This window comes from Malaya genurostris, unplaced genomic scaffold (assembly GCF_030247185.1).
Source record: "Malaya genurostris strain Urasoe2022 unplaced genomic scaffold, Malgen_1.1 HiC_scaffold_4, whole genome shotgun sequence".
Classification (NCBI taxonomy): Eukaryota; Metazoa; Arthropoda; class Insecta; order Diptera; family Culicidae; genus Malaya; species Malaya genurostris.
The window spans coordinates 118-72206 of record NW_026682670.1 but is presented as its reverse complement, the minus strand read 5'-3'; the positions used below and the strand labels follow the sequence as shown (position 1 = coordinate 72206).

Sequence of the window (72089 nt, the reverse complement as noted above, 5' to 3'; positions counted from 1 at the left end):
ACGTGATGAAAGACCCCACCCCCCCAGAGTCAGAGACAACGACGAGAGTATATAATTCTCAACTCGTGTTAGCGAGCGATATGCTGCGCGCAACAACCCAGCACAGGGATGGCAGGCCATTTTTTCCAAAAATTCTGTGACCAAACCCAAACAAAACCTGTGTCTGTGAAAATAAATCTGCTGTGACCGTTCGTTTTGCGGCGTACCCCAATAGCAGTGTGTCAGTTCACAATCACACAATTTGGTGAGCAAAAAATAAAAAAAACAAAAGGTCTCACTACCTACCCATTTTCCTCCGTCCGTCCCGCCGTAGTACCACATCATCATCGGCCATCATCGGCACACACAGGCAGTATAGGCAGATCGAATTCAATTTAGTGAGCAAAAAACACGCTCCGCCTTTTGTTTTCGGTACCTTTTTCCTCAACCGCTGAATGCTGAATGTGCTGAATGAAGTGTTATAATATGCCCCCGCCTTAAGAAATTATTAAGATATTTCCAAGTGTATTAATATATTTTACTCGAGAATGTGAGTATTTCATTGCAATGCGGCTAAGGAACATAACATTTTCAATGACTCAAATAGAAAAGATGAGAATTCTCAGATTGATATAAACACATTTTTCAAAATGACCACATTCTTAGTTTTTTTTTCGCTTGCCTCAGACATTGCCATGCTCCAGCAGCCGTAAAATATGTCTCACAACAATATGTCAATGGCATGACACACACACAACGAAAGACATTTTACCCCACAACAATGAGATGCATTATGCTTCTTGAAATGTCCATAAAGTCCAACTGTTTTGAGATAATCAGAATGTCAAAGAAATGGCGGATAAAACGCTTATTTAGTCGAAGCAAAATCTTACATCGAAAAGCTGCCAAATGGAATTTTCAGTTTTTTCATACTTTCTAGCAAATGACAAATACCAAACTTTCATAGCAGAAAGATCCTACGAAAAGTGTTAGTGTTAGTGATAAATTTTTGGTTAATGCTTTTAAGAATTAAAAGCTTAAGTCTTAAATGTCTTAAATGCTTAAATGCTTCTTAAATGCTTTTAAGAAAGGAAGGAGGGCATTTTGGCTAGCAGGAGCAGGCTTTATAAGACTTTCCCCTACCCTTTGGCTTTGGCTAAACTGTGCTCGCTCGATGATCTTCTGTCCAAACAAAATCTGTGTGTGAAAATCGGTCATTTATTCATCGGAATCTGTGTGATCATTTTCAGAAATCTGTGAAAATCTGTGTCATTTTCAGAAATCTGTGCAGAAAATTCAAAATCTGTGAAACATCTGTGATTAATCTGCCTGACCTACCTGCCTTTTTTTATTTCGGGCAAACGCAATTTGTCATAACTTTCTAGTTCTAGTTGTCGTAAATTACTTCGAATATGGAACCTCTGAAGTAAAGCTTCATATTTTTGGTGACTTCGATCAACAACATGTAATGCGGACTTCATTTCTGACATTGAAAAAATGAATCAATCTTACACCTACAGTCCACAGTAGGAGAAAGCGCGAAACATTGCACTACTTTTTCGACAAAATTTCTAATTTTGGCCTACATCAAGTAAACTCCGCAAAAAAAAATCAACAAAACGCATATTTAGACCTTCTTTTCACAAATTGCACAGAAGACTGTTACACTATTAGAGCAGCACTGTAGCAATTTTGAGCAAAACTACAAAGCAAAACTACAAATTTTCTCTAGTCGGTTTTTCAAGTGATTGCATAACCTTTCTATATGAGAAAGGCAAAAATGAAAACACACAATGGGAAATTCTTGAAAAATAGTTACAAGTTACACAAAATTACAAAGAATCGTTGCTTATTGCCTAAGATTTATAAATAATTTGAAACAAATTAGCGCTGGATAACAATAAAACAGCAGTTAATGCAGAAACAATGCAAAACGCTGGATTTGAATTTCACAAATGGAAATCCAATTCAGGTTACATTGCAAATGAACCAGGAAAATCAATTAAAATTTTGGAATTAAATTGGAATTCTAAAACCGACAGTTTAGGTTTCAGCAGCGAAACGGAATATAAACAAAAAACGACAAAAAAAACAAATACTGTCTGAAATCCAGAAAATATTCGATACTCTGGGAATATTAAGCCCTGTGATTGATCACGGAAAAATACTCATGCAAAATATTTTTGAAAAGCTAAATATTAGACTGGGATTCTGCAATACCCAAAGAACTGACTGGAAGACTGCAGTGGGAATGGTATAATCAACAAATAGTTGGACTGTCCCAAATCATCCCAATTCCTCGCGTTATGTACATTCGAGAAGAAGAATCAGTAGAACTATTGGGCAGATTCAATGCTAACCTTGAATTTTATCAGTAAACCCGCTAACAAATAGCCTACATCCCCATTGCTAATCGAGTTACTATTATTCAACAAAGATCATCTATACTAGAATGGCGGCATCATGTCAGTTCAAAAGAAAACCCAGCTGATCTGATGATCGCGAGGTGTGTAAACAAAAAAGATTTCTCATTGCTATTTCATTGTGGTGGAATGGTCCTATTTTCCTCCAAGAAAGTAATGAACAATGGAAATCGGAATTCTCAAACATGTTGCTCATAGAATTGCTATTACAACTTGTCAAAAGACTAAGTGGTCAACGTTTCGCTCCATTATTTTTCTGATTACTTAACTTACAATCAACGGATCGGAATTCGACACACACTCGCTTTAGCTCAAAAAGAAGAAATATCACCAAAGATCAATGTGAAAATATGTAATACCAGCTAATGTAAGCTAAAATTGAACAAATGCACTGATTTCTATTCTGAACAGTCCGTTTTAAGGAATTACTCATACGTGAATGTGTGAATACCCGACAGAACAAACTTCAAAGCAATTTCTTATACACAAAAAATTTCTATTTTTGTGTTCGGTAATAATTTTTCCAGCAACGATCTGTAAAATATTATTTTTACTGAAAGATACGTAAAATTTATCCAACTTACGGTCATCTATCTACGGAACTATACTGAATATCGGAAAATCCTATGTAAAAGTTACGATTATTTATTATTTGCCTGACATGGTCTGTGAACTCTGAAATGTCATTTCTCTTGACGAACTGCAGTGAAAGTTGTTTTACCAATATCCGGAAAATTAATAAAAAATAATGAAGAATTTCAGTAATCATCACTATACACACTATCAGCAGAAATAAAGATCTGTCAAATAACATAACATTTTCGGACGTAAAGGTGTGAAAATTTCTAGATTTGTAAAGAAAAAATAGTGGTGCGAATTGATTGCTTGCGAAAAATAGATAATACTGATTCCTAGCGGTAAGTTTTCATTTTGTGAATATATTCAAAAAGCCTTCTACAACTTATTATTTCTGCACTCTAATGAAGGTATGAAGGGTGATCCCATATTCTACTGAAAAACACTAAAAAATACCATTCTCATATTTTCACATAGCCTTCTCAAAGGTTGGGGAAAGAAATCTGCGTACTCAGAATTTTCGGCTAGACCTGCACGATGGCGCAATATTAATATTAGCAGTTTTCAAAAACACTAAAAAATACCATTCTCATATTTTCACATAGCCTTCTCAAAGGTTGGGGAAAGAAATCTGCGAACTCTGAGTTACTAGGGGGAACCAATGGGTAATCCGCTCTCCCCGTTTTTATGCGAATTATTTATGGCAAATCTTGAAGAACTTTTGAAAAACCAGGGATTATTACCTAATCGCTGGTGGAGATACGTTGATGATATATTCTGTATCATCAAACGCAATGATTTATCAACTTTCTTACAAATGATTAATAACTTACATAAAAACATTAAATTCACCAATTGCTATGAAAATATGTGAATGCCGTGAAATGAACTAACCAAAAAAAAAAAAAAAACAAAAAAAAAGGCACAGGGATGTCAGGTCATTTTATGAAAAATCTGTGATCAAGCCAAAACCCTGTCTGTGAAAATCTGTGACCATTTCCCGTTCCATCATAGTATAGTAGCTGTTCGAAACTAACTTGGTGAGCAAAAAAAAAATGTCTCACTGCCAACGTGCTCTGTTTTTTCCAAAAATCTGTATTTGGCGAGAAAAAACTATCTGCTATCTGTACAATAGCTTTCTCGAAAAATCAAACATCAATTTTGTGCGAAAACTGATTTTGCGACCAAAAAAAAGAAACAAAAAGTCGCTCGACCTGGTTTACCCCTATGGAATCCAACACAAAAACTGAAAATCGGTATTTATCTGTATGAAAATTGAAATATCGGTATTTTGAGAGAGCATATCTGTATTCCTGTATCGAGTCGGTATAAATACCGTCGGTATAAATACCGAGAAATCGGTATAGTTGGCTCTTTGAAAACACATAACTAATGGTTTGAGTTGCGTTTACTCAAATTCTTTAACTGGAACAATATGTCAAATGGATTTGAGTATGGATTTGAGTAAAATCTACTAAGGCCATGAGTTCTCTCGAGTTCTTCTTTATTCATACATTAGAGTAAGCGTTGAATTTTCAAACATTTGAGTGAAAAAGCAGTACTTCTAGCAGTTCAGTGCGTTTTCATTCTAGGAATATTCTTATCGCGAATTTAAGAACGCGCAAGAATACGTCGTTTTTCTTTACCATTTCTAGATCCGACCTTTGTTGAAATCATGAATCATCAATCATAGATCTGTTCAACAATGTTAATTTTGTGGTTTCATTATGCGCTAAGTGAGCTAAGTCCAACATAAGAGGATATCAAAGTCGTTCAATTTTGACTCCTTCTCTTCCTTTTGGGGCACAGACCGAGTCGATCCATTGGATCCAGGATTTTGACTCCAATACGGTCAAATTGAACGGTTTTCAATCACTTTTTTGCCCTTCATATAAAAAAAAAAAAGAATTATTTTAATTAGGGAATCCTTTTATATAAACATTAGCAAAAAAGAAAGGCTTCCCAGAATTCGGCACTTCGTTATCAAAAATCATATCAACTTTCTGAAAGTCGTAAGTAAGTCGTATTCACGACAAAACTCATATTATGATGGTTTATCACGAATATCGATGAAAGCCGGAAGTCTTGGATCTTGGATTAACGGAAACGGCTTCGAACGTCGTTCAGAATCAGTCATCCACACATCAAATCCGTTCGAAAAATACTCATATTGGAAGTCGCCATCTTGGATTTAGAAACGGCTCGAAACATCGTTTTCGTCAGACTTGTCCACTTGTCAAATCTGTTCGAAAAAAACTCATATTGAATAAGAGAAACCATTATTCCGATCCTGTATGGCTTCTGTTGAATGGCTTCGTATTCAACAGAAGAGAAGATAAACAAAGTTACGACAGTAATTTCAGTGAAAGTTCACAGAGATTTCAAGAAAACTATTTTGGTCGAGACGAAGTTCGACGGGACGGGCTAGTTTGATTATAAAATAGTAAAATAATTCTATTATCCACATCTCGGAAGTCGACGTAGTCCATTTGTATATAATTCGTTTGTGGGAATTATATATGAATCATGATTCTAAATGATTAAAATTTAGCCCATTCACACAGCAATAGAAACCTAAAAACTGTTCTAAAAAGCGTTGAAAATACGTTGTTCCAATACCGCCCCGAAAATCTACTCTACAATGCAATTTTAAAACAAAAAGAAGTCAAACGGGATGGTTCGAGTACATTGGACGAAACTGTTCACAGTTATTCAAATGCAAATAATTTGAAATTTCGGAACACTCTGGGTTGATATATATTTCGAATCGCGTTTGGGCCAATTGAAGACGCGTTTGGACTCAAATAAATAACTGAACTTGCAATTTTAAGCAATTGACGCAGCAATTTGGATTTCAAAACTACCTCAAACATCGTCCGGTCTGACCCGTCTACTCATCAATTCCGTTCCGAAAATATCGTCCATATTGTATGGGTTTTCAAGGAATATCAACAAACCGGAAGTCGCCATCTTGGATATTGAATCAACTTCAAACATCGTTTTCTGACATCTACTCATCAAACCCGTTCGAAAAACATACCAATATTGTGATGGTTTGTAACGAATATTGTTGAACCGGAAGTCGCCAAAGGCAAAAAAAAAATATAGGAATACTTTCAACTACAATAAGTATAAATCTATGGTTAGCTCCGCAAACGGTTCTGAACATTGACCAAAAATAGACCTGGTTGATTTATAAAAAAAATTAGTTTGATTTAATCATCCAGGAGTAGCATCAATTTTTACTCCTAATCTAGGAATGGTTCATGAATGAAGAACATCAGTAGCTGTTACTAAAGTCGGCACTTCGTTATCAAAAATCATACCAACTTTCTGCCCTCTGGCCATACCTTTTTTTCTATTGGTCCTAAAAATCTCATTTCGGCACGGTTGGAAAGGTCTACTGACTGAGAGTGAGTCAAAATTTAAATTTAAATGACAATCTGAAATCAAAGAAAGTTCACCAAACCAAAAAAAAATACGAATTATTATGATGAACGTGATGAAAGACCCCACCCCCCCAGAGTCAGAGACAACGACGAGAGTATATAATTCTCAACTCGTGTTAGCGAGCGATATGCTGCGCGCAACAACCCAGCACAGGGATGGCAGGCCATTTTTTCCAAAAATTCTGTGACCAAACCCAAACAAAACCTGTGTCTGTGAAAATAAATCTGCTGTGACCGTTCGTTTTGCGGCGTACCCCAATAGCAGTGTGTCAGTTCACAATCACACAATTTGGTGAGCAAAAAATAAAAAAAACAAAAGGTCTCACTACCTACCCATTTTCCTCCGTCCGTCCCGCCGTAGTACCACATCATCATCGGCCATCATCGGCACACACAGGCAGTATAGGCAGATCGAATTCAATTTAGTGAGCAAAAAACACGCTCCGCCTTTTGTTTTCGGTACCTTTTTCCTCAACCGCTGAATGCTGAATGTGCTGAATGAAGTGTTATAATATGCCCCCGCCTTAAGAAATTATTAAGATATTTCCAAGTGTATTAATATATTTTACTCGAGAATGTGAGTATTTCATTGCAATGCGGCTAAGGAACATAACATTTTCAATGACTCAAATAGAAAAGATGAGAATTCTCAGATTGATATAAACACATTTTTCAAAATGACCACATTCTTAGTTTTTTTTTCGCTTGCCTCAGACATTGCCATGCTCCAGCAGCCGTAAAATATGTCTCACAACAATATGTCAATGGCATGACACACACACAACGAAAGACATTTTACCCCACAACAATGAGATGCATTATGCTTCTTGAAATGTCCATAAAGTCCAACTGTTTTGAGATAATCAGAATGTCAAAGAAATGGCGGATAAAACGCTTATTTAGTCGAAGCAAAATCTTACATCGAAAAGCTGCCAAATGGAATTTTCAGTTTTTTCATACTTTCTAGCAAACGACAAATACCAAACTTTCATAGCAGAAAGATCCTACGAAAAGTGTTAGTGTTAGTGATAAATTTTTGGTTTAGAAAAGTCTTAAATGCTTTTAAGAAAGGAAGGAGGGCATTTTGGCTAGCAGGAGCAGGCTTTATAAGACTTTCCCCTACCCTTTGGCTTTGGCTAAACTGTGCTCGCTCGATGATCTTCTGTCCAAACAAAATCTGTGTGTGAAAATCGGTCATTTATTCATCGGAATCTGTGTGATCATTTTCAGAAATCTGTGAAAATCTGTGTCATTTTCAGAAATCTGTGCAGAAAATTCAAAATCTGTGAAACATCTGTGATTAATCTGCCTGACCTACCTGCCTTTTTTTATTTCGGGCAAACGCAATTTGTCATAACTTTCTAGTTCTAGTTGTCGTAAATTACTTCGAATATGGAACCTCTGAAGTAAAGCTTCATATTTTTGGTGACTTCGATCAACAACATGTAATGCGGACTTCATTTCTGACATTGAAAAAATGAATCAATCTTACACCTACAGTCCACAGTAGGAGAAAGCGCGAAACATTGCACTACTTTTTCGACAAAATTTCTAATTTTGGCCTACATCAAGTAAACTCCGCAAAAAAAAATCAACAAAACGCATATTTAGACCTTCTTTTCACAAATTGCACAGAAGACTGTTACACTATTAGAGCAGCACTGTAGCAATTTTGAGCAAAACTACAAAGCAAAACTACAAATTTTCTCTAGTCGGTTTTTCAAGTGATTGCATAACCTTTCTATATGAGAAAGGCAAAAATGAAAACACACAATGGGAAATTCTTGAAAAATAGTTACAAGTTACACAAAATTACAAAGAATCGTTGCTTATTGCCTAAGATTTATAAATAATTTGAAACAAATTAGCGCTGGATAACAATAAAACAGCAGTTAATGCAGAAACAATGCAAAACGCTGGATTTGAATTTCACAAATGGAAATCCAATTCAGGTTACATTGCAAATGAACCAGGAAAATCAATTAAAATTTTGGAATTAAATTGGAATTCTAAAACCGACAGTTTAGGTTTCAGCAGCGAAACGGAATATAAACAAAAAACGACAAAAAAAACAAATACTGTCTGAAATCCAGAAAATATTCGATACTCTGGGAATATTAAGCCCTGTGATTGATCACGGAAAAATACTCATGCAAAATATTTTTGAAAAGCTAAATATTAGACTGGGATTCTGCAATACCCAAAGAACTGACTGGAAGACTGCAGTGGGAATGGTATAATCAACAAATAGTTGGACTGTCCCAAATCATCCCAATTCCTCGCGTTATGTACATTCGAGAAGAAGAATCAGTAGAACTATTGGGCAGATTCAATGCTAACCTTGAATTTTATCAGTAAACCCGCTAACAAATAGCCTACATCCCCATTGCTAATCGAGTTACTATTATTCAACAAAGATCATCTATACTAGAATGGCGGCATCATGTCAGTTCAAAAGAAAACCCAGCTGATCTGATGATCGCGAGGTGTGTAAACAAAAAAGATTTCTCATTGCTATTTCATTGTGGTGGAATGGTCCTATTTTCCTCCAAGAAAGTAATGAACAATGGAAATCGGAATTCTCAAACATGTTGCTCATAGAATTGCTATTACAACTTGTCAAAAGACTAAGTGGTCAACGTTTCGCTCCATTATTTTTCTGATTACTTAACTTACAATCAACGGATCGGAATTCGACACACACTCGCTTTAGCTCAAAAAGAAGAAATATCACCAAAGATCAATGTGAAAATATGTAATACCAGCTAATGTAAGCTAAAATTGAACAAATGCACTGATTTCTATTCTGAACAGTCCGTTTTAAGGAATTACTCATACGTGAATGTGTGAATACCCGACAGAACAAACTTCAAAGCAATTTCTTATACACAAAAAATTTCTATTTTTGTGTTCGGTAATAATTTTTCCAGCAACGATCTGTAAAATATTATTTTTACTGAAAGATACGTAAAATTTATCCAACTTACGGTCATCTATCTACGGAACTATACTGAATATCGGAAAATCCTATGTAAAAGTTACGATTATTTATTATTTGCCTGACATGGTCTGTGAACTCTGAAATGTCATTTCTCTTGACGAACTGCAGTGAAAGTTGTTTTACCAATATCCGGAAAATTAATAAAAAATAATGAAGAATTTCAGTAATCATCACTATACACACTATCAGCAGAAATAAAGATCTGTCAAATAACATAACATTTTCGGACGTAAAGGTGTGAAAATTTCTAGATTTGTAAAGAAAAAATAGTGGTGCGAATTGATTGCTTGCGAAAAATAGATAATACTGATTCCTAGCGGTAAGTTTTCATTTTGTGAATATATTCAAAAAGCCTTCTACAACTTATTATTTCTGCACTCTAATGAAGGTATGAAGGGTGATCCCATATTCTACTGAAAAACACTAAAAAATACCATTCTCATATTTTCACATAGCCTTCTCAAAGGTTGGGGAAAGAAATCTGCGTACTCAGAATTTTCGGCTAGACCTGCACGATGGCGCAATATTAATATTAGCAGTTTTCAAAAACACTAAAAAATACCATTCTCATATTTTCACATAGCCTTCTCAAAGGTTGGGGAAAGAAATCTGCGAACTCTGAGTTACTAGGGGGAACCAATGGGTAATCCGCTCTCCCCGTTTTTATGCGAATTATTTATGGCAAATCTTGAAGAACTTTTGAAAAACCAGGGATTATTACCTAATCGCTGGTGGAGATACGTTGATGATATATTCTGTATCATCAAACGCAATGATTTATCAACTTTCTTACAAATGATTAATAACTTACATAAAAACATTAAATTCACCAATTGCTATGAAAATATGTGAATGCCGTGAAATGAACTAACCAAAAAAAAAAAAAAAACAAAAAAAAAGGCACAGGGATGTCAGGTCATTTTATGAAAAATCTGTGATCAAGCCAAAACCCTGTCTGTGAAAATCTGTGACCATTTCCCGTTCCATCATAGTATAGTAGCTGTTCGAAACTAACTTGGTGAGCAAAAAAAAAATGTCTCACTGCCAACGTGCTCTGTTTTTTCCAAAAATCTGTATTTGGCGAGAAAAAACTATCTGCTATCTGTACAATAGCTTTCTCGAAAAATCAAACATCAATTTTGTGCGAAAACTGATTTTGCGACCAAAAAAAAGAAACAAAAAGTCGCTCGACCTGGTTTACCCCTATGGAATCCAACACAAAAACTGAAAATCGGTATTTATCTGTATGAAAATTGAAATATCGGTATTTTGAGAGAGCATATCTGTATTCCTGTATCGAGTCGGTATAAATACCGTCGGTATAAATACCGAGAAATCGGTATAGTTGGCTCTTTGAAAACACATAACTAATGGTTTGAGTTGCGTTTACTCAAATTCTTTAACTGGAACAATATGTCAAATGGATTTGAGTATGGATTTGAGTAAAATCTACTAAGGCCATGAGTTCTCTCGAGTTCTTCTTTATTCATACATTAGAGTAAGCGTTGAATTTTCAAACATTTGAGTGAAAAAGCAGTACTTCTAGCAGTTCAGTGCGTTTTCATTCTAGGAATATTCTTATCGCGAATTTAAGAACGCGCAAGAATACGTCGTTTTTCTTTACCATTTCTAGATCCGACCTTTGTTGAAATCATGAATCATCAATCATAGATCTGTTCAACAATGTTAATTTTGTGGTTTCATTATGCGCTAAGTGAGCTAAGTCCAACATAAGAGGATATCAAAGTCGTTCAATTTTGACTCCTTCTCTTCCTTTTGGGGCACAGACCGAGTCGATCCATTGGATCCAGGATTTTGACTCCAATACGGTCAAATTGAACGGTTTTCAATCACTTTTTTGCCCTTCATATAAAAAAAAAAAAAAAGAATTATTTTAATTAGGGAATCCTTTTATATAAACATTAGCAAAAAAGAAAGGCTTCCCAGAATTCGGCACTTCGTTATCAAAAATCATATCAACTTTCTGAAAGTCGTAAGTAAGTCGTATTCACGACAAAACTCATATTATGATGGTTTATCACGAATATCGATGAAAGCCGGAAGTCTTGGATCTTGGATTAACGGAAACGGCTTCGAACGTCGTTCAGAATCAGTCATCCACACATCAAATCCGTTCGAAAAATACTCATATTGGAAGTCGCCATCTTGGATTTAGAAACGGCTCGAAACATCGTTTTCGTCAGACTTGTCCACTTGTCAAATCTGTTCGAAAAAAACTCATATTGAATAAGAGAAACCATTATTCCGATCCTGTATGGCTTCTGTTGAATGGCTTCGTATTCAACAGAAGAGAAGATAAACAAAGTTACGACAGTAATTTCAGTGAAAGTTCACAGAGATTTCAAGAAAACTATTTTGGTCGAGACGAAGTTCGACGGGACGGGCTAGTTTGATTATAAAATAGTAAAATAATTCTATTATCCACATCTCGGAAGTCGACGTAGTCCATTTGTATATAATTCGTTTGTGGGAATTATATATGAATCATGATTCTAAATGATTAAAATTTAGCCCATTCACACAGCAATAGAAACCTAAAAACTGTTCTAAAAAGCGTTGAAAATACGTTGTTCCAATACCGCCCCGAAAATCTACTCTACAATGCAATTTTAAAACAAAAAGAAGTCAAACGGGATGGTTCGAGTACATTGGACGAAACTGTTCACAGTTATTCAAATGCAAATAATTTGAAATTTCGGAACACTCTGGGTTGATATATATTTCGAATCGCGTTTGGGCCAATTGAAGACGCGTTTGGACTCAAATAAATAACTGAACTTGCAATTTTAAGCAATTGACGCAGCAATTTGGATTTCAAAACTACCTCAAACATCGTCCGGTCTGACCCGTCTACTCATCAATTCCGTTCCGAAAATATCGTCCATATTGTATGGGTTTTCAAGGAATATCAACAAACCGGAAGTCGCCATCTTGGATATTGAATCAACTTCAAACATCGTTTTCTGACATCTACTCATCAAACCCGTTCGAAAAACATACCAATATTGTGATGGTTTGTAACGAATATTGTTGAACCGGAAGTCGCCAAAGGCAAAAAAAAAATATAGGAATACTTTCAACTACAATAAGTATAAATCTATGGTTAGCTCCGCAAACGGTTCTGAACATTGACCAAAAATAGACCTGGTTGATTTATAAAAAAAATTAGTTTGATTTAATCATCCAGGAGTAGCATCAATTTTTACTCCTAATCTAGGAATGGTTCATGAATGAAGAACATCAGTAGCTGTTACTAAAGTCGGCACTTCGTTATCAAAAATCATACCAACTTTCTGCCCTCTGGCCATACCTTTTTTTCTATTGGTCCTAAAAATCTCATTTCGGCACGGTTGGAAAGGTCTACTGACTGAGAGTGAGTCAAAATTTAAATTTAAATGACAATCTGAAATCAAAGAAAGTTCACCAAACCAAAAAAAAATACGAATTATTATGATGAACGTGATGAAAGACCCCACCCCCCCAGAGTCAGAGACAACGACGAGAGTATATAATTCTCAACTCGTGTTAGCGAGCGATATGCTGCGCGCAACAACCCAGCACAGGGATGGCAGGCCATTTTTTCCAAAAATTCTGTGACCAAACCCAAACAAAACCTGTGTCTGTGAAAATAAATCTGCTGTGACCGTTCGTTTTGCGGCGTACCCCAATAGCAGTGTGTCAGTTCACAATCACACAATTTGGTGAGCAAAAAATAAAAAAAACAAAAGGTCTCACTACCTACCCATTTTCCTCCGTCCGTCCCGCCGTAGTACCACATCATCATCGGCCATCATCGGCACACACAGGCAGTATAGGCAGATCGAATTCAATTTAGTGAGCAAAAAACACGCTCCGCCTTTTGTTTTCGGTACCTTTTTCCTCAACCGCTGAATGCTGAATGTGCTGAATGAAGTGTTATAATATGCCCCCGCCTTAAGAAATTATTAAGATATTTCCAAGTGTATTAATATATTTTACTCGAGAATGTGAGTATTTCATTGCAATGCGGCTAAGGAACATAACATTTTCAATGACTCAAATAGAAAAGATGAGAATTCTCAGATTGATATAAACACATTTTTCAAAATGACCACATTCTTAGTTTTTTTTTCGCTTGCCTCAGACATTGCCATGCTCCAGCAGCCGTAAAATATGTCTCACAACAATATGTCAATGGCATGACACACACACAACGAAAGACATTTTACCCCACAACAATGAGATGCATTATGCTTCTTGAAATGTCCATAAAGTCCAACTGTTTTGAGATAATCAGAATGTCAAAGAAATGGCGGATAAAACGCTTATTTAGTCGAAGCAAAATCTTACATCGAAAAGCTGCCAAATGGAATTTTCAGTTTTTTCATACTTTCTAGCAAACGACAAATACCAAACTTTCATAGCAGAAAGATCCTACGAAAAGTGTTAGTGTTAGTGATAAATTTTTGGTTTAGAAAAGTCTTAAATGCTTTTAAGAAAGGAAGGAGGGCATTTTGGCTAGCAGGAGCAGGCTTTATAAGACTTTCCCCTACCCTTTGGCTTTGGCTAAACTGTGCTCGCTCGATGATCTTCTGTCCAAACAAAATCTGTGTGTGAAAATCGGTCATTTATTCATCGGAATCTGTGTGATCATTTTCAGAAATCTGTGAAAATCTGTGTCATTTTCAGAAATCTGTGCAGAAAATTCAAAATCTGTGAAACATCTGTGATTAATCTGCCTGACCTACCTGCCTTTTTTTATTTCGGGCAAACGCAATTTGTCATAACTTTCTAGTTCTAGTTGTCGTAAATTACTTCGAATATGGAACCTCTGAAGTAAAGCTTCATATTTTTGGTGACTTCGATCAACAACATGTAATGCGGACTTCATTTCTGACATTGAAAAAATGAATCAATCTTACACCTACAGTCCACAGTAGGAGAAAGCGCGAAACATTGCACTACTTTTTCGACAAAATTTCTAATTTTGGCCTACATCAAGTAAACTCCGCAAAAAAAAAAAATCAACAAAACGCATATTTAGACCTTCTTTTCACAAATTGCACAGAAGACTGTTACACTATTAGAGCAGCACTGTAGCAATTTTGAGCAAAACTACAAAGCAAAACTACAAATTTTCACTAGTCGGTTTTTCAAGTGATTGCATAACCTTTCTATATGAGAAAGGCAAAAATGAAAACACACAATGGGAAATTCTTGAAAAATAGTTACAAGTTACACAAAATTACAAAGAATCGTTGCTTATTGCCTAAGATTTATAAATAATTTGAAACAAATTAGCGCTGGATAACAATAAAACAGCAGTTAATGCAGAAACAATGCAAAACGCTGGATTTGAATTTCACAAATGGAAATCCAATTCAGGTTACATTGCAAATGAACCAGGAAAATCAATTAAAATTTTGGAATTAAATTGGAATTCTAAAACCGACAGTTTAGGTTTCAGCAGCGAAACGGAATATAAACAAAAAACGACAAAAAAAACAAATACTGTCTGAAATCCAGAAAATATTCGATACTCTGGGAATATTAAGCCCTGTGATTGATCACGGAAAAATACTCATGCAAAATATTTTTGAAAAGCTAAATATTAGACTGGGATTCTGCAATACCCAAAGAACTGACTGGAAGACTGCAGTGGGAATGGTATAATCAACAAATAGTTGGACTGTCCCAAATCATCCCAATTCCTCGCGTTATGTACATTCGAGAAGAAGAATCAGTAGAACTATTGGGCAGATTCAATGCTAACCTTGAATTTTATCAGTAAACCCGCTAACAAATAGCCTACATCCCCATTGCTAATCGAGTTACTATTATTCAACAAAGATCATCTATACTAGAATGGCGGCATCATGTCAGTTCAAAAGAAAACCCAGCTGATCTGATGATCGCGAGGTGTGTAAACAAAAAAGATTTCTCATTGCTATTTCATTGTGGTGGAATGGTCCTATTTTCCTCCAAGAAAGTAATGAACAATGGAAATCGGAATTCTCAAACATGTTGCTCATAGAATTGCTATTACAACTTGTCAAAAGACTAAGTGGTCAACGTTTCGCTCCATTATTTTTCTGATTACTTAACTTACAATCAACGGATCGGAATTCGACACACACTCGCTTTAGCTCAAAAAGAAGAAATATCACCAAAGATCAATGTGAAAATATGTAATACCAGCTAATGTAAGCTAAAATTGAACAAATGCACTGATTTCTATTCTGAACAGTCCGTTTTAAGGAATTACTCATACGTGAATGTGTGAATACCCGACAGAACAAACTTCAAAGCAATTTCTTATACACAAAAAATTTCTATTTTTGTGTTCGGTAATAATTTTTCCAGCAACGATCTGTAAAATATTATTTTTACTGAAAGATACGTAAAATTTATCCAACTTACGGTCATCTATCTACGGAACTATACTGAATATCGGAAAATCCTATGTAAAAGTTACGATTATTTATTATTTGCCTGACATGGTCTGTGAACTCTGAAATGTCATTTCTCTTGACGAACTGCAGTGAAAGTTGTTTTACCAATATCCGGAAAATTAATAAAAAATAATGAAGAATTTCAGTAATCATCACTATACACACTATCAGCAGAAATAAAGATCTGTCAAATAACATAACATTTTCGGACGTAAAGGTGTGAAAATTTCTAGATTTGTAAAGAAAAAATAGTGGTGCGAATTGATTGCTTGCGAAAAATAGATAATACTGATTCCTAGCGGTAAGTTTTCATTTTGTGAATATATTCAAAAAGCCTTCTACAACTTATTATTTCTGCACTCTAATGAAGGTATGAAGGGTGATCCCATATTCTACTGAAAAACACTAAAAAATACCATTCTCATATTTTCACATAGCCTTCTCAAAGGTTGGGGAAAGAAATCTGCGTACTCAGAATTTTCGGCTAGACCTGCACGATGGCGCAATATTAATATTAGCAGTTTTCAAAAACACTAAAAAATACCATTCTCATATTTTCACATAGCCTTCTCAAAGGTTGGGGAAAGAAATCTGCGAACTCTGAGTTACTAGGGGGAACCAATGGGTAATCCGCTCTCCCCGTTTTTATGCGAATTATTTATGGCAAATCTTGAAGAACTTTTGAAAAACCAGGGATTATTACCTAATCGCTGGTGGAGATACGTTGATGATATATTCTGTATCATCAAACGCAATGATTTATCAACTTTCTTACAAATGATTAATAACTTACATAAAAACATTAAATTCACCAATTGCTATGAAAATATGTGAATGCCGTGAAATGAACTATCCAAAAAAAAAAAAAAAAACAAAAAAAAAAGGCACAGGGATGTCAGGTCATTTTATGAAAAATCTGTGATCAAGCCAAAACCCTGTCTGTGAAAATCTGTGACCATTTCCCGTTCCATCATAGTATAGTAGCTGTTCGAAACTAACTTGGTGAGCAAAAAAAAAAAATGTCTCACTGCCAACGTGCTCTGTTTTTTCCAAAAATCTGTATTTGGCGAGAAAAAACTATCTGCTATCTGTACAATAGCTTTCTCGAAAAATCAAACATCAATTTTGTGCGAAAACTGATTTTGCGACCAAAAAAAAAACAAAAAGTCGCTCGACCTGGTTTACCCCTATGGAATCCAACACAAAAACTGAAAATCGGTATTTATCTGTATGAAAATTGAAATATCGGTATTTTGAGAGAGCATATCTGTATTCCTGTATCGAGTCCAAAAATCGGTATAAATACCGAGAAATCGGTATAGTTGGCTCTTTGAAAACACATAACTAATGGTTTGAGTTGCGTTTACTCAAATTCTTTAACTGGAACAATATGTCAAATGGATTTGAGTATGGATTTGAGTAAAATCTACTAAGGCCATGAGTTCTCTCGAGTTCTTCTTTATTCATACATTAGAGTAAGCGTTGAATTTTCAAACATTTGAGTGAAAAAGCAGTACTTCTAGCAGTTCAGTGCGTTTTCATTCTAGGAATATTCTTATCGCGAATTTAAGAACGCGCAAGAATACGTCGTTTTTCTTTACCATTTCTAGATCCGGCCTTTGTTGAAATCATGAATCATCAATCATAGATCTGTTCAACAATGTTAATTTTGTGGTTTCATTATGCGCTAAGTGAGCTAAGTCCAACATAAGAGGATATCAAAGTCGTTCAATTTTGACTCCTTCTCTTCCTTTTGGGGCACAGACCGAGTCGATCCATTGGATCCAGGATTTTGACTCCAATACGGTCAAATTGAACGGTTTTCAATCACTTTTTTGCCCTTCATATAAAAAAAAAGTATTATTTTAATTAGGGAATCCTTTTATATAAACATTAGCAAAAAAGAAAGGCTTCCCAGAATTCGGCACTTCGTCATCAAAAATCATATCAACTTTCTGAAAGTCGTAAGTAAGTCGTATTCACGACAAAACTCATATTATGATGGTTTATCACGAATATCGATGAAAGCCGGAAGTCTTGGATCTTGGATTAACGGAAACGGCTTCGAACGTCGTTCAGAATCAGTCATCCACACATCAAATCCGTTCGAAAAATACTCATATTGGAAATCGCCATCTTGGATTTAGAAACGGCTCGAAACATCGTTTTCGTCAGACTTGTCCACTTGTCAAATCTGTTCGAAAAAAACTCATATTGAATAAGAGAAACCATTATTCCGATCCTGTATGGCTTCTGTTGAATGGCTTCGTATTCAACAGAAGAGAAGATAAACAAAGTTACGACAGTAATTTCAGTGAAAGTTCACAGAGATTTCAAGAAAACTATTTTGGTCGAGACGAAGTTCGACGGGACGGGCTAGTTTGATTATAAAATAGTAAAATAATTCTATTATCCACATCTCGGAAGTCGACGTAGTCCATTTGTATATAATTCGTTTGTGGGAATTATATATGAATCATGATTCTAAATGATTAAAATTTAGCCCATTCACACAGCAATAGAAACCTAAAAACTGTTCTAAAAAGCGTTGAAAATACGTTGTTCCAATACCGCCCCGAAAATCTACTCTACAATGCAATTTTAAAACAAAAAGAAGTCAAACGGGATGGTTCGAGTACATTGGACGAAACTGTTCACAGTTATTCAAATGCAAATAATTTGAAATTTCGGAACACTCTGGGTTGATATATATTTCGAATCGCGTTTGGGCCAATTGAAGACGCGTTTGGACTCAAATAAATAACTGAACTTGCAATTTTAAGCAATTGACGCAGCAATTTGGATTTCAAAACTACCTCAAACATCGTCCGGTCTGACCCGTCTACTCATCAATTCCGTTCCGAAAATATCGTCCATATTGTATGGGTTTTCAAGGAATATCAACAAACCGGAAGTCGCCATCTTGGATATTGAATCAACTTCAAACATCGTTTTCTGACATCTACTCATCAAACCCGTTCGAAAAACATACCAATATTGTGATGGTTTGTAACGAATATTGTTGAACCGGAAGTCGCCAAAGGCAAAAAAAAATATAGGAATACTTTCAACTACAATAAGTATAAATCTATGGTTAGCTCCGCAAACGGTTCTGAACATTGACCAAAAATAGACCTGGTTGATTTATAAAAAAAATTAGTTTGATTTAATCATCCAGGAGTAGCATCAATTTTTACTCCTAATCTAGGAATGGTTCATGAATGAAGAACATCAGTAGCTGTTACTAAAGTCGGCACTTCGTTATCAAAAATCATACCAACTTTCTGCCCTCTGGCCATACCTTTTTTTCTATTGGTCCTAAAAATCTCATTTCGGCACGGTTGGAAAGGTCTACTGACTGAGAGTGAGTCAAAATTTAAATTTAAATGACAATCTGAAATCAAAGAAAGTTCACCAAACCAAAAAAAAATACGAATTATTATGATGAACGTGATGAAAGACCCCACCCCCCCAGAGTCAGAGACAACGACGAGAGTATATAATTCTCAACTCGTGTTAGCGAGCGATATGCTGCGCGCAACAACCCAGCACAGGGATGGCAGGCCATTTTTTCCAAAAATTCTGTGACCAAACCCAAACAAAACCTGTGTCTGTGAAAATAAATCTGCTGTGACCGTTCGTTTTGCGGCGTACCCCAATAGCAGTGTGTCAGTTCACAATCACACAATTTGGTGAGCAAAAAATAAAAAAAACAAAAGGTCTCACTACCTACCCATTTTCCTCCGTCCGTCCCGCCGTAGTACCACATCATCATCGGCCATCATCGGCACACACAGGCAGTATAGGCAGATCGAATTCAATTTAGTGAGCAAAAAACACGCTCCGCCTTTTGTTTTCGGTACCTTTTTCCTCAACCGCTGAATGCTGAATGTGCTGAATGAAGTGTTATAATATGCCCCCGCCTTAAGAAATTATTAAGATATTTCCAAGTGTATTAATATATTTTACTCGAGAATGTGAGTATTTCATTGCAATGCGGCTAAGGAACATAACATTTTCAATGACTCAAATAGAAAAGATGAGAATTCTCAGATTGATATAAACACATTTTTCAAAATGACCACATTCTTAGTTTTTTTTTCGCTTGCCTCAGACATTGCCATGCTCCAGCAGCCGTAAAATATGTCTCACAACAATATGTCAATGGCATGACACACACACAACGAAAGACATTTTACCCCACAACAATGAGATGCATTATGCTTCTTGAAATGTCCATAAAGTCCAACTGTTTTGAGATAATCAGAATGTCAAAGAAATGGCGGATAAAACGCTTATTTAGTCGAAGCAAAATCTTACATCGAAAAGCTGCCAAATGGAATTTTCAGTTTTTTCATACTTTCTAGCAAACGACAAATACCAAACTTTCATAGCAGAAAGATCCTACGAAAAGTGTTAGTGTTAGTGATAAATTTTTGGTTTAGAAAAGTCTTAAATGCTTTTAAGAAAGGAAGGAGGGCATTTTGGCTAGCAGGAGCAGGCTTTATAAGACTTTCCCCTACCCTTTGGCTTTGGCTAAACTGTGCTCGCTCGATGATCTTCTGTCCAAACAAAATCTGTGTGTGAAAATCGGTCATTTATTCATCGGAATCTGTGTGATCATTTTCAGAAATCTGTGAAAATCTGTGTCATTTTCAGAAATCTGTGCAGAAAATTCAAAATCTGTGAAACATCTGTGATTAATCTGCCTGACCTACCTGCCTTTTTTTATTTCGGGCAAACGCAATTTGTCATAACTTTCTAGTTCTAGTTGTCGTAAATTACTTCGAATATGGAACCTCTGAAGTAAAGCTTCATATTTTTGGTGACTTCGATCAACAACATGTAATGCGGACTTCATTTCTGACATTGAAAAAATGAATCAATCTTACACCTACAGTCCACAGTAGGAGAAAGCGCGAAACATTGCACTACTTTTTCGACAAAATTTCTAATTTTGGCCTACATCAAGTAAACTCCGCAAAAAAAAATCAACAAAACGCATATTTAGACCTTCTTTTCACAAATTGCACAGAAGACTGTTACACTATTAGAGCAGCACTGTAGCAATTTTGAGCAAAACTACAAAGCAAAACTACAAATTTTCACTAGTCGGTTTTTCAAGTGATTGCATAACCTTTCTATATGAGAAAGGCAAAAATGAAAACACACAATGGGAAATTCTTGAAAAATAGTTACAAGTTACACAAAATTACAAAGAATCGTTGCTTATTGCCTAAGATTTATAAATAATTTGAAACAAATTAGCGCTGGATAACAATAAAACAGCAGTTAATGCAGAAACAATGCAAAACGCTGGATTTGAATTTCACAAATGGAAATCCAATTCAGGTTACATTGCAAATGAACCAGGAAAATCAATTAAAATTTTGGAATTAAATTGGAATTCTAAAACCGACAGTTTAGGTTTCAGCAGCGAAACGGAATATAAACAAAAAACGACAAAAAAAACAAATACTGTCTGAAATCCAGAAAATATTCGATACTCTGGGAATATTAAGCCCTGTGATTGATCACGGAAAAATACTCATGCAAAATATTTTTGAAAAGCTAAATATTAGACTGGGATTCTGCAATACCCAAAGAACTGACTGGAAGACTGCAGTGGGAATGGTATAATCAACAAATAGTTGGACTGTCCCAAATCATCCCAATTCCTCGCGTTATGTACATTCGAGAAGAAGAATCAGTAGAACTATTGGGCAGATTCAATGCTAACCTTGAATTTTATCAGTAAACCCGCTAACAAATAGCCTACATCCCCATTGCTAATCGAGTTACTATTATTCAACAAAGATCATCTATACTAGAATGGCGGCATCATGTCAGTTCAAAAGAAAACCCAGCTGATCTGATGATCGCGAGGTGTGTAAACAAAAAAGATTTCTCATTGCTATTTCATTGTGGTGGAATGGTCCTATTTTCCTCCAAGAAAGTAATGAACAATGGAAATCGGAATTCTCAAACATGTTGCTCATAGAATTGCTATTACAACTTGTCAAAAGACTAAGTGGTCAACGTTTCGCTCCATTATTTTTCTGATTACTTAACTTACAATCAACGGATCGGAATTCGACACACACTCGCTTTAGCTCAAAAAGAAGAAATATCACCAAAGATCAATGTGAAAATATGTAATACCAGCTAATGTAAGCTAAAATTGAACAAATGCACTGATTTCTATTCTGAACAGTCCGTTTTAAGGAATTACTCATACGTGAATGTGTGAATACCCGACAGAACAAACTTCAAAGCAATTTCTTATACACAAAAAATTTCTATTTTTGTGTTCGGTAATAATTTTTCCAGCAACGATCTGTAAAATATTATTTTTACTGAAAGATACGTAAAATTTATCCAACTTACGGTCATCTATCTACGGAACTATACTGAATATCGGAAAATCCTATGTAAAAGTTACGATTATTTATTATTTGCCTGACATGGTCTGTGAACTCTGAAATGTCATTTCTCTTGACGAACTGCAGTGAAAGTTGTTTTACCAATATCCGGAAAATTAATAAAAAATAATGAAGAATTTCAGTAATCATCACTATACACACTATCAGCAGAAATAAAGATCTGTCAAATAACATAACATTTTCGGACGTAAAGGTGTGAAAATTTCTAGATTTGTAAAGAAAAAATAGTGGTGCGAATTGATTGCTTGCGAAAAATAGATAATACTGATTCCTAGCGGTAAGTTTTCATTTTGTGAATATATTCAAAAAGCCTTCTACAACTTATTATTTCTGCACTCTAATGAAGGTATGAAGGGTGATCCCATATTCTACTGAAAAACACTAAAAAATACCATTCTCATATTTTCACATAGCCTTCTCAAAGGTTGGGGAAAGAAATCTGCGTACTCAGAATTTTCGGCTAGACCTGCACGATGGCGCAATATTAATATTAGCAGTTTTCAAAAACACTAAAAAATACCATTCTCATATTTTCACATAGCCTTCTCAAAGGTTGGGGAAAGAAATCTGCGAACTCTGAGTTACTAGGGGGAACCAATGGGTAATCCGCTCTCCCCGTTTTTATGCGAATTATTTATGGCAAATCTTGAAGAACTTTTGAAAAACCAGGGATTATTACCTAATCGCTGGTGGAGATACGTTGATGATATATTCTGTATCATCAAACGCAATGATTTATCAACTTTCTTACAAATGATTAATAACTTACATAAAAACATTAAATTCACCAATTGCTATGAAAATATGTGAATGCCGTGAAATGAACTATCCAAAAAAAAAAAAAAAACAAAAAAAAAGGCACAGGGATGTCAGGTCATTTTATGAAAAATCTGTGATCAAGCCAAAACCCTGTCTGTGAAAATCTGTGACCATTTCCCGTTCCATCATAGTATAGTAGCTGTTCGAAACTAACTTGGTGAGCAAAAAAAAAAATGTCTCACTGCCAACGTGCTCTGTTTTTTCCAAAAATCTGTATTTGGCGAGAAAAAACTATCTGCTATCTGTACAATAGCTTTCTCGAAAAATCAAACATCAATTTTGTGCGAAAACTGATTTTGCCACCAACAAAAAAAACAAAAAGTCGCTCGACCTGGTTTACCCCTATGGAATCCAACACAAAAACTGAAAATCGGTATTTATCTGTATGAAAATTGAAATATCGGTATTTTGAGAGAGCATATCTGTATTCCTGTATCGAGTCGGTATAAATACCGTCGGTATAAATACCGAGAAATCGGTATAGTTGGCTCTTTGAAAACACATAACTAATGGTTTGAGTTGCGTTTACTCAAATTCTTTAACTGGAACAATATGTCAAATGGATTTGAGTATGGATTTGAGTAAAATCTACTAAGGCCATGAGTTCTCTCGAGTTCTTCTTTATTCATACATTAGAGTAAGCGTTGAATTTTCAAACATTTGAGTGAAAAAGCAGTACTTCTAGCAGTTCAGTGCGTTTTCATTCTAGGAATATTCTTATCGCGAATTTAAGAACGCGCAAGAATACGTCGTTTTTCTTTACCATTTCTAGATCCGGCCTTTGTTGAAATCATGAATCATCAATCATAGATCTGTTCAACAATGTTAATTTTGTGGTTTCATTATGCGCTAAGTGAGCTAAGTCCAACATAAGAGGATATCAAAGTCGTTCAATTTTGACTCCTTCTCTTCCTTTTGGGGCACAGACCGAGTCGATCCATTGGATCCAGGATTTTGACTCCAATACGGTCAAATTGAACGGTTTTCAATCACTTTTTTGCCCTTCATATAAAAAAAAAAAAGAATTATTTTAATTAGGGAATCCTTTTATATAAACATTAGCAAAAAAGAAAGGCTTCCCAGAATTCGGCACTTCGTTATCAAAAATCATATCAACTTTCTGAAAGTCGTAAGTAAGTCGTATTCACGACAAAACTCATATTATGATGGTTTATCACGAATATCGATGAAAGCCGGAAGTCTTGGATCTTGGATTAACGGAAACGGCTTCGAACGTCGTTCAGAATCAGTCATCCACACATCAAATCCGTTCGAAAAATACTCATATTGGAAGTCGCCATCTTGGATTTAGAAACGGCTCGAAACATCGTTTTCGTCAGACTTGTCCACTTGTCAAATCTGTTCGAAAAAAACTCATATTGAATAAGAGAAACCATTATTCCGATCCTGTATGGCTTCTGTTGAATGGCTTCGTATTCAACAGAAGAGAAGATAAACAAAGTTACGACAGTAATTTCAGTGAAAGTTCACAGAGATTTCAAGAAAACTATTTTGGTCGAGACGAAGTTCGACGGGACGGGCTAGTTTGATTATAAAATAGTAAAATAATTCTATTATCCACATCTCGGAAGTCGACGTAGTCCATTTGTATATAATTCGTTTGTGGGAATTATATATGAATCAAATTCTAAATGATTAAAATTTAGCCCATTCACACAGCAATAGAAACCTAAAAACTGTTCTAAAAAGCGTTGAAAATACGTTGTTCCAATACCGCCCTAAAATCTACTCTACAAACTTCTCCAAAAATTGCTCTAAGATCTGCTCAAATCCGCTCTTTAAATTTGCCCTAAAAACTACTCCAGAAAACTACACTGCGTTACCTGAAATTACCCTGAAATTTCTCGAAATCTGCTCTAAAAATTGTTTGAAACTGCTAAAAACTGCTCAAATCCGCTCTTTAAATTTGCCCTAAAAACTACTCCAGAAAACTACACTGCGTTACCTGAAATTACCCTGAAATTTCTCGAAATCTGCTCTAAAAATTGTTTGAAACTGCTAAAAACCGTTCCAAAAACTACTCGAGGAAAAAATTTAAAAAATATTTTACCAACTTAAATATTGACAGTTGGTGTCATTTGAACCTTTTAACGTCCAGCAATTTATCATTCTATTGCTATATTTTTAATATAACATTGATCTGACACGCTGCGTAACATCGATTCATTACGACTTTGTTATGGTATTACACTAGCGGTGAGTCCTATTGCGTCTGCAAATGCAATGACGACCCAGTCACGAGGGCAGTCATTGATAATTCGCGAAATCAATTTGAATAAGAGAAACCATTATTTCGATCCTGTAAACTTATGAATGGCTTCGTATTCAACAGAAGAGAAGATAAACAAAGTTACGACCATTTGAAAAGTTCACAGAGAATTCAAGAAAACTATTTTGGTCGAGACGACCAGTTCGACGGGTCAGCTAGTTTGATTATAAAATAGTAAAATAATTCTATTATCCACATCTAGAAGTCGAAATCCATTAGTATATAATTCGTTTGTGGGAATTATATATGAATCAAATTCTAAATGATTAAAATTTAGCCCATTCACACAGCAATAGAAACCTAAAAACTGTTCTAAAAAGCGTTGAAAATACGTTGTTCCAATACCGCCCTAAAATCTACTCTACAAACTTCTCCAAAAATTGCTCTAAGATCTGCTCAAATCCGCTCTTTAAATTTGCCCTAAAAACTACTCCAGAAAACTACACTGCGTTACCTGAAATTACCCTGAAATTTCTCGAAATCTGCTCTAAAAATTGTTTGAAACTGCTAAAAACTGCTCAAATCCGCTCTTTAAATTTGCCCTAAAAACTACTCCAGAAAACTACACTGCGTTACCTGAAATTACCCTGAAATTTCTCGAAATCTGCTCTAAAAATTGTTTGAAACTGCTAAAAACCGTTCCAAAAACTACTCGAGGAAAAAATTTAAAAAATATTTTACCAACTTAAATATTGACAGTTGGTGTATTTTTTTAATAGACTGTAGTAACACACGAGCCATAACGCCTACATGTTCACCCATCGGATTACCGAATTCGCTAATCGATCCAACATACGTGACTACCACTCTATGCGGGCCTATTGGAACCGTGCCATCGGCGCCAGGTGGTAGGAAGCACTAGGGATGCGACGCATCAGTGAACGACGATCTTACGGCAAGCTTGCGTATTAATCATCTACAATTGAACAGCAACTTTTCATATATATATATATAGTTCGAATGTGACATTTTGGTTCTATCGATGGATAATGTTTATCATATATTTCACCAGATGGCAGTTCAGCTGTTTAATGAAAGCTCTTTCAGTAATAGATGGCAGCAGTCGCGCTCTACAAATCAATCTGCCAAAAATTCACCACCAGATAGCCGTGGTGAGTGTTATCCAACTGAGGGCAGCTATTCGCAAATAGATGGCTCTTATCGAGCTTCACGCAGATCTTTTGATTAGTTTACAATCTTCGCAAAACCAATCATTTTTATCGATTAAGTGCGAATAATTTAATCAATTTCTGGTGATAAGTGATTATTAAGTCCAAAAGACGCCCCTATCATGGTTACTTTCAATCTACTAAGTGAAATTAAATGTGAAATCTAATGGGAAGCAAAATTTATGTACAAAGAAGCATCGGACTATAGCGGCCTCTATAGTAACATAACAAAATTATTATAAAGTATATTATATACTGTGATATAATATATGCACTACTTCACAAACTATAACTGATTTTGTTAGTAAACATCTTTTTCTTTTAGCCAGTTGTAAATTCATAATGCAGGGAAATGCAGGCACCTGAGTTAAATGCGCTATCAACTACAAGCAAAAATAACTTGCATGTGTGTTATTCGCGCAAGGAAACGCGACAAAAATAAGATTGTTAATGCTTTTCAACAGAACAAAGTAATGAAATGAAATAAATACTTTTATAAGAAATATTCGTGGTAACAATATTTAGCAATATGACAACTATTTCTCAAAAGGGGAAGAAATCTGCGTACTTAAAATTTTCGGCTAGACCTGCACGATGGCGCAATAGCCGGCGAACGACCAAAATTATGTTAAAGCCGGGTATAAATAAACGATATATGGCGCAATATTAAAATTAGCATTTTTCAAAAACAAAACTCGGTTAAGTAATTTTCGCGAAGAGTGAGTGCCCGAAAATGTTACATACATACATACATACATACATACATACATACACACACACCTACCAACACATACATACACTCACACATACCGACAGGTTGAGTTTGTTACGAACTGATACGAATGATGTATGACACTCCGTCCTCCAGGTCTCGTTTTAAAAACTAAAACTATTACACCAACTATTGTGATTAACAACAGCAAAATGACACGTTTTCTCGTGCTTCAATCAACAATGAACTATTCAGCAGTTTATACGTTGACACATTCCAGTTTCGTAATATAATATTTACACTATGATAAGATTCTTTTCTAAAAATTTTGTTTAGATCGTTCACTCCTGCATATGTTGGGTCTTTACACTGTGTTCGATCTGACTTCAGAACAAGAAAGTCGATGCAGTTTGTGGGTGTTGGTAAATAAAATAACCTGCATTGTATTTTAAAGTACTGTAGTGGTAGTAGTTATAATACTTTTATTGTAGAGCTAATAAACAGAGATGCTGCTTATCCGTATCAGTGGAGATTTACATTTTGGTGAGAGCAGATGCTTCATCGTGATCAGTATACACAAAGAGTCAATTTAAAATGCTATAATTTTTTTCTTTATCGTATTATCCGTTGGAAGAATAACCATAGAAGACAAAGTGTTCAGCTGATATGAATAAAGCAGGCCAAAGTCGTAGATTAGTGTATAGTTATAATGATCATTCCGAATATCACATTTCTGGCATTCAAAAATTTTCTTTTGCATCGCCAGAAGATAATAATATTGAATATTCGAGGAAAGGAGGATGTTTTGTATCTATCTGTCGTGGCATCAGTATAGCAGTGGTGATTTTTATATTTATTTTTTTCATATCTTTCACTATATTTTTTAGTACCAAGTATGCATACGAGGTAAGTGATTGAAACTCATATTTAAAAAGTCATTCGAATATATTGTTATTCTAGCATAAACCAAATATAACGTTGGAAGATTTTCTTAATCATCGTGCCTATCTGATAGACAAACGATCGCGAATCCCAAAGCATGTTATTCCGAAACATTATAGGCTTTTTATTCAACCGATTTTCAATGAAACAAGTAAACCCTTCTCGTATAATGGAATTGTTTGGATTACAGTAACATCAAAAAAGCATAATAATAAAAGAATAGAGCTTAACGTTAAAAATTTGTACATTAAATTAGATGATGTAACCGTTTTAAAAAGTATACGATTAACAAACTTAGATTTTGACGAGGATCTAGATTGGGATCTAAGCGAAGAGGATATATTACCGCGTATCAGGAACAAACGAGACACGATCTACAATGACAAAATTGAAAGAATGAATAATTCAATGGATTTTTCAACCATGTCTAGTGATGGGAATAACGGTGATAAAAATATAAATACTTTCACTAATGATGGTGCAGGAAGGAGCAAATATTTTCATCCAATTTTCCCCTCGGATGACTTTGTCACAATAAAGATACTAGATTTAGAATTCGACGAATCAAATGAAAAAATGATTATCTATCTTGGGACCGAAATGAAAAAAGATATTTATTACATAGTAAAAGTGAATTTTACAGGCAATATGACTAACGAAAAAGGTTTATATTATACTCATTACAAAGATGGAAATGGGATTCATAAGTATGTGCATTGATGTAATAAATACGGTATAGTTCTATTGATTTTGTTATCATTTTAGATATTTAGCGGCCACCATATTGGAACCTAACAATGCAAGAAAGTTATACCCATGCATGGATGATCATAATTTTCGGTATGTTAGCCAAATCCCGATTTCTTCCAAACGATGAATAATGAATGATAATAGGACAAACTATAACTATAGGTCGCCATTTGAAATTAATATAGCAAGGAAAGTTCATATGAATACTGCATCTGGCATGAATTTAGAAATGTCGGAGCTAATGTATGAGTATCTATGTGTAGAAAATTGACGGTTGATAATTGAAACATTATTTTATTTCAGGGAAAGGGATGAGTTTGTGGTTGATACGTATAATACTACAGGAATGATTCGAGCATCCGAGATAGGTTTCATTATAACCGATATGTCACCAGAACGGTACGAACTAACACCAGAGATTTACCTCATTGCATACACAAGGAATATATATCACAACTATATGAAAGGCATAGTTTCTAAATTCGCAGAAGTTATAAACATATACGAAGGATATATGGGCATGAAATTTCCCTATCGAATTATTAAATATGTTACAATTCCTAATACAGACAACACCGTCAGTGAAATAAAAGAAGGAATGATTTTGTCTAGGTACGTAGAAAATAATCAATCAAAAAATCGTGTCAATCATCCCCATAGTGAATCCCATACAAACTTTAATTCTTAGGCGCGAAAATAAACATTTAGATTTTTTTTTTTTGGTTTGTTCAATAAGTACAATATTTAGTTTCAATTTCTTAGCCATATCCGCTTAACAGTTTAATTTAAACCGCTTACACTTTACACTATATATGTACTACTCTATGGATATTGCACTTCGGTTTAAACCACTAAGCACGCGCAAAGTTTACTATATTTATTTAATAGCCGGTCATCACTCGCTTACGCTCGATCCGTCAGAAATGTGTTTGATTTGTGTTACTTTGTTGTTTTCACTATACGTAGGCTACTGCTTATATGTATTTCGGGAACCCATACAATTGTCATGATATGTTGAATGTGATGCCGTGCGATGGCGTTGTTGAACTGAAGATTGATTTCGCTCCAAGCTGACATGGTCTGCCTACAATCAATAGAACTCGACACACATTCGTTCGCTAACCATTCTGGTTTGTTTTGATAAACTTAACACACTGTTGAAAAGCTTCTCTGCTAGAGTTGTGTTCATTCGGTAGAGTAGGATAAATTTCTGATTTGTCTTTTGTCCAAGTTACCAAAAGTTCGTGAAAAATAGATTTGGCTTAAGTAGCATACAAAGCATTTTGAACAGTAAGGAATTATCCATGCTTGAATGTTCGCCTGACACAACAAAACAAACTTTGAAGCAGTTGATTTCTCAGCTTTAAAGCAGAGAAAAAGTTTTCTCAAAACTTGTTCTGTACGTACAAGTTGCCAAAAAGTGCCACACGTACTTTAAAGCTCTAATGAAGTGGATATTTTTCTGGTACAGTGGAAGCGGTTTCTTGAAGAGACGACGCTTAAATTTCAATTTGTTGTTTATCTTACCCATTTGAACTTTATTTGCAGAATATGAACTATGGCAGTTTGAATCCATTATGGTAATCATCTTGAAGATTGATATCTTATTGCCACTTATTATTTGCGCTTAGTATAATCTAAATTATTCAAAAGCAAAATGCAAGGAAAATCTGTTTGGTTCGTTAGTGCTTCTACAGCTTAATCTTTTCATTGATTCATTAAAACATGTTCTGATAAGTTAAACTCACACCTACGATGCCTAATATTATTCATCTAACTCCATCACACATAACTTATTATCAACTGGTAAACGATATCAAAACTTTTCCTTCTATCAACAGCGGTAATTCTAGAATAGTCATATGCATTCCGTCATTGAGTCATTTGGCAAACAATAATTTTGATACACCATTGTCCATACAAAACAACTTTATGAATTTTTCCCCCTTTTGCGGCCAGTTTTCCTCATTTTTATTATGTACGAACCCTGTGGGAGTAAAAACTGATCAAACAAAAAAAAAAAAAGAATAATGTTAATCCGTCCATCCGTTCTTACGTGATGCGATTACAAAGAATGAGCTCTGCATTTTTATATAGATATAGATGTATAGATTTCATTTCCTTTTTAGTGAAAAAAGATTAATTACTGATTTAAATTACTTTCCCACAACGGATGGAATATTATTACGAGTTGTTTCTAATGAATTGGCAAAACTATGGATTCATACCCTTGCAGACTACAAGAACAAAGAGTTGTACTGGTTACACGAATCAATTCCATTATATTTAGAGACAATCGCCCTAAAATTTGTAAGATTCAAGCTTTATAAGTTACACATTCCATATAGATTATTTTTCTCGCAGATAAACAATACTACTTACTCCGTAGATGATTTTTTATTAGAAGGTAAACTGCGAGCTATGCAAGAAGAAATAAATACAAGAACCACTGCTTTAAATGTTATTACAACTCATTGGCAAGATGAGGCACATTTTGAACTAAATAGATTTAAAGGTCTCAGTCTTTTGCGTATGATGAATTATACATTGGGTGAAACAACTTTTGATGCATTTATAAGAAAGTATATCATTCAAAGAATGAATAATGAAACTGTCGATATTAAAGGTATTCTAAATATTATCAAACGTCATACGGATGCAACGTTCATCAATTTCCTACTCAGTTGGACTACAATGGAGAAATACCCAATTATTGAAATAAAACGAAATAATAATAGTGGTTTTAGTTTGCATCAAAATATGATTCCGTTCGAAGAGGATATAGGAGAACAAATTTGGACAATTCCAGTAACATTCACCAACGACATTAACCAACAGACATTTTTTGAGAAAATACTATGGTTGAAGGATTCAAGTGCCTCACTTACCACCGAAGCAAGTTGTGAATTGAATACAAACAGCACATGGGTGATAGTGAATCCAAGTGGAATCGGTAAGCTGTATAAAGATAACAATTTTGAACTAATTGTATTTTAAATGTTTGTTCTAGGGTATTATAGAGTAAACTACGAACGAGTTCATTGGGTGAAATTGGCTAGAATTCTCAATGATAATTTCAAATCATTTCATTACGGCACCTTAACCGTTATAGTTGACGACGCTCTAAATTTAGCTAGACTTGGTTTATTAGACTATTCTATTGCATTCAACGTAATTTCTTTTCTCCGAAAAAATAATGATCTCTATCAACCTTGGAAAAGTGCATTAGACAATCTTAAATTTTTATATAACGCCTTAGAAGATCATCCCAACTACGGTCATCTCGAGGTGGGTAAATAACTTACCACTATTTTAAATTAATAATCTTTTATTTATTCCAGAAATTCTTAGAATACCTGATAGTTGAAACGTATAAAAATATTTCGATATCTCCTGAACAATCCCGTAATCCTATGATTACGTCTCTTTTGATAGAGTGGGCGTGTCGATTAGGGGTGTCAGCGTGCATTGAAGATCAAAGACGTATCTTCAACGCTATATTTGTAGAGAAAAAAACATCACCCTTTGATGTTCCGGAAAATAAGCTTTCTTTCTCAATATGTACTGTTATCAGATACAGTGGGATTGAGGAGTGGCAGCTGACTAGGCAAACGTATTTGACATCTGAGGATATAAATCTTCGAATAATTCTTGTCAGAGCTTTAGGTTGTACTCGCGAAATCAGTTTGATTAAAAAAAATCTTGAATTACTTGACAATCATCAATTTAAAATGTACAAGCATAACATTCTTTCCTCCTTAAGTCAAAATAAAATAGCTCTCAAGTACACATTAGAATATTTATTGGATGAATGGATTAATCTCCGTAGTTACATTACACTGAAAGATATTTCCATACTGATAAATAAAATTTCAACAGAAAATGAGTTTACAATGTATGAGCAAATATTTTTCAAGTACTCTTACACATTTCAAACTATTGATAAAGAAATTTTGAAACGTATGCGAGATATGATAATGAAGTTACTTGTATGGAAAAAACAAATAGCTCCAAAAGTATATTACAAACGATTCAAATTGTTTTAAAGTTTATCAAAGTCCATTACGAATAAAATGATATTTTACTAATTTTTATCAACATGTTATTATTCTTTTTGGTATTCTGGATGACATACGGTAGAAAGCTCCAAAATAGAAACATAAAATATTGTTTACCTTGTTTGTAATTCGAAAGCTTGAGAAGGCTCAGTTAATTCTCTTGCAGTAACAAGGCTGTTTACTTAAAACAGAACTGGAAGTGGTTTGAGACATCAAATTCCCTTGGGCCCGGACTTTTTCAGGGGCATCGAAAATCGAAAAAGGATTTAACAGTGTTTATTATTCTTAATAATAACAAAATATTCAATGATTCAAATTTGTGTATCGTTGCGACCGTTATACCAATACAAGCACAAACAGCACGCTGTCAAAGTCGAAGAGAAAAGAACCTGCCTGATGGGCTTCCCCGGCCGAGTGCGGAAAGGTCTTAAGGTGCAATTAATGCGAGAGTCGCGTTTTGTTTGAGAAATACACGGAGGGTTTATTCTCATGTATAGGGACCTGTAATGTTGCAATTCCTGTGGGGTCGAATTTTCGGCCTGCACACAATCATGTATGTATAGGGTATCGTAGAGTGCCTACAACCAGAGTGACATGTCATCCGTAATGTTGGCAACAGTTCAATACATTTAATCCGAAATGTTGGCAGTCGCGTTAGTTTCGCATTATATTTGACAGGTCGTTTGCTCGTTTGGAACAAATCTGTCATTCCAAACGAACAGCTGTCGTCACTCTGTTTATAGGCACTCTAGGGTATAGTACACTCATCCGTCAATATAGCACTGATTATGGCATCGCTGCTAACAACAAATGAAAGGGAGTAGGTAGATGTCCCGGGTTGGCGGTTAATGTATAGCGCACTGGTCTTACAAACCAGTTGTCGTATGTTCGAGTCCCGACCTGGAAGGATTCGCAGTGTCAGTAGAATCGTAGCACCAACCATGCATGGGTTCTGTACACTCTGAATAGGCTACGAAGTCTGTTGAAACAGAAGGTCAAATTCCGCTACAGAAATGTAATACCACGGCTTTGCTTTTAGGTAGACAAGAGAAATCTGTTAATTTAAACACATGACGAAAGAAAAAGCATTTATGTTTTTGACAACTGACTCTCAGCGAGTGCAAAGTCATCCGGGATTCGTGTTTATAGTGAATGTTGGAAAATTGTAATACGGAATATAAGGTTCTCACATTTACTACAGTTTAGTTTAGCTTCTCGCTTTTTCTGTAAGCGGCCGTTGTGTATTCTGCACGTGTATGTTGATTTATGGAAAACCTGATTTATATTGTTTCGTAAATACAAGCTTAAAGATGATCCCGATCAACCTAAAAATCGATTTTTATGTTCATTGTAGTATTTTTCGGTAAACTTGCAATCGAAGGATATTTTCAATTTTTCTTGTATCGCATACTGAATAATGGCCTTAAATGAGAATGAATCTGAACATAGAATTATTATACAAACTGTGTAATTGGATCGAATACCTCTGCCAATTGTTTACCTACACCCCGTCCTTGAAAAATTTGCGGTACCTCGGTATGATTTACTACAATGCTTTTTCTGCTATCGTCTAATGTGTACCTTACGAAAGCTTTGTTTTGGTTGAATTGGACACTAAACTCTGACAGCTCGCAGTTGTGTACTACATCATTGGCTTTGGAGAATAATGAACGTAGGGTGAATCGCAACGAATTCATCTATATCGAAATTATGCATCTTGAAGCTGATTAGACCATAATAATCTTACAGATAGTGAATTGGAATTACCTTTATAGTGTTTAACAAGGGGTTAAATATCACGTTTTCCAAGGTGGATACCTTTTTCAAATTGATAATTTGGTTTTAGATTTTCTGAAAGTTTATTTACATTACAACCGCAAATGTTACGTCGCCATTCTGAAATGTACTTGTTTTCATCACGAAACATCTGTCCAGGGTTGCCACATATGACAAGTATAAATAATCGATACATCAGCCGAGTAATGTAATATATTATGATGTTCGTTTTCACCACAAAATAGTCACTAGGATTTTGAGTTCTAGGCTTTAATTATTTGCCACAGTTGTCGTTGCCAAGTTGTCAGATTTATCTGGCAAATGCCAGATTTTTCTTGTTCACCAGACACTCTAACGAACCAGATCTTTTGCCAGATTTTACAAATTTTCCCAAATTTTACAAATTTTCCAAGATTTTGTCAGATCTTACCAGATCTTAACGGTTTTGTCCTCTATAAGATAGTTGGTGAGACCTTTTTTTTTGCTCACTGAAAATGAAGCCCGGTCAAAATTTCCTTGTATATAGTTGGACCCAGACAAATAAAGATAAATTTTTGAGACAGAAACAGATTTTTTTAAAATGACTTGGCATCCCTGGCCACAGTTCTATATAGGTTCAATGATTTGCCACAAGGGTATTGTTGTTGAGTTTTCTTGATTTTGGCTTGAGGCAGAGATGCCAGATAGTTTCATAAAAAATCTTTATTAGTCTGTATTCAAAATCTGTATTGATAATCAAGGCGAACTTTTCACAATGTACTAATGTTATTGCCACACATTATGGTTTTAGAATGAGAAATTCAATGAACCGTCACTCTGGAGATCCTCATATCTCGCTGCAGAAAATGCAGCGATGAGTTCTGGTATTTGTAACTTTGATCAACGATCGAAAATCAATAAAATTGAATTGAATTTTATAATATACTATTATAATTTTATCTTTATAAGTTGACATGAGATGTCAGCGCTTAATATGAACCTCAAATTAGGTCATACAACTATTAATCTCAAAAAGTTTCATAACGCAATGAGTAATGAATATCGGTTCAAATTTCGCTATGTTCCAAATATTTATATAAGTATAACTCAGTACTAATCTTCAAATTTCTGTACAATCATGAATAGATATTTATGATTTGTCATTGATTAAAAGACTTTTATCTCGTCTCTTCCACAATTCTTCTGCTATGCTCAGGTGATAAAACTTGAATTGTTCGTTTTTATTTTTTGTGGAAACTGCTGAAATCTGCATAAAATTTAAAAAATCTGTATTACGAATTAAATTTGTATGGGCATTGGAAATGATCGGGTAAGAATTTATATAACCCGAACCTTTTACCCGTACCCGACTCGAACCCGAGATTATTTTTTTCTGTACCCGAACCCGACAAATATTCAAAGGGCTCGGGTTCGGGTATAAATACCCTAAACCCGATCATCTCTAATGGGCATGTTGAAATCTGTATGACACAGATAAATCTGTATAAATGGCATCTTTGTTCCAAGGCTGTAATATTGAATATCGATATATTTTGTCAACGCTGTAAATTATCGATGTCAGCGATTTCAATTTCATATCGATATTATCGATAAATATCGATAAGTTTCCTATCTCTAATAGCAACATGAGCCGTAAACAAACAGCAAGAATAGTGTTTTCTGATGTTTACGGTTCAGATCATAGTTTTCACTTTTTTAAAGTTTGTTAAGATCTACAGTTTGTATTTAGTGCTTAGAAATGGATGAAAACGATTATAAAAGTGTAATATTATATTACGGCCGAGCGAAATTGTTTCGAATAATGCATCGTGTAGTAATAGAAGCGATAACAAAGTACCCAAATGATACTAGTTTTAGATTCTTCAACGGTGTCGCGTTGATACTTGAGGGCATTAAACTACAAGAGGGTATCCGTGAATTGAATCAATTGCTGGCCGATAAAGATTTTTGTTTGGCTGTCGTCCTAAGTCTACTGTATGCACACAAACGATGCGGTGTGGTTGATAAAGAAGAACTTATTAATTTAGACAATACTTTAAAACATGAAAGAAAGCGTTTAACACCATTATCAGTTTATTACGCGTCCATATTCTTATTCCTAACGGGGAAAATTGATAGAGCACGGGAATATCTAGAGAAGGCTCAACGTATAAACACAAATATTCCTGAAATATCTGCTTTAATACGATGGTGTGAATTGTACTTGAACAAAAATAGAGCGTCAGTCATCCTTGTTTTGTTCAATGAAGCAGTCGAACATGGAATGTATATTGATGCAAGTATTGGCCAGGTGATTTCGAAAAAGCTATCTCTGTTTTGAACTGTCTTTCAGTACGTAACCCTAATTTGAACATACCACTCGTTGAAAAAATGAAATGTCATCTTTCTAGTTGGAATTATTATGATACGATGGAAACAGCGACAATGGTTCTTACTTTTGAACCAAGTAACTTAGAAGCACGTCAAGTGAAAATATTGATGTTAATAGTTAAGGATGGAAACTATGCAGGTAGTGTTACTGCTTTGCAGTACTTATTTAAGACAATAGAAAAAGTAGAGCCGGCTAATGGTTTAATTTTTATGCGCATGAGTCAACTGTTTTCGAGAATTTGTGGAAGAAAGCAATCAATTTTATCTGAAACTTACCATTTTGTAGAAAAAGCACACAAAATTGCCCCAACCAACCCTGATTATATAACGGAGCTAGGATATCAATGCATTTTGATGCAGAAATACAAAGAAGCCACAAAATGGTTTAAAACTGCATCTAAAATAGACAATACCTCTTTATATGCTTTATGCGGATTGACTTTATGTCAAGTAATGGATACTGGAGTGTCAGAACAAGTCTTACAACAAATCGAATTTCTCTCTGAAATTCAAGGAGAAAACAAAATGCCTCTACTTTTATCAATATCATCTAAAATTCACCAAGACGATCCAGAAAAAGCGATGCAGTTCCTGATAGAAGCAAGTGAATATCATTTTAGAAATTTGAGTACACTACCATACGGACTAGATTATCTTAGAGAACTGAACCCCGATTTTTTACTTGAACTAGTGAAAGAATGGTTGAAATACTCTCCAGTAGATCGAGATGCTGAAATGATATCTACTGATACATTGCACCCTGCTCTTCGTCATAGTGCAAATATATTAGATGCCGCTATAAAAGCTTGTCCTGGATTTGTGGAAGGTTTATACTCACTTGCGAAGGTTCAATTTCTTACGGGAGACTTGCTAGCAGCCATGAAAACGCTTCATAGAATCGTGGATTCAGCATATACTGATGCCCATTTACTTATTGCTCAAATATATATAGAGCAGAAACACTACACCAAGGCAGCACAATGTTTGGAAATTTGCCTAAGTATAGATTTCAAAGTTCGTGACCATGCGATATTTCATTCACTACAGGGTATTATTTTGAAGAATCAACAACTATATGAAGACAGCTTGAAAAGCTTCCTTACAGCAATGAGTATATGCGGTATAAATCACAATGGCAACAATCCAATGAATACATTCAATAGTGAATCGAATAGAAATTCTCTCAACATTACGGATCTACTGACACTGTATTTAGAAGTAATTAACATGCATGTTTTATTAAATCAACAATCCGAGGCTTTGAAACTCATACAAATAGTATCCGCCGAGTTTTCTTCAACATTCGTAAAAGGCAGCGTAGCAGTAGCGTTAGCTCATTTCTATATGCAGCTAGGTAATTTCAAAAAAGCTGTTGATTTACTTGAAATTGTTTCTCCAAATGAGCCGTATTATATTAGAGCAAAAACTAAAACGGCTCGCTTTTATTTGGAACACAAGAAAGATCGTTTAGCGTACGCGCAATGTTTCAAGGAGCAAGTGTCCTCTAATCCCGTTCCGTCGAGTTACTTGATGTTAGGGGACGCATATATGTACATACAGGAGCCTGATGATGCAATTGAAGCCTACAAGCAAGCTCATAAGTTTAATTCAAGAGATATTTTATTGATTAGCAAACTGGGCAGAGCTTATGTTAAGACACACCAATACAAAAAAGCGATTTCTTACTATCAGGAAGTAATCGAAACTCCTGGAAATTCTTCATTAAAACTTTGCTTGCTGAACAAATTCTGGTAGATGAAATTGAGTTATCTAAAAGGTAATACTGTCAAAATGGAACAAAACATTTTATCATATTTATTTTCCTTCACAGTGAAGCTGATGATATAACAAGATTACAAAATAGAACAAAGCAATTATTGCTCCTGGCTAGGATTCGTGAGAAAGCGGGGTATTTGTCATCTTCTCTGAACACTCTTAAAGAGGCCAGAGATAATCAATACAAGATATTGAAACGGATGCTGATGAAATCGAACTTCGTACAGCATGAGCAAAATAAAATTTTGGTTATGTATGTATCAATAATCGCATTCTATAACGCTAGATATTACATGATTTGTTTTATTCTTGTTAAGACGTATAGTCGCCTTGAGCTAGTTTTAAATTTGGGGTTTTTAATTGGCAAAACAAACAACCCGAAAAGTAGCCAGCCACGGATTTGAGTCCAGTCTCTGTGGTAACTTCTACGTGATTTTTATTGCATATCAAATTGAAAACTTGATATTAGTAATTATAGTCAAATAACTTAAAATTATGTACAAATCAAAAAAAAATTTTTTTACGCTTTAGTTATTCTTTCACTATGCATTTTGACTCCTTTGGACCAGATAGATATACACTAAACTCTAGTCTTTTTGATGTTAATGTTAAGGGAACATTTTTGTTCTTGTAGGATTTGTGTTTTGATGGCAGAGCAGGCAATTGCACTAAGGGATAATGAGCAAGCTATTCACCACTACAAAGAAGCATTGAAGCTAACACCTACTGATACGAATTTATTAGCTGCATTAGCTCGTTCATACATGCAGACGAACAACATGGATCAATGTCAATTTATGTGCAATGAAATTTTACAGTATGACTCGAATAATGAAACAATTTCTATAATGATGGCTGATTTATCATTTAGACGGGTAAGTAATGATACAAACATACATAGTTAAAATGACTTTGAACCTAATTCTTAGATGGACTTCGAGAATGCAACCTATCATTTTTCACAACTTTTATAAGCTCAACCAAACTATTGGACTGCGCTAGCAAGATTAATAGAAGTGATGCGACGGATGCAATAAACACTTCAAGACATTCAACCATTTATCCATAGAGCACAGAATGTATGTCTACGACCAGATGGAGAAGCTGGTTTGAATTATTGCAAAGGTCTTAATGATTGGTATAGTGGAAATCCAAATAGTGCCCTAAGATATTTTAACAATTGTCGTAAAGATCCTGAATGGGGTCAACAAGCTATATATAATATGATAGAAATTTGTTTGAACCCTGACGGTGATTTGCCCACTGAAGGAGTAATCGATATAGGGCCAGATGATTTAGAAATTAAAAATTCACGTGGGATGGCATTAAAAACAGCTGAAAGATTGCTGAAAGAATTGAAACCTCGGCCAGGTGTGATCGATAATGAAGCGCTGAATCATCGTTTGTTACAAAATTTCCTTTTACTTGCCTCCCGTCAGAAGAGCAATATAGATCGGGCGTTACAAGATTTTACAGGCAACGCTTCACAGGTAGAATACAAGGAAAATGTGGGAGCTGTGTATGGCATGGCATCAGCTCATGTGATGCTGAAACAATCGCAACGAGCTAAAAATCAACTGAAAAGAATAAAAAAGAATTGTTGGACTTTTGAAGAAGCAGGTTACCTTGAGAAATCTTGGTTGCTATTGGCTGATTCATACTTACAAGTCAGTAAATTTGAATTATCGTCAGAACTATTACCACGTGTGTTAGAACACATTAAATCTTGTACTAAAGCGTACGAACTAAAGGGAAAAATATCGGTAAAAGAACAGAATTACCGATCTGCAATTACACATTATGACAGTGCCTGGAAATGCAGTGGTGGATCAAAACCAAACATAGCATACAAACTGGCGCTCAATTACATGAAACTAAAACGGTTCGTAGATGCAATTGATGTTTGTCAACAGGTGTTGAAAATTCACCCGGATTATCCATCAATGAAGAAAAATATTCTCGATAAATGCAGAAACAACTTAAAACATTGAATATTCACTCATTGTAAACCACGATTCAAAAATAAAGGAGTGACACAATTGTATACAATTGTATATATATAATAGCGAAAAAAAGTGTGTGCTGGCTATAGGCTATAGTACATAAGGAAAATCCTTCGGAAAAGTGGAGAAAATTTTGAAAAATGTTTTGTATGGACTTGGAAATTTTCTGCTCAATGCATGCTAGATCTTCGATGCTTGTTTGGCGCATATCGAGTTGTGTAATGCTTGCCCGCTGGAGAGCAAAATTTGAATACTAGATCATTAATAAAATCGTTTGGCGCCAAACGAGCTGATTTGTGTTCAAATTTTATTGAGCCTACTTGATTCACGTGTTTCTTTATTTCGAACGACATGTTCAATTAGGTATGGGCGCCAAATGAACAACATACAGGTTTCCATTTTTCGATATATAAATTGTGTTCAATGCCGTCAATTCAAATTAAAGAACGAAATAAAAAAAGAAAGTGATTGTCGAGAGCACGTTATTTTATGATTCATTGTTTTAATAAAATTCCAGAAATGCAAATTTCTATCTTCACGATGGATGTAATTATTGCTGTCACAATGCGCTAAACTTTCATCCAAAAACAGTAAGATTTAAAGTGTGCAATGGAACAATTCCATTTGAATCCAAAGGATGTTTTATGTTTTTTTCGGCTTAAATTTTACATAAGCATTACCAATGCCCGAAAAGTAAAACTAGCATCACCAGTTGGGGCCATTGGTTCATGTGGGACCAAACGTCTTAGATTGGCCCAGACACGAACCAAATTAAATCAACCCGCTCGAGATGTTTTTGGGCATATTTTTCTCTAAACATCGGTTTCTGCAGAGTAATTCGACATTTCAAATTATTTACGTTTATGTGGCTATGAACAGATCCGCACAATATACTCTAACTAACAACTCTTGCTGCTTCTACGGACATCATCGATTGAACGGGGTTTGGAAATCATCACATTGACATTTTTCACCTGTTTGAAACGATTCATCGACTTCCTCACAAACTGAAAAATTATTGAGATTCATATTATCATTCAACTTTATTGAACACTAACAATCATGACCACACTCTTCTGATACCTACTTTCGCACAGGTCGTTTGATGATTCTGATTTTGTTAGTGTTCGAAATAATTTCCATCCAAAGATAATTTTTCAGCGGTACGAAGTTCGCCTGGACAGCTGTAGGTACAGAAATAAGGGAAACAAGTGCAGAACGCACAGGAACAATTATTGAAGGTACATGAACAGGTAGAAAACTATCACCCAGTGTTTTATTAGCGCTTCTGACCCGAACCGAGGAGGGGAAAGAAATTACAATATGTGCTAAGGACGGAGAACTTTCAGAGGCTAAGCAGTTACAACTAGCTGGTGTGTTATAACCAATCTTTTTCCACACGAAAAGGCAGTAAATATAATTTATTTCTCTATATGATACGCGAATAGTTAAACTTTATATCTTGCAGGTAAATTATTACATTCCTAGAACTAGGGACCGAAAAAACTTCGGTGGCAAAGTTGCAAATAAGATAGGAAATTTGAAGCAAAAAAAGCGGAAATCTGATGCAAAAGAGGACGAACACAGAAAAAAGATAAAGTGCCAAAAACCGATTGATACGTTGATATTGATATTGGATCTATCATATTCAAAACTCTCCAAACTAGTTTGGTATTTTTTGAGTTCGTACGTATATGAAATAGAAAAACGAGAAACATATGCCAGCATAAATAAACTAACTGCCTACTTGAATAATCTTAAACAAAAATGTTAATAAAGTGCATGCTATTCGATTGCAATGAAAGCTTCATCAGCTGCGAGTCATATTTAGATCAACTAAAGAACTTTCACCGAACACCGACATCTTACAGATATAGATGCACAATCCAACGATGCACTCAAATCGTTTCCAAATTATATCCTTTTAAGAAGCACATATCAAATCACCAAGAATTGAGAGTAAATGCTGTCAATGATGATGGCAGTTCCTATAATTTTTCGAATATACCAGTAATAGGCCAAGCACACCAGCAAAGCAAAGTCTTGGCATTACATTCGTTTTGTGGAATTTGGCCTTTCTGTTTCACCAGACTTCGCAGCCGGTTCTTAGAGTAGATAATCATTGCATGGCTAGTACTACGATCCTATTGACACTAAGAATCCTTTCAGGTCGGGGCTCGAACATACGACAACTGGCTTGTAAGACCAGCGTCCTATGCATTGAACCGCCAACCCGGGACACCAAGGAGTTTCGAATTTGTTACAAAGTACAAACTTAAAGATAGGTGATGTTCTAGAAAATCATTGTACAACAGACTATAGTAAAGCCTTATCTAATACTCATACATTTTTATCATCAGCAACAGCTTTTACTTTTAAATTACATGCAAGAAATAATATTACTAGATCTAATGTTTACGATATCCAATTTCAAGTTAGTCAATTACTTAATGAAATAGCAGACAAATTTGAAAATCTACACATGACACTATCTAATATAGATGATCAGTTCAAATTCGAATGTTATATTACGGAAATGAGAAAATTGTTTAGCTCGATTAACACTGATCATAAATTTTTCAGTTACCTCAAAGAAAAAAAAAATGCTTCAAACTACCGTCGATTATCGAAATAGAAAAGACCGAATTGATTCGTAAAGATATATTAGACATTGACAATGCACAGTGGTCCGGATCCACAATTTAGGGGGATAAAAACATTTGTGGCTTAGCCTTATACTTTAGAGCTATGATGTCTTCAGAACAAATGATCAGTGAAAGATAAGCCATATTTTGAAGCATATGGTATTAAGGTGGTTCTAATTATTAGGGTGATTCAAAAATTATTTTCCGTATGTGTTGAGATAGAGGACTGCATCCTTCGGGAAAATTGTAGGAAAACTTATATCAAGCAACTTTGCCGAAAACACTATTTTAGTATCTCTAACAATTTTAGTATTACAGCTATTTTAATAGAGCAACTTAGGGTGTTCCTAAAAAAATCAGATTTTTAGCTCTAGCTTTCTTATTTTCACTTCTCGATTTTGAAGTCTTTGAATATCTTTTAGAGTTTGTTGAAACCAATTTTTTTCATGACTAGCGCATTCAGGTAGCGTTTTCTGAACCGAAGTTATGAGCTAAACTAGTTCAAAAACAGATCATTTTTAAACTGCTATATCTAACATTGGAGCAAATGAAAAAAAATCGGTTTCTTTCATTTGATAGAAAATACTTTCGAGCATGTTTATAAAAAAATGGCGGAGGAGATATTTTTTAAATTTTTTAAATTGTGTTCAAACATTGGGTTTTTTTCAGTGAAAAATGCTCTTTCATGTAAGACATTTATTAGCTATATATATTAAAATAATGTATTGCTGTCTTCTAGCGTGTCAAAACTAATTCAGCTGCATAATGGGGAAGATGGAGTACACTCACGTTGGTTGTTACTCTATTCGATAATGCTATTACAGGATCAGACTTAAAAAGAAATCGTTTGAATACATCCTCTAGATTCACTAAACGATTGAATTTCTGCGGATGTAACTGCCTATACTTGCGAATTGATTTATTTCGATCCTCTTGCGCTTCCTTACTGTACATACCAATAGGAAGCAAAGCATGTTTTATAATTGCAGTTCCATGCACCAGAAGTTTATGCACGGTTGGCGACAGAGCATACCATCCATACAGCTCCACAAAACGATATAAAATTTATTGAACATCATTTAGATTTTATGTAGAGTTCCATTAAAGGTCATAAGTTGTCATATGTTTTTTGAGAAATACCATCTGCGTACGATCCATAAGACATATCCAATGAATATAAATTATGTAACGAGTTAGGTTTCATCGGATTTCCATATACATTATATGGGATATTCTTATAACTTTCATTGTGGTAATGTCTATTTAGATTTAACGTACACTTTAAATAAAGATTATACGTTTCCATGTAACTTCTATAAATTATATTCTGCATATGATTCATTAGACAAATCTAATGATTATACATAAGATTTTCATTTCAGTGTACAGTTTTGGAAAAGTTGCGAAATGGTGCAATTTTCACTATTTAGCTTTGAGGGAATCGCCATCACATCTTGACACTTAAAGATATTTTGTTACGAAAGTAGGGAATCTCGTGGCAAAAAAGGATTATTGCGATTCCGAGAACAATGTTTTATATTAAAAATCATGAATACTCATATTTTACAGAAAAACAATTTTCCCCTGAAATAATAATTGAAGTCAAACAATTTTACGCGGTGCACACAAAACATCATGTGCATGCTGTAATGTACTTGTTCGAACTATTTGTCTAAACCCTTTATTAGTACACTTCTCAGCATGTGAGAGTAAGTAGCTTTGCAAAACTTTATATAAAAGAGACGTACAACATAGAGCTGGTCTCTCTTACCAGTCGTTGACTAAACCTAACGTGTCTAGTGTTATGATTACTGAGAAACCCCTAGTACTCATCTATAACAGTGGCGACGAGTCGAAAATTGCAATAGTTCATAAGTCGGCTATGTGCAACGGTAAGCGTGTGATAATTCGCACCCAGTGAAATTTAGTTTTGCCTAAAAGTTTTACCATTTGTTCTAGGTTGCGTGCGCTATAAAAGAAAAGAGGCATTGTTTAACAAGCAAACGACCATTCTGGGTAATACAGTTTCTAACAAGTATCGCCATTTTGAAAAGTGGCGTGGGTCGGCATACGCCAGGTTTTATTAAGGTCAGGGTAATTCGCTTATACTAGCGTGCTCCGTGAAGTTTATAATTCAGTGTTAAAAAAGGAAAAAAAAGAAAATAAATTCTAAGTCTAAAATCGCATGTTATCTGGCCAGTAAATAAAAAGTGGATGCTGGATAAGTAAAATTCCCGCCAGTGAGTGCAATCGGTGAGCAGAATAATCTGGCTGCTATGAATCTATAAAGTGCGTGTTTCAGGCAAAAAAAATCCTGTGAATTGTGAGTTATTGCGGTGAGCTTAGTGATTTGAGAGTATTTGATTCGATAAAGTTGATAGACTTTGAGCTAAGTAAGACGGAGTTTAGTGAGCCAAGAATCCGTTTACTAACCGAGCTGAGTATCCGTGAGCCGAGACCCAGTGAGCAAAGGGCTGGTGAGCAAAGAAAGTGACCTGAGAGTCCGTGAGTCTTTAATTCGAGAGAGGCGCGTTCGTGAGCGGAGAGCAGCAAGAAGCATAAGTGAGCAAGATTGAGTTTCAGGTCACGTAAGTCGCTCTAATTTATTCTTTTTCACTCCTTTTCTGATATTATTTCCTGTATAACATATTTAAGATTCAGCATGTCTTTAATTGGCAGCGTTGATCATTATATAAGAGGGTCTAGCTTCAGTCATTATATGGAACGTATGGGGTTCCTTTATCAGCTAAACAATGTACAAGATGAAAGAAAACGAAGTTTATTTATTACTTTGAGCGGACCTGTCATTTTTGAAGAGCTTAAGTTACTCTATCCAGGAAGAGATTTAAATACGATAAATTATGTTGATATGATCGGTAAATTAAAGGATCGTTTGGATAAAATTGAACCAAATATGATGTACCGCTATAAATTTCACAACAGAGTGCAGGGCATAGAAAAGTCTGCAGAGAATTATATACTTGCTATAAAGTTACTGGGAGAAAATTGCGGTTTTGGGGATCATGAAGATGAAACTGTATAAGATCGAATCATATTGGGCTTAAGAGATGAATGTTTAAAAAAAATTATTAATGCAGGACGGTGTAATGTTGGAAGAAGTGGAGCAGCTTGTGGTGAGAAGTGAGTTAGCAAACTTGAGAGCGAAATTTCTTGGGGACGATGCAGGTAAAATTCTCTCTGTGAAACACCGATTGGGTAACAGAGATGCTGAGCTCCGGGGTGAGTTGAGTAGACAAAGTAGACCGTTTGTCAGATTTCGAGATCGAACTCCCAGTCGTAGTCGCAGTGGCGGCAGGTCTAGATATTTCGACAGAAACGGCTATGTTCGCCGTTCCTTTTCCCGAAACAATTATGATAGGTCAAGAGATAACCATACCCATTTGATATGTAACCGATGTAAAAAGCGGGGCCACATTAAGAGAAATTGTAGAAGTAGGGAAAATCGTAGATCTGTAAACTTTATTGACCAGGGAGATAACTAAGATGAAACCTATGATTTTAAAACTTTACGAATTACAGAACAGAGTGATGCGGATGATGATGTTTATCCATGTATGATGATTTCATCTGTAAACCATATTAGCGAGCCATGTTTAGTGAAAGCTAATATAGAAGGTGTAAGTCTTAGAATGTAGATTGATTGTGGTGCAGCTGTATCAGTTATCAGCAAATCAACATATATGACTAAATTTTACAAATTACCCATAAAACACAGTCAAAGCAAACTGATTGTGGTAAATGGTAGGCCACTAGATATTTACGAAAATGTTTTCGCGCGGGTCAGGGTGAATGAAATGGAAAGAGAATTAGGTTTGATTGTGCTGGATAGAAAGCATAGTTTCACTCCTTTGCTAGGAAGAAACTGGCTCGACATTTTTTATCCAATTTGGAGAAACATGTTTTTGGGATCGATGGCTGTGAATAATTTGGATATTGATAAAAAGCATGACGATAACTTAGGTATAATAAAATCTCTATTTCCAAATGTTTTTGAGAGCGACTTATCTGAACCAATTACAGGTTTCGAGGCCGTTTCAGCTTTTAAAACAGAACAACCGATATTTAAAAAAGCGTATGATGTCCCGTATCAATTAAGACAGAAAGTGATAGATCATCTAGAACAGTTGGAGAAACAGAGAGTTATTACACCAGTTGATGTGAGTGAGTGGGCCTCACCAGTTGTCATTGTACTAAAAAAAGATAAAGAGATAAGATCTATCAATAAAGTCATCATACCAAATACATATCCTCTTCCTTTAGCGCAAGATATCTTTGCATCTATTTCGGGTTGCAAGGTGTTTTGTTCCCTTGATCTGACGGGGGCGTATACGCAGCTTCAGCTGTCAGTGCGGTCTCGAAAATATTTAGTCATAAATACCATCAAAGGTTTATATACCTATAACCGATTACCGCAGGGGGCATCTTCCAGTGCGTCCATATTCCAGCAAATCATGGACCAGATTTAAGTGGGTTTGAAATTGGTGTGCTGTTATCTGGATGATGTGCTGATCGGTGGGGCAACAGAAAAAGATTGCAAAGAGAAGTTATTGCTAGTTCTCGGTAGACTTTGCAAAGCCAATGTAAAGGTGAATTTTTCAAAATGTAAGTTCTTTGTGTTCAGTTTACCTTATTTGGGCCATGTTATAACCGACAAAGGACTTTTACCATCATCAGAAAAAATTTTGACGATTCAACAAGCTAAAACTCCTACTAATGTTTCAGAGCTGAAAGCCTATCTGGGTTTGTTGAATTACTACGGAAAATTCATAGCTCATTTATCAGGAAAACTTAAACCCTTGTATGGTCTGCTAAAGAAAAATGTGAGGTTTGTATGGGACGACAGTTGCCAAGAAGCCTTCGTGAACAGCAAAGAAGCATTATTGAAGACAGGATTGTTGGAATACTATGACCCAGCGAAACCAATAGTGGTGGTAATAGCACATGTGATCGGTGGCAAGGAGAAGCCAATTAGTTTCTCATCATTTTCTTTAAACACCGCTCAACAGTCATACCCAATTTTACATCTAGAGGCGCTGGCATTGGTATGCACGATTAAAAAATTCCATAAATATTTATTCGGGCAGAAGTTTACGATATATACGGATCATTAACCGTTGTTGAGAATTTTCGGGAAAGAAGGGAAAAATCAATTATGTGTTACGAGATTACAGCGATATGTGATGGAGTTGTATATCTACCAGTACGAAATTCGGTACAGACCTGCTTCGCAAATGGGAAACGCAGATTTCTGCTCTCGTTTCCCATTAACACAACAGGTGCCATCAAATATAGACACGGGAGAAATCAAAAACATAAACTTTTTCAATGAGATTCCTTTAAATTTTTTAGTAATAGCAGAGGAAGCGGATAGAGATAAATTTTTGTCTAGGATAAAACATTTTTTAAAAAACGGCTGGCCTCAATGCAACCTCTTCATTCTCTAAAGGATGATTTAGAAGAATCGAATGGTTGCTTGCTATACAAAGATAGGGTGTTCATTCCCTTTTCTATGCGAGGTAAAATCCTGAACCTCTTACATGCCAATCATAATGGCATAGTAAAGATGAAACAGATGGCTAGGCGATGTTCATTCTGGTTAGGAATAAACACAGATATAGAAAAGTTTGTCAAACAGTGTCAGTCTTGCTTGAAAACAACTCCTGTTCCAAAGAAAGATTGTTCTTCGGCTTGGATCCCCACGACACGTCCGTTTAGCAGATTACATGCTGATTTTTTTATTTCGATCAAAAATGTTTCCTTCTGATGGTGGATAGTTACTCTAAGTGGCTTGAAATCGAACTGATGAATTATGGGACGGATACAGATAGGGTTATAAATCCCGTAAAAAGGCCCTCAGAGCCCTACGCAAAACCCCACTCGACCACCCATCGAGAGATTCCAAGGCGCAAGAATTTCGTCGCCAAAGAAATCTCGCACGGGAAACCATCGCTAAGGCTAAAGCCGATAGCTGGAATAGGTTTCTCAGTGGAATCTCGGCAGAGTCCTCCACCAAAGAACTTTGGAGGAGAGTTAATGCCCTACGGGGTAAGCGTAGAACGAAAGGTTTCTCCCTCGATATAAACGGTCGGTACTCCTCCGACCCAACCGACATTGCCAACCACTTAGGAAAATATTTCGAGTCCCTGTCGGCAGACACGGCGTTACCCGAAGCCTTCCTCAACCAACTTCGGAAGGCTCAGCGCCCCCCGGTGTCCTTTCCACCTGGACAATCCGAAATATACAACAGACCGTTTTCCGCGGAGGAGTTGAACTTCTCACTCAACTCCGCAAAAGGTAAATCTACGGGCCCGGACAATATCAATTACGATATGCTCCGGCATCTTCCGCCCGCAGGCCGCTCAGCACTCCTGCACCTTTTCAACGAAATATGGTCTTCCGGGGTGTTTCCAGTAAGCTGGAAAACTGCCCACATAGTTCCTATCCCCAAAGGTCACACGGGCTCCTTTTCCGCCCAAAACTTCAGACCTATAAGCCTTCTCTCGTGTACCGGAAAAATCCTAGAGAGACTTGTAAACAGGCGTCTCGTCACCCTTCTTGAAGAGCGCCGTCTACTTGATCATAGGCAATTTGGCTTCCGCCAAGGGAAAGGAACAGGAGCTCACTTGACGGCACTGTGCGATACAATCCACAGTGCAATCAATGAAGGGCTACACGTTGATGCGCTATGCATAGACATAGCTAAAGCGTACAACACAGTCAACCGGGAAGGGGTCCTTCAACAACTGGTTGACTGGGGCATCAACGGGCGAATGGGTACCTTTTTGGCAGACTTCCTAAACCAAAGGAACTTCCAAGTCTGCATAGGTGGATCCCTCTCCCGACCATTCGCAGAAAAAAACGGCGTCCCCCAAGGTTCAGTACTTGCTGTAACCTTATTCCTAGTGGCAATGAACTCGGTTTTTAAATCTCTTCCTAAAAACGTGCGTATCTTCGTATACGCGGATGATATTGTCATCATAGTAACTGGTAAATCGAGGAAAATTATCCGAAGAACTACCCAACAGGCGGCGAACGCTATCCGTAAATGGGCGGATAGCGTGGGCTTCAACATCGCCCCTGAGAAATGTACTCTCTCCCATTTCTGTAGGTCTTCTCATTTCAATAGCGACTCCCCGGTCCACATAGGAACAGTCCAAGTTCCGTTTGTGAAATTCCCCAAAATACTCGGCATTATCTTCGACCGAACCCTGGGTTTCACAAATCACTTCAGCCAAGTCAAAAAGGATTGCGAATCCCGACTTAGGCTGATACGGACCATCAGTTCAGGGCATCCTCAATGGAATCGCCAAAAAGCGATCAACATCGCCCAATCACTGATATGGAGTCGCATTTTTTACGGGATTGAGGCAACGGCTGTGAGTCGGGACAACCTGATAAAGGTTCTTGCTCCCACCTACAACCGATCAGTTAGGAACGCCTCCAACCTTCTCCCGAGTACCCCAGCCATGGCAGCCTGCGTCGAATCGGGACTCCTCCCATTCCGCTGGTTTTCAGCCCTGATCATACTCCGTCGATCCCTGGGGTACTTGGAGAGAACAGCCGAAGGAAATTGCTTACTATCGCAAATTGCCAAACAGCTGCACCAAAGTTTCGCCAACAAAAACCTCCCGAAACTGGCTCGCCTTCATCGAGTTGGGAAGAAACCCTGGTATCAGGAAACTCTCCCCAAACTCGAAACTTCATTGGCACAAACCACCGGAGCCAAACCTCTTCCTGCGGCTGCTAAAAGTAATTTCCTCCAGCTAATTTCGGACAGATTTCATAACATTCCAGCCTATTACACAGACGGATCACGAACTGACCAAGGAACAGGAATCGGAGTGTGGGGTCCAAACGTCTCCATCTTCCGCAGCCTACCCCCGCAGTGCTCCGTGTTCTCTGCGGAAGCCGCCGCGATATTCGCATGTATCGAGAGGATCCCCCCGGGATCCGAGGCTGTGATCTTCTCGGACTCCTTAGCGGTTATTACCGCTTTGGAGTCCGGAAGTTCCAGACACCCCTTTGTCCAGGCAATCGAGGCATATTGTGGTGATAAGACCACAATATGCTGGGTTCCTGGGCATAGTGGGATCCCGGGCAACGAAGAAGCGGACCTTCTTGCGGCCATGGGCAGGAACGCCACAAGATTCGCCCGGCTAACTCCAGCTGCCGACGTCATCACACAGTTCCGGGTTAAACTCGCTGAGCACTTCACGCGGCACTGGAGGGCCGCAGCGGGGGTCCTGCCCATGATCAAGGGCGATCTGACCAAATGGTCGGATCGTCCGGACCGCAGGGAGCAGCGGGCACTGTCCAGGCTAAGAACGGGCCACACAAAAATAACTCACCAACACTGCATCACTCGTGTGCCCCCCCCCACCTGTAACACCTGTAGGGAAAGGCTCACCGTCGAACATATAATCGTTAATTGCCCCGAGTTCGACAATCTACGCGAGCATTACGATATGGGCCTTTCCCTACGTAACTCGCTGTCAAACGAGCCGGTATCCGAAGCAAAACTAATTTGTTTCCTCAAAGATGCCAGGCTCTTTGACAGCATCTAGAACCCCCTAACATCTTTAAAATCTATCCCACACAGAGTTTTGTCCGCTGTCCACCATAGTTAACAACCCCGACCCCACTCCCCTTTCAACAATCCCCAAACCAACCGACCCAAACCTCACGTCTCCTTCTGTTCGTCCACCCCACCAACTTCCCGGCCCTCTCCTCCACCACCTGCGGATCAGCCCCATTGCCCTGTTAACAACCAACAGCCCATGTTCCCCCCACCAACAAAAGCCACGCAATAGCCCACACATAAGTCTTGCCCCCACCGGTCTACACCTCATCTCTTCCGCCGATCACCTGCCCCACCAGACCCAACCCCCGTCTTCTTCTATACCCCTCGAAAATCTAACCCAACAGCCACGTCTAACAGCCCATGTCTACTCTGCCAAATAGTTCCCCCCTCGCAATAACCACTTTATACATCGCTACCCCCCGGTCTAAACCCAGTCTCCTCTGCCGACCCCTTACCCCATCAGTTCTAACCCAGTCCGCTCTTTCACCATCTGCCGAACAACCCCACAGTACCCAAAATAACAATCAGCCTATACGTCGCTACCCCCCGGTCTAAATCCAGTCTCCTCTGCCGACCCCTTACCCCACTAGTTCTAACCCAGTCCGCTCTTTCACCTCTGCCGAACAACTCCACAGCATCAAAAATAACAATCAGCCCATGTCTCCTCCGCCAAGTCGCCGTTCTTCACCTGCCATAGCCCCTCAACTGCCCCTCACACAACCCCCCCACTAATCCAAACGCTTGCCTCCCCGCTTACCGTCTGCCTACCAACCCAACCCTACCACTTACAAACCAACCCCAACAGCCTACATCATCTACCCCCCACAACGACACCAAAACCACTAACCCGTCACCCCATCTCAACCTCTAAAACCCCCCCTTCTTTCTTTTTCTTTCTCGGTACAACCAACCGCCGCGCTCATCCCGCGAATCATCAGCCGGGGGCTTGCCCCCAGAAATTGCTTTTTACCTGACATTTCCCGGCATAGTTCAAGTAGCAATGGCCTACCGAAGCGGAACGTTCGGTGGGACCGGAGACGAGCGGAACCACGGGCGATGTCAGCGAAACCCGTAACCTACAGGACAGCCAGGAACCCTCTACAGCCACAATGGACCGACAGCCAGGAACACTTCAGCACTACAAGGAACCCTACACCCCAACCAGCAAGCGGCCATCCGCCGGGCCTACGCCCGGGGATGTTCACCGCGGCCGAGGACAACCCGTAACCCGCAGGACAGCCAGGAATACTCAACAGCAACACCGGACCGATAGCCAGGAACTCACTGACACCACATGGAGCCCCACACCTATATACCATCAGCAAGCGGCCATCCGTCGGGCTTATGCCCGGGGATGTTCACCGCGGCCGAAGACAACCCGGAACACATCACCCAGTCAACAAAAGAAACACACAGCCCCCCCCGATACAGCATAAACCGCTAAAAATAACGAAACAATGTAACGACCCTCCCCCTCTCACTCTAGTCTTTGTAATAATCCCCCCCCACTCTAGTCTGTAAGAAATGAAATGTAATACGTAATAACCCCCCCACTCTAGTCTGTAAGAAATGAACTGTAAAGTATAAAATGTAAAAATTCCCCCCCCAACCGCCCAACCCCAAACCCCCCCCCCACCCCCCACCCAAACCCCCCCATGCTTAACACCCGGCGATAAGACCATCAGAGGTTAAAACCGGGTATAAATAAAAATTTTATAAAAAAAAAAAAAAAAAAACCATTATTCCGATCCTGTATGGCTTCTGTTGAATGGCTTCGTATTCAACAGAAGAGAAGATAAACAAAGTTACGACAGTAATTTCAGTGAAAGTTCACAGAGAATTCAAGAAAACTATTTTGGTCGAGACGAAGTTCGACGGGACGGGCTAGTTTGATTATAAAATAGTAAAATAATTCTATTATCCACATCTCGGAAGTCGACGTAGTCCATTTGTATATAATTCGTTTGTGGGAATTATATATGAATCATGATTCTAAATGATTAAAATTTAGCCCATTCACACAGCAATAGAAACCTAAAAACTGTTCTCAAAAGCGTTGAAAATACGTTGTTCCAATACCGCCCCGAAAATCTACTCTACAATGCAATTTTAAAACAAAAAGAAGTCAAACGGGATGGTTCGAGTACATTGGACGAAACTGTTCATAGTTACTCAAATGCAAATAATTTGAAATTTCGGAACACTCTGGGTTGATATATATTTCGAATCGCGTTTGGGCCAATTGAAGACGCGTTTGGACTCAAATAAATAACTGAACTTGCAATTTTAAACAATTGACGCAGCAATTTGGATTTCAAAACTACCTCAAACATCGTCCGGTCTGACCCGTCTACTCATCAATTCCGTTCCGAAAATATCGTCCATATTGTATGGGTTTTCAAGGAATATCAACAAACCGGAAGTCGCCATCAGTCGGATATTGAATCAACTTCAAACATCGTCGTTTTCTGACCCGTCGTCTACTCATCAAACCCGTATTCGAAACCAATACCAATATGGTGATACGGTTTGAAGACGAATATTGTTGAATCGGATCTGTCGCCAAAGGCAAAAAAAAAATATATAGGAATACTTTCAACTACAATAAGTATAAATCTATGATGGTTAGCTCCGCAAACGGTTCTGAACATTGACCAAAAATAGACCTGGTTGATTAATAAAAAAAAAAAAAAATTAGTTTGATTTAATCATCCAGGAGTAGCATCAATTTTTACTCCTAATCTAGGAATCTCGGTTCATGAATGAACAGAACTAGCTCAGTAGCTGTTACTGTGTTAAGTTCTAATTGGTGATATCCGTTGAATGGTAAAATAATTCGATTATCAACATCTCGGAAGTCGAAATTAGTATTAGTACTTGAATTCGTTTGAGGCCGATTATTGAATTGAATCAAATTCTATGTAATGTATGTAATCCAATTCCAGAACGAACATCAATCTATTCCACCGACTTTGGTTTGGTTTGGTTTGGTTTGGTTTGGTTTGGTGCTGGCTGCAAAAGTTGTGCAAACTCCAACTCAATGTAAAAAACAACAAAAAAAAAATGTAACTCAATAACTTTCAGTAGGAAAAATAGGACTATAGACTGATAGCCGCCGGGGTCTCGAATACGGGGCCGGCCGGAAACGGGGGAAATTATTTTTAGAAACAGAAACACTAGAACAAATTATGCAAACATATAGCCCAATCAATGATCGATGGTCGATCGTGGTGTCGATAATGCGCCACTACAATCGCGACCTTCGGAAGTTGGCCCAAAAATGACATGAAATTCCAGCTTCCCCAGTCCAGCAGTAGAAATGCATAGAGTAGTAGTATCTAGGTAAACATTTCTAAAAATCCCGGTTTGTATGTAGTATGTGTACATTTGCTTGACGAAATAAATAAATAAATAAAAAAATAAGTAAAAGTTGTTGGAAAGGTCGTCTACTTTTACGGCTACATTTCGTCCATATAACACTTCTCTCCGACGACTGGCATAGTTTCGGCGCTAGGAGCATTTTTCACTTTAGCTGTCCAGTTCCAACATTTTGGGCCACCTCATTCCAGCCAGCAAAGTCTGAAACCCTCAAATCGGACCCTGAAGTGAAAAAGTGACATATCTCCGGCCCTATCCGGCCGATTTAGCTCATTCGCACAGCAATCGAAAGGTCATGGTCTAACTTAAAAAATGCAACCATAAAGAATTCTCAGATTTATATAAACACATTTTTCAAAATGTTCACATTCTTAGTTTTTTTTCGCTTGCCTCAGACATTGCCATGCTCCAGCAGCCGTAAAATATGTGTCTCACAACAATATGTCAATGGCATGACACACACACACACAACGAAAGACATTTTACCCCACAACAATGAGATGCATTATGCTTCTTGAAATGTCCATAAAGTCCAACTGTTTTGAGATAATCAGAATGTCAAAGAAATGGCGGATAAAACGCTTATTTAGTCGAAGCAAAATCTTACATCGAAAAGCTGCCAAATGGAATTTTCAGTTTTTTCATACTTTCTAGCAAACGACAAATACCAAACTTTCATAGCAGAAAGATCCTACGAAAAGTGTTAGTGTTAGTGATAAATTTTTGGTTTAGAAAAGTCTTAAATGCTTTTAAGAAAGGAAGGAGGGCATTTTGGCTAGCAGGAGCAGGCTTTATAAGACTTTCCCCTACCCTTTGGCTTTGGCTAAACTGTGCTCGCTCGATGATCTTCTGTCCAAACAAAATCTGTGTGTGAAAATCGGTCATTTATTCATCGGAATCTGTGTGATCATTTTCAGAAATCTGTGAAAATCTGTGTCATTTTCAGAAATCTGTGCAGAAAATTCAAAATCTGTGAAACATCTGTGATTAATCTGCCTGACCTACCTGCCTTTTTTTATTTCGGGCAAACGCAATTTGTCATAACTTTCTAGTTCTAGTTGTCGTAAATTACTTCGAATATGGAACCTCTGAAGTAAAGCTTCATATTTTTGGTGACTTCGATCAACAACATGTAATGCGGACTTCATTTCTGACATTGAAAAAATGAATCAATCTTACACCTACAGTCCACAGTAGGAGAAAGCGCGAAACATTGCACTACTTTTTCGACAAAATTTCTAATTTTGGCCTACATCAAGTAAACTCCGCAAAAAAAAAATCAACAAAACGCATATTTAGACCTTCTTTTCACAAATTGCACAGAAGACTGTTACACTATTAGAGCAGCACTGTAGCAATTTTGAGCAAAACTACAAAGCAAAACTACAAATTTTCACTAGTCGGTTTTTCAAGTGATTGCATAACCTTTCTATATGAGAAAGGCAAAAATGAAAACACACAATGGGAAATTCTTGAAAAATAGTTACAAGTTACACAAAATTACAAAGAATCGTTGCTTATTGCCTAAGATTTATAAATAATTTGAAACAAATTAGCGCTGGATAACAATAAAACAGCAGTTAATGCAGAAACAATGCAAAACGCTGGATTTGAATTTCACAAATGGAAATCCAATTCAGGTTACATTGCAAATGAACCAGGAAAATCAATTAAAATTTTGGAATTAAATTGGAATTCTAAAACCGACAGTTTAGGTTTCAGCAGCGAAACGGAATATAAACAAAAAACGACAAAAAAAAACAAATACTGTCTGAAATCCAGAAAATATTCGATACTCTGGGAATATTAAGCCCTGTGATTGATCACGGAAAAATACTCATGCAAAATATTTTTGAAAAGCTGAATATTAGACTGGGATTCTGCAATACCCAAAGAACTGACTGGAAGACTGCAGTGGGAATGGTATAATCAACAAATAGTTGGACTGTCCCAAATCATCCCAATTCCTCGCGTTATGTACATTCGAGAAGAAGAATCAGTAGAACTATTGGGCAGATTCAATGCTAACCTTGAATTTTATCAGTAAACCCGCTAACAAATAGCCTACATCCCCATTGCTAATCGAGTTACTATTATTCAACAAAGATCATCTATACTAGAATGGCGGCATCATGTCAGTTCAAAAGAAAACCCAGCTGATCTGATGATCGCGAGGTGTGTAAACAAAAAAGATTTCTCATTGCTATTTCATTGTGGTGGAATGGTCCTATTTTCCTCCAAGAAAGTAATGAACAATGGAAATCGGAATTCTCAAACATGTTGCTCATAGAATTGCTATTACAACTTGTCAAAAGACTAAGTGGTCAACGTTTCGCTCCATTATTTTTCTGATTACTTAACTTACAATCAACGGATCGGAATTCGACACACACTCGCTTTAGCTCAAAAAGAAGAAATATCACCAAAGATCAATGTGAAAATATGTAATACCAGCTAATGTAAGCTAAAATTGAACAAATGCACTGATTTCTATTCTGAACAGTCCGTTTTAAGGAATTACTCATACGTGAATGTGTGAATACCCGACAGAACAAACTTCAAAGCAATTTCTTATACACAAAAAATTTCTATTTTTGTGTTCGGTAATAATTTTTCCAGCAACGATCTGTAAAATATTATTTTTACTGAAAGATACGTAAAATTTATCCAACTTACGGTCATCTATCTACGGAACTATACTGAATATCGGAAAATCCTATGTAAAAGTTACGATTATTTATTATTTGCCTGACATGATCTGTGAACTCTGAAATGTCATTTCTCTTGACGAACTGCAGTGAAAGTTGTTTTACCAATATCCGGAAAATTAATAAAAAATAATGAAGAATTTCAGTAATCATCACTATACACACTATCAGCAGAAATAAAGATCTGTCAAATAACATAACATTTTCGGACGTAAAGGTGTGAAAATTTCTAGATTTGTAAAGAAAAAATAGTGGTGCGAATTGATTGCTTGCGAAAAATAGATAATACTGATTCCTAGCGGTAAGTTTTCATTTTGTGAATATATTCAAAAAGCCTTCTACAACTTATTATTTCTGCACTCTAATGAAGGTATGAAGGGTGATCCCATATTCTACTGAAAAACACTAAAAAATACCATTCTCATATTTTCACATAGCCTTCTCAAAGGTTGGGGAAAGAAATCTGCGTACTCAGAATTTTCGGCTAGACCTGCACGATGGCGCAATATTAATATTAGCAGTTTTCAAAAACACTAAAAAATACCATTCTCATATTTTCACATAGCCTTCTCAAAGGTTGGGGAAAGAAATCTGCGAACTCTGAGTTACTAGGGGGAACCAATGGGTAATCCGCTCTCCCCGTTTTTATGCGAATTATTTATGGCAAATCTTGAAGAACTTTTGAAAAACCAGGGATTATTACCTAATCGCTGGTGGAGATACGTTGATGATATATTCTGTATCATCAAACGCAATGATTTATCAACTTTCTTACAAATGATTAATAACTTACATAAAAACATTAAATTCACCAATTGCTATGAAAATATGTGAATGCCGTGAAATGAACTATCCAAAAAAAAAAAAAAAAACAAAAAAAAAAGGCACAGGGATGTCAGGTCATTTTATGAAAAATCTGTGATCAAGCCAAAACCCTGTCTGTGAAAATCTGTGACCATTTCCCGTTCCATCATAGTATAGTAGCTGTTCGAAACTAACTTGGTGAGCAAAAAAAAAATGTCTCACTGCCAACGTGCTCTGTTTTTTCCAAAAATCTGTATTTGGCGAGAAAAAACTATCTGCTATCTGTACAATAGCTTTCTCGAAAAATCAAACATCAATTTTGTGCGAAAACTGATTTTGCGACCAAAAAAAAAAAACAAAAAGTCGCTCGACCTGGTTTACCCCTATGGAATCCAACACAAAAACTGAAAATCGGTATTTATCTGTATGAAAATTGAAATATCGGTATTTTGAGAGAGCATATCTGTATTCCTGTATCGAGTCGGTATAAATACCGTCGGTATAAATACCGAGAAATCGGTATAGTTGGCTCTTTGAAAACACATAACTAATGGTTTGAGTTGCGTTTACTCAAATTCTTTAACTGGAACAATATGTCAAATGGATTTGAGTATGGATTTGAGTAAAATCTACTAAGGCCATGAGTTCTCTCGAGTTCTTCTTTATTCATACATTAGAGTAAGCGTTGAATTTTCAAACATTTGAGTGAAAAAGCAGTACTTCTAGCAGTTCAGTGCGTTTTCATTCTAGGAATATTCTTATCGCGAATTTAAGAACGCGCAAGAATACGTCGTTTTTCTTTACCATTTCTAGATCCGGCCTTTGTTGAAATCATGAATCATCAATCATAGATCTGTTCAACAATGTTAATTTTGTGGTTTCATTATGCGCTAAGTGAGCTAAGTCCAACATAAGAGGATATCAAAGTCGTTCAATTTTGACTCCTTCTCTTCCTTTTGGGGCACAGACCGAGTCGATCCATTGGATCCAGGATTTTGACTCCAATACGGTCAAATTGAACGGTTTTCAATCACTTTTTTGCCCTTCATATAAAAAAAAAAAAGAATTATTTTAATTAGGGAATCCTTTTATATAAACATTAGCAAAAAAGAAAGGCTTCCCAGAATTCGGCACTTCGTTATCAAAAATCATATCAACTTTCTGAAAGTCGTAAGTAAGTCGTATTCACGACAAAACTCATATTATGATGGTTTATCACGAATATCGATGAAAGCCGGAAGTCTTGGATCTTGGATTAACGGAAACGGCTTCGAACGTCGTTCAGAATCAGTCATCCACACATCAAATCCGTTCGAAAAATACTCATATTGGAAGTCGCCATCTTGGATTTAGAAACGGCTCGAAACATCGTTTTCGTCAGACTTGTCCACTTGTCAAATCTGTTCGAAAAAAACTCATATTGAATAAGAGAAACCATTATTCCGATCCTGTATGGCTTCTGTTGAATGGCTTCGTATTCAACAGAAGAGAAGATAAACAAAGTTACGACAGTAATTTCAGTGAAAGTTCACAGAGATTTCAAGAAAACTATTTTGGTCGAGACGAAGTTCGACGGGACGGGCTAGTTTGATTATAAAATAGTAAAATAATTCTATTATCCACATCTCGGAAGTCGACGTAGTCCATTTGTATATAATTCGTTTGTGGGAATTATATATGAATCATGATTCTAAATGATTAAAATTTAGCCCATTCACACAGCAATAGAAACCTAAAAACTGTTCTAAAAAGCGTTGAAAATACGTTGTTCCAATACCGCCCCGAAAATCTACTCTACAATGCAATTTTAAAACAAAAAGAAGTCAAACGGGATGGTTCGAGTACATTGGACGAAACTGTTCACAGTTATTCAAATGCAAATAATTTGAAATTTCGGAACACTCTGGGTTGATATATATTTCGAATCGCGTTTGGGCCAATTGAAGACGCGTTTGGACTCAAATAAATAACTGAACTTGCAATTTTAAGCAATTGACGCAGCAATTTGGATTTCAAAACTACCTCAAACATCGTCCGGTCTGACCCGTCTACTCATCAATTCCGTTCCGAAAATATCGTCCATATTGTATGGGTTTTCAAGGAATATCAACAAACCGGAAGTCGCCATCTTGGATATTGAATCAACTTCAAACATCGTTTTCTGACATCTACTCATCAAACCCGTTCGAAAAACATACCAATATTGTGATGGTTTGTAACGAATATTGTTGAACCGGAAGTCGCCAAAGGCAAAAAAAAAATATAGGAATACTTTCAACTACAATAAGTATAAATCTATGGTTAGCTCCGCAAACGGTTCTGAACATTGACCAAAAATAGACCTGGTTGATTTATAAAAAAAATTAGTTTGATTTAATCATCCAGGAGTAGCATCAATTTTTACTCCTAATCTAGGAATGGTTCATGAATGAAGAACATCAGTAGCTGTTACTAAAGTCGGCACTTCGTTATCAAAAATCATACCAACTTTCTGCCCTCTGGCCATACCTTTTTTTCTATTGGTCCTAAAAATCTCATTTCGGCACGGTTGGAAAGGTCTACTGACTGAGAGTGAGTCAAAATTTAAATTTAAATGACAATCTGAAATCAAAGAAAGTTCACCAAACCAAAAAAAAATACGAATAATTATGATGAACGTGATAAAAGACCCCACCCCCCCAGAGTCAGAGACAACGACGAGAGTATATAATTCTCAACTCGTGTTAGCGAGCGATATGCTGCGCGCAACAACCCAGCACAGGGATGGCAGGCCATTTTTTCCAAAAATTCTGTGACCAAACCCAAACAAAACCTGTGTCTGTGAAAATAAATCTGCTGTGACCGTTCGTTTTGCGGCGTACCCCAATAGCAGTGTGTCAGTTCACAATCACACAATTTGGTGAGCAAAAAATAAAAAAAACAAAAGGTCTCACTACCTACCCATTTTCCTCCGTCCGTCCCGCCGTAGTACCACATCATCATCGGCCATCATCGGCACACACAGGCAGTATAGGCAGATCGAATTCAATTTAGTGAGCAAAAAACACGCTCCGCCTTTTGTTTTCGGTACCTTTTTCCTCAACCGCTGAATGCTGAATGTGCTGAATGAAGTGTTATAATATGCCCCCGCCTTAAGAAATTATTAAGATATTTCCAAGTGTATTAATATATTTTACTCGAGAATGTGAGTATTTCATTGCAATGCGGCTAAGGAACATAACATTTTCAATGACTCAAATAGAAAAGATGAGAATTCTCAGATTGATATAAACACATTTTTCAAAATGACCACATTCTTAGTTTTTTTTTCGCTTGCCTCAGACATTGCCATGCTCCAGCAGCCGTAAAATATGTCTCACAACAATATGTCAATGGCATGACACACACACAACGAAAGACATTTTACCCCACAACAATGAGATGCATTATGCTTCTTGAAATGTCCATAAAGTCCAACTGTTTTGAGATAATCAGAATGTCAAAGAAATGGCGGATAAAACGCTTATTTAGTCGAAGCAAAATCTTACATCGAAAAGCTGCCAAATGGAATTTTCAGTTTTTTCATACTTTCTAGCAAACGACAAATACCAAACTTTCATAGCAGAAAGATCCTACGAAAAGTGTTAGTGTTAGTGATAAATTTTTGGTTTAGAAAAGTCTTAAATGCTTTTAAGAAAGGAAGGAGGGCATTTTGGCTAGCAGGAGCAGGCTTTATAAGACTTTCCCCTACCCTTTGGCTTTGGCTAAACTGTGCTCGCTCGATGATCTTCTGTCCAAACAAAATCTGTGTGTGAAAATCGGTCATTTATTCATCGGAATCTGTGTGATCATTTTCAGAAATCTGTGAAAATCTGTGTCATTTTCAGAAATCTGTGCAGAAAATTCAAAATCTGTGAAACATCTGTGATTAATCTGCCTGACCTACCTGCCTTTTTTTATTTCGGGCAAACGCAATTTGTCATAACTTTCTAGTTCTAGTTGTCGTAAATTACTTCGAATATGGAACCTCTGAAGTAAAGCTTCATATTTTTGGTGACTTCGATCAACAACATGTAATGCGGACTTCATTTCTGACATTGAAAAAATGAATCAATCTTACACCTACAGTCCACAGTAGGAGAAAGCGCGAAACATTGCACTACCTTTTCGACAAAATTTCTAATTTTGGCCTACATCAAGTAAACTCCGCAAAAAAAAAAATCAACAAAACGCATATTTAGACCTTCTTTTCACAAATTGCACAGAAGACTGTTACACTATTAGAGCAGCACTGTAGCAATTTTGAGCAAAACTACAAAGCAAAACTACAAATTTTCACTAGTCGGTTTTTCAAGTGATTGCATAACCTTTCTATATGAGAAAGGCAAAAATGAAAACACACAATGGGAAATTCTTGAAAAATAGTTACAAGTTACACAAAATTACAAAGAATCGTTGCTTATTGCCTAAGATTTATAAATAATTTGAAACAAATTAGCGCTGGATAACAATAAAACAGCAGTTAATGCAGAAACAATGCAAAACGCTGGATTTGAATTTCACAAATGGAAATCCAATTCAGGTTACATTGCAAATGAACCAGGAAAATCAATTAAAATTTTGGAATTAAATTGGAATTCTAAAACCGACAGTTTAGGTTTCAGCAGCGAAACGGAATATAAACAAAAAACGACAAAAAAAACAAATACTGTCTGAAATCCAGAAAATATTCGATACTCTGGGAATATTAAGCCCTGTGATTGATCACGGAAAAATACTCATGCAAAATATTTTTGAAAAGCTAAATATTAGACTGGGATTCTGCAATACCCAAAGAACTGACTGGAAGACTGCAGTGGGAATGGTATAATCAACAAATAGTTGGACTGTCCCAAATCATCCCAATTCCTCGCGTTATGTACATTCGAGAAGAAGAATCAGTAGAACTATTGGGCAGATTCAATGCTAACCTTGAATTTTATCAGTAAACCCGCTAACAAATAGCCTACATCCCCATTGCTAATCGAGTTACTATTATTCAACAAAGATCATCTATACTAGAATGGCGGCATCATGTCAGTTCAAAAGAAAACCCAGCTGATCTGATGATCGCGAGGTGTGTAAACAAAAAAGATTTCTCATTGCTATTTCATTGTGGTGGAATGGTCCTATTTTCCTCCAAGAAAGTAATGAACAATGGAAATCGGAATTCTCAAACATGTTGCTCATAGAATTGCTATTACAACTTGTCAAAAGACTAAGTGGTCAACGTTTCGCTCCATTATTTTTCTGATTACTTAACTTACAATCAACGGATCGGAATTCGACACACACTCGCTTTAGCTCAAAAAGAAGAAATATCACCAAAGATCAATGTGAAAATATGTAATACCAGCTAATGTAAGCTAAAATTGAACAAATGCACTGATTTCTATTCTGAACAGTCCGTTTTAAGGAATTACTCATACGTGAATGTGTGAATACCCGACAGAACAAACTTCAAAGCAATTTCTTATACACAAAAAATTTCTATTTTTGTGTTCGGTAATAATTTTTCCGGCAACGATTACTGTAAAATATTATTTTTACTGAAAGATACGTAAAATTTATCCAACTTACGGTCATCTATCTACGGAACTATACTGAATATCGGAAAATCCTATGTAAAAGTTACGATTATTTATTATTTGCCTGACATGATCTGTGAACTCTGAAATGTCATTTCTCTTGACGAACTGCAGTGAAAGTTGTTTTACCAATATCCGGAAAATTAATAAAAAATAATGAAGAATTTCAGTAATCATCACTATACACACTATCAGCAGAAATAAAGATCTGTCAAATAACATAACATTTTCGGACGTAAAGGTGTGAAAATTTCTAGATTTGTAAAGAAAAAATAGTGGTGCGAATTGATTGCTTGCGAAAAATAGATAATACTGATTCCTAGCGGTAAGTTTTCATTTTGTGAATATATTCAAAAAGCCTTCTACAACTTATTATTTCTGCACTCTAATGAAGGTATGAAGGGTGATCCCATATTCTACTGAAAAACACTAAAAAATACCATTCTCATATTTTCACATAGCCTTCTCAAAGGTTGGGGAAAGAAATCTGCGTACTCAGAATTTTCGGCTAGACCTGCACGATGGCGCAATATTAATATTAGCAGTTTTCAAAAACACTAAAAAATACCATTCTCATATTTTCACATAGCCTTCTCAAAGGTTGGGGAAAGAAATCTGCGAACTCTGAGTTACTAGGGGGAACCAATGGGTAATCCGCTCTCCCCGTTTTTATGCGAATTATTTATGGCAAATCTTGAAGAACTTTTGAAAAACCAGGGATAATTACCTAATTATCAACTTTCTTACAAATGATTAATAACTTACATAAAAACATTAAATTCACCAATTGCTATGAAAATATGTGAATGCCGTGAAATGAACTATCCAAAAAAAAAAAAAAAAACAAAAAAAAAAGGCACAGGGATGTCAGGTCATTTTATGAAAAATCTGTGATCAAGCCAAAACCCTGTCTGTGAAAATCTGTGACCATTTCCCGTTCCATCATAGTATAGTAGCTGTTCGAAACTAACTTGGTGAGCAAAAAAAAAAAAATGTCTCACTGCCAACGTGCTCTGTTTTTTCCAAAAATCTGTATTTGGCGAGAAAAAACTATCTGCTATCTGTACAATAGCTTTCTCGAAAAATCAAACATCAATTTTGTGCGAAAACTGATTTTGCGACCAAAAAAAAAAAACAAAAAGTCGCTCGACCTGGTTTACCCCTATGGAATCCAACACAAAAACTGAAAATCGGTATTTATCTGTATGAAAATTGAAATATCGGTATTTTGAGAGAGCATATCTGTATTCCTGTATCGAGTCCAAAAATCGGTATAAATACCGAGAAATCGGTATAGTTGGCTCTTTGAAAACACATAACTAATGGTTTGAGTTGCGTTTACTCAAATTCTTTAACTGGAACAATATGTCAAATGGATTTGAGTATGGATTTGAGTAAAATCTACTAAGGCCATGAGTTCTCTCGAGTTCTTCTTTATTCATACATTAGAGTAAGCGTTGAATTTTCAAACATTTGAGTGAAAAAGCAGTACTTCTAGCAGTTCAGTGCGTTTTCATTCTAGGAATATTCTTATCGCGAATTTAAGAACGCGCAAGAATACGTCGTTTTTCTTTACCATTTCTAGATCCGGCCTTTGTTGAAATCATGAATCATCAATCATAGATCTGTTCAACAATGTTAATTTTGTGGTTTCATTATGCGCTAAGTGAGCTAAGTCCAACATAAGAGGATATCAAAGTCGTTCAATTTTGACTCCTTCTCTTCCTTTTGGGGCACAGACCGAGTCGATCCATTGGATCCAGGATTTTGACTCCAATACGGTCAAATTGAACGGTTTTCAATCACTTTTTTGCCCTTCATATAAAAAAAAAAAAGAATTATTTTAATTAGGGAATCCTTTTATATAAACATTAGCAAAAAAGAAAGGCTTCCCAGAATTCGGCACTTCGTTATCAAAAATCATATCAACTTTCTGAAAGTCGTAAGTAAGTCGTATTCACGACAAAACTCATATTATGATGGTTTATCACGAATATCGATGAAAGCCGGAAGTCTTGGATCTTGGATTAACGGAAACGGCTTCGAACGTCGTTCAGAATCAGTCATCCACACATCAAATCCGTTCGAAAAATACTCATATTGGAAGTCGCCATCTTGGATTTAGAAACGGCTCGAAACATCGTTTTCGTCAGACTTGTCCACTTGTCAAATCTGTTCGAAAAAAACTCATATTGAATAAGAGAAACCATTATTCCGATCCTGTATGGCTTCTGTTGAATGGCTTCGTATTCAACAGAAGAGAAGATAAACAAAGTTACGACAGTAATTTCAGTGAAAGTTCACAGAGATTTCAAGAAAACTATTTTGGTCGAGACGAAGTTCGACGGGACGGGCTAGTTTGATTATAAAATAGTAAAATAATTCTATTATCCACATCTCGGAAGTCGACGTAGTCCATTTGTATATAATTCGTTTGTGGGAATTATATATGAATCATGATTCTAAATGATTAAAATTTAGCCCATTCACACAGCAATAGAAACCTAAAAACTGTTCTAAAAAGCGTTGAAAATACGTTGTTCCAATACCGCCCCGAAAATCTACTCTACAATGCAATTTTAAAACAAAAAGAAGTCAAACGGGATGGTTCGAGTACATTGGACGAAACTGTTCACAGTTATTCAAATGCAAATAATTTGAAATTTCGGAACACTCTGGGTTGATATATATTTCGAATCGCGTTTGGGCCAATTGAAGACGCGTTTGGACTCAAATAAATAACTGAACTTGCAATTTTAAGCAATTGACGCAGCAATTTGGATTTCAAAACTACCTCAAACATCGTCCGGTCTGACCCGTCTACTCATCAATTCCGTTCCGAAAATATCGTCCATATTGTATGGGTTTTCAAGGAATATCAACAAACCGGAAGTCGCCATCTTGGATATTGAATCAACTTCAAACATCGTTTTCTGACATCTACTCATCAAACCCGTTCGAAAAACATACCAATATTGTGATGGTTTGTAACGAATATTGTTGAACCGGAAGTCGCCAAAGGCAAAAAAAAAATATAGGAATACTTTCAACTACAATAAGTATAAATCTATGGTTAGCTCCGCAAACGGTTCTGAACATTGACCAAAAATAGACCTGGTTGATTTATAAAAAAAATTAGTTTGATTTAATCATCCAGGAGTAGCATCAATTTTTACTCCTAATCTAGGAATGGTTCATGAATGAAGAACATCAGTAGCTGTTACTAAAGTCGGCACTTCGTTATCAAAAATCATACCAACTTTCTGCCCTCTGGCCATACCTTTTTTTCTATTGGTCCTAAAAATCTCATTTCGGCACGGTTGGAAAGGTCTACTGACTGAGAGTGAGTCAAAATTTAAATTTAAATGACAATCTGAAATCAAAGAAAGTTCACCAAACCAAAAAAAAATACGAATTATTATGATGAACGTGATGAAAGACCCCACCCCCCCAGAGTCAGAGACAACGACGAGAGTATATAATTCTCAACTCGTGTTAGCGAGCGATATGCTGCGCGCAACAACCCAGCACAGGGATGGCAGGCCATTTTTTCCAAAAATTCTGTGACCAAACCCAAACAAAACCTGTGTCTGTGAAAATAAATCTGCTGTGACCGTTCGTTTTGCGGCGTACCCCAATAGCAGTGTGTCAGTTCACAATCACACAATTTGGTGAGCAAAAAATAAAAAAAACAAAAGGTCTCACTACCTACCCATTTTCCTCCGTCCGTCCCGCCGTAGTACCACATCATCATCGGCCATCATCGGCACACACAGGCAGTATAGGCAGATCGAATTCAATTTAGTGAGCAAAAAACACGCTCCGCCTTTTGTTTTCGGTACCTTTTTCCTCAACCGCTGAATGCTGAATGTGCTGAATGAAGTGTTATAATATGCCCCCGCCTTAAGAAATTATTAAGATATTTCCAAGTGTATTAATATATTTTACTCGAGAATGTGAGTATTTCATTGCAATGCGGCGGCTAAGGAACATAACATTTTCAATGACTCAAATAGAAAAGATGAGAATTCTCAGATTGATATAAACACATTTTTCAAAATGACCACATTCTTAGTTTTTTTTTCGCTTGCCTCAGACATTGCCATGCTCCAGCAGCCGTAAAATATGTCTCACAACAATATGTCAATGGCATGACACACACACACAACGAAAGACATTTTACCCCACAACAATGAGATGCATTATGCTTCTTGAAATGTCCATAAAGTCCAACTGTTTTGAGATAATCAGAATGTCAAAGAAATGGCGGATAAAACGCTTATTTAGTCGAAGCAAAATCTTACATCGAAAAGCTGCCAAATGGAATTTTCAGTTTTTTCATACTTTCTAGCAAACGACAAATACCAAACTTTCATAGCAGAAAGATCCTACGAAAAGTGTTAGTGTTAGTGATAAATTTTTGGTTTAGAAAAGTCTTAAATGCTTTTAAGAAAGGAAGGAGGGCATTTTGGCTAGCAGTAGCAGGCTTTATAAGACTTTCCCCTACCCTTTGGCTTTGGCTAAACTGTGCTCGCTCGATGATCTTCTGTCCAAACAAAATCTGTGTGTGAAAATCGGTCATTTATTCATCGGAATCTGTGTGATCATTTTCAGAAATCTGTGAAAATCTGTGTCATTTTCAGAAATCTGTGCAGAAAATTCAAAATCTGTGAAACATCTGTGATTAATCTGCCTGACCTACCTGCCTTTTTTTATTTCGGGCAAACGCAATTTGTCATAACTTTCTAGTTCTAGTTGTCGTAAATTACTTCGAATATGGAACCTCTGAAGTAAAGCTTCATATTTTTGGTGACTTCGATCAACAACATGTAATGCGGACTTCATTTCTGACATTGAAAAAATGAATCAATCTTACACCTACAGTCCACAGTAGGAGAAAGCGCGAAACATTGCACTACTTTTTCGACAAAATTTCTAATTTTGGCCTACATCAAGTAAACTCCGCAAAAAAAAAATCAACAAAACGCATATTTAGACCTTCTTTTCACAAATTGCACAGAAGACTGTTACACTATTAGAGCAGCACTGTAGCAATTTTGAGCAAAACTACAAAGCAAAACTACAAATTTTCACTAGTCGGTTTTTCAAGTGATTGCATAACCTTTCTATATGAGAAAGGCAAAAATGAAAACACACAATGGGAAATTCTTGAAAAATAGTTACAAGTTACACAAAATTACAAAGAATCGTTGCTTATTGCCTAAGATTTATAAATAATTTGAAACAAATTAGCGCTGGATAACAATAAAACAGCAGTTAATGCAGAAACAATGCAAAACGCTGGATTTGAATTTCACAAATGGAAATCCAATTCAGGTTACATTGCAAATGAACCAGGAAAATCAATTAAAATTTTGGAATTAAATTGGAATTCTAAAACCGACAGTTTAGGTTTCAGCAGCGAAACGGAATATAAACAAAAAACGACAAAAAAAACAAATACTGTCTGAAATCCAGAAAATATTCGATACTCTGGGAATATTAAGCCCTGTGATTGATCACGGAAAAATACTCATGCAAAATATTTTTGAAAAGCTAAATATTAGACTGGGATTCTGCAATACCCAAAGAACTGACTGGAAGACTGCAGTGGGAATGGTATAATCAACAAATAGTTGGACTGTCCCAAATCATCCCAATTCCTCGCGTTATGTACATTCGAGAAGAAGAATCAGTAGAACTATTGGGCAGATTCAATGCTAACCTTGAATTTTATCAGTAAACCCGCTAACAAATAGCCTACATCCCCATTGCTAATCGAGTTACTATTATTCAACAAAGATCATCTATACTAGAATGGCGGCATCATGTCAGTTCAAAAGAAAACCCAGCTGATCTGATGATCGCGAGGTGTGTAAACAAAAAAGATTTCTCATTGCTATTTCATTGTGGTGGAATGGTCCTATTTTCCTCCAAGAAAGTAATGAACAATGGAAATCGGAATTCTCAAACATGTTGCTCATAGAATTGCTATTACAACTTGTCAAAAGACTAAGTGGTCAACGTTTCGCTCCATTATTTTTCTGATTACTTAACTTACAATCAACGGATCGGAATTCGACACACACTCGCTTTAGCTCAAAAAGAAGAAATATCACCAAAAATCAATGTGAAAATATGTAATACCAGCTAATGTAAGCTAAAATTGAACAAATGCACTGATTTCTATTCTGAACAGTCCGTTTTAAGGAATTACTCATACGTGAATGTGTGAATACCCGACAGAACAAACTTCAAAGCAATTTCTTATACACAAAAAATTTCTATTTTTGTGTTCGGTAATAATTTTTCCGGCAACGATTACTGTAAAATATTATTTTTACTGAAAGATACGTAAAATTTATCCAACTTACGGTCATCTATCTACGGAACTATACTGAATATCGGAAAATCCTATGTAAAAGTTACGATTATTTATTATTTGCCTGACATGATCTGTGAACTCTGAAATGTCATTTCTCTTGACGAACTGCAGTGAAAGTTGTTTTACCAATATCCGGAAAATTAATAAAAAATAATGAAGAATTTCAGTAATCATCACTATACACACTATCAGCAGAAATAAAGATCTGTCAAATAACATAACATTTTCGGACGTAAAGGTGTGAAAATTTCTAGATTTGTAAAGAAAAAATAGTGGTGCGAATTGATTGCTTGCGAAAAATAGATAATACTGATTCCTAGCGGTAAGTTTTCATTTTGTGAATATATTCAAAAAGCCTTCTACAACTTATTATTTCTGCACTCTAATGAAGGTATGAAGGGTGATCCCATATTCTACTGAAAAACACTAAAAAATACCATTCTCATATTTTCACATAGCCTTCTCAAAGGTTGGGGAAAGAAATCTGCGTACTCAGAATTTTCGGCTAGACCTGCACGATGGCGCAATATTAATATTAGCAGTTTTCAAAAACACTAAAAAATACCATTCTCATATTTTCACATAGCCTTCTCAAAGGTTGGGGAAAGAAATCTGCGAACTCTGAGTTACTAGGGGGAACCAATGGGTAATCCGCTCTCCCCGTTTTTATGCGAATTATTTATGGCAAATCTTGAAGAACTTTTGAAAAACCAGGGATAATTACCTAATTATCAACTTTCTTACAAATGATTAATAACTTACATAAAAACATTAAATTCACCAATTGCTATGAAAATATGTGAATGCCGTGAAATGAACTATCCAAAAAAAAAAAAAAAACAAAAAAAAAAGGCACAGGGATGTCAGGTCATTTTATGAAAAATCTGTGATCAAGCCAAAACCCTGTCTGTGAAAATCTGTGACCATTTCCCGTTCCATCATAGTATAGTAGCTGTTCGAAACTAACTTGGTG

General features: G+C 36.3%; 3 protein-coding genes, 1 long non-coding RNA gene and 1 pseudogene across 11 annotated transcripts; 4 read left to right on the top strand and 1 right to left on the bottom strand.

Moving 5' to 3' along the window:
• Window positions 1-27737: 27737 nt before the first annotated feature.
• LOC131440011 (aminopeptidase N-like) lies at window positions 27738-33067 on the top strand. 7 transcript variants are annotated; one of them, XM_058611096.1, is made up of 9 exons: window positions 27744-28219; window positions 28274-28962; window positions 29021-29095; window positions 29150-29248; window positions 29309-29617; window positions 31135-31315; window positions 31370-31958; window positions 32016-32293; window positions 32347-33067. In XM_058611096.1, exons 1-9 carry the CDS (start codon window positions 27980-27982, stop codon window positions 33049-33051), a joined length of 3165 nt encoding a protein of 1054 aa, XP_058467079.1. In that variant the 5' UTR covers window positions 27744-27979; the 3' UTR covers window positions 33052-33067. The 7 variants fall into 7 exon arrangements, with proteins under 7 accessions (XP_058467083.1, XP_058467079.1, XP_058467084.1 ...); XM_058611098.1 differs by having other exon boundaries at window positions 27746-28219; window positions 29168-29248; XM_058611099.1 differs by lacking the exon at window positions 27744-28219 and having other exon boundaries at window positions 28306-28444; window positions 28512-28962.
• Window positions 33068-33365: 298 nt separating this feature from the next.
• On the bottom strand, window positions 33366-35095 carry LOC131440012 (uncharacterized). Of its 2 annotated transcripts, XR_009231295.1 has the most exons (4): window positions 34831-35095; window positions 34548-34760; window positions 34022-34485; window positions 33366-33963 (listed from the first exon to the last, which is right to left on the bottom strand). It is a non-coding gene; the product is annotated as an uncharacterized LOC131440012 (long non-coding RNA). The 2 variants fall into 2 exon arrangements; XR_009231294.1 differs by having other exon boundaries at window positions 33366-34485; window positions 34831-35067.
• A 2114-nt stretch (window positions 35096-37209) lies between these two features.
• LOC131440017 (tetratricopeptide repeat protein 21B-like) lies at window positions 37210-39178 on the top strand. The gene is made up of 2 exons (XM_058611105.1): window positions 37210-38986; window positions 39041-39178. Exon 1 carries the CDS (start codon window positions 37210-37212, stop codon window positions 38962-38964), a length of 1755 nt encoding a protein of 584 aa, XP_058467088.1. The 3' UTR covers window positions 38965-38986; window positions 39041-39178.
• LOC131440018 (tetratricopeptide repeat protein 21B-like) lies at window positions 37230-49490 on the top strand (annotated as a pseudogene).
• Window positions 46741-53671, top strand: LOC131440016 (uncharacterized). Its single transcript, XM_058611104.1, has 4 exons — window positions 46741-46774; window positions 49550-52135; window positions 52254-52597; window positions 53234-53671. The coding sequence occupies exons 1-4, from the start codon at window positions 46741-46743 to the stop codon at window positions 53669-53671; spliced, it is 3402 nt and encodes a 1133-aa protein (XP_058467087.1).
• The last annotated feature ends 18418 nt before the right edge of the window (window positions 53672-72089 follow it).

Coding starts and splice junctions, on each gene's coding strand:
- LOC131440016 (XM_058611104.1), top strand. CDS start 46,741: ATGTTGGAAGAAGTGGAGCAGCTTGTGGTGAGAA. Junction 52,136..52,253: donor CGATATGGGCCTTTCCCTAC/GTAACTCGCTGT, acceptor TATCCCACACAG/AGTTTTGTCCGCTGTCCACC. Junction 52,598..53,233: donor AGCCACGTCTAACAGCCCAT/GTCTACTCTGCC, acceptor TAGTTCAAGTAG/CAATGGCCTACCGAAGCGGA.
- LOC131440017 (XM_058611105.1), top strand. CDS start 37,210: ATGAAATGTCATCTTTCTAGTTGGAATTATTATGATACGATGGAAACA.
- LOC131440011 (XM_058611096.1), top strand. CDS start 27,980: ATGAATAAAGCAGGCCAAAGTCGTAGATTAGTGTATAGTTATAATGAT. Junction 28,220..28,273: donor GTACCAAGTATGCATACGAG/GTAAGTGATTGA, acceptor TTGTTATTCTAG/CATAAACCAAATATAACGTT. Junction 32,294..32,346: donor CCAACTACGGTCATCTCGAG/GTGGGTAAATAA, acceptor TATTTATTCCAG/AAATTCTTAGAATACCTGAT.